At 56.6% G+C, this 69,027-nt stretch overlaps 4 protein-coding genes across 5 annotated transcripts in view; all 4 read right to left on the bottom strand.

Annotated features, from left to right (window-relative positions):
- Positions 1-3,459: 3,459 nt before the first annotated feature.
- On the bottom strand, positions 3,460-18,163 carry NCLN (nicalin). Of its 2 annotated transcripts, none has more exons than XM_079703603.1 (15): positions 17,939-18,163; positions 12,494-12,684; positions 12,228-12,372; positions 10,251-10,345; positions 9,335-9,415; positions 7,858-7,961; positions 6,759-6,847; positions 6,536-6,675; positions 6,136-6,314; positions 5,213-5,300; positions 5,093-5,131; positions 4,845-5,005; positions 3,895-3,948; positions 3,722-3,800; positions 3,460-3,608 (listed from the first exon to the last, which is right to left on the bottom strand). In XM_079703603.1, exons 1-15 carry the CDS (start codon positions 18,120-18,122, stop codon positions 3,552-3,554), a joined length of 1,686 nt encoding a protein of 561 aa, XP_079559729.1. In that variant the 5' UTR covers positions 18,123-18,163; the 3' UTR covers positions 3,460-3,551. The 2 variants fall into 2 exon arrangements, with proteins under 2 accessions (XP_079559729.1, XP_079559728.1); XM_079703602.1 differs by having other exon boundaries at positions 4,845-5,008.
- A 5,866-nt stretch (positions 18,164-24,029) lies between these two features.
- S1PR4 (sphingosine-1-phosphate receptor 4) lies at positions 24,030-25,418 on the bottom strand (the record flags this gene model as incomplete). Its single annotated transcript, XM_079704110.1, has 1 exon — positions 24,030-25,418. One exon carries the CDS (start codon positions 25,416-25,418, stop codon positions 24,030-24,032), a length of 1,389 nt encoding a protein of 462 aa, XP_079560236.1.
- A 9,391-nt stretch (positions 25,419-34,809) lies between these two features.
- Positions 34,810-51,913, bottom strand: GNA15 (G protein subunit alpha 15). Its single transcript, XM_079702392.1, has 7 exons — positions 51,591-51,913; positions 43,927-44,111; positions 41,947-42,101; positions 41,197-41,325; positions 38,555-38,684; positions 37,180-37,333; positions 34,810-36,167 (listed from the first exon to the last, which is right to left on the bottom strand). The coding sequence occupies exons 1-7, from the start codon at positions 51,733-51,735 to the stop codon at positions 35,941-35,943; spliced, it is 1,125 nt and encodes a 374-aa protein (XP_079558518.1). The 5' UTR covers positions 51,736-51,913; the 3' UTR covers positions 34,810-35,940.
- Positions 51,914-60,933: 9,020 nt separating this feature from the next.
- The window catches only part of GNA11 (G protein subunit alpha 11), a gene marked incomplete at its 5' end in the record, with an annotated part of 19,923 nt that continues 11,829 nt past the window's right edge, over positions 60,934-69,027 (bottom strand). Inside the window, 5 exons of the mRNA XM_079704038.1 lie at positions 60,934-63,073; positions 63,787-63,940; positions 64,026-64,155; positions 67,018-67,146; positions 67,563-67,717. Of these exons, the coding sequence (XP_079560164.1) occupies positions 62,883-63,073; positions 63,787-63,940; positions 64,026-64,155; positions 67,018-67,146; positions 67,563-67,717 (759 nt within the window). The 3' untranslated portion in view covers positions 60,934-62,882. The remainder of the gene's footprint in view (positions 63,074-63,786; positions 63,941-64,025; positions 64,156-67,017; positions 67,147-67,562; positions 67,718-69,027) is intronic.

A 69,027-nucleotide genomic window follows, 5' to 3' on the forward strand; every position in this document is an offset into this window, starting at 1 on the left:
AAGAGCCCCCTCATGTCCACCGGGCGTTATTTTTACTTATCCGTCTTTCCCAGCGGACTGCGAGCCCCACGGTCTCCGTTTGGCGGCTGCGTCTGCGGGCCCCCGCACGGTACCTGGCATGTGGCGGGGAGGTGGGGAAATACTGGTTGACTCCACAGTTGAACAAGACTGATCTGTAGTGACGGGACCAGTGGGCGCCTGGGGAGGAGGAGGGCGGAGGGAGGGGGTGCAAGGGGAGCCGGGGGTTCAGGATGACGCTCACTCCACGCCCTCCATGTGGGATGGTTTCATGGGTGCCTGTCCACTGTGCCTATGGAGAGAAACACTTAAACCTTTTTTTTTTTTTTTTTTTTTGCGGTACGCGGGCCTCTCACTGTTGTGGCCTCTCCCGTTGCGGAGCACAGGCTCCGGACCCGCAGGCTCAGCGGCCATGGCTCACGGGCCCAGCCGCTCCGTGGCATGTGGGATCTTCCCAGGCCGGGGCACGAACCCGTGTCCCCTGCATCGACAGGCGGACTCTCAACCACTGCGCCACCAGGAAAGCCCTTAAACCATTTTTATACATGAACCTCAATTCCAGAACGAGGTTTCAGGTACATACGTGTACACACACTCACGTACCTGGGGGTGTGGGGACAGGATAAGGCTCCAGCATGTAGATGGTGGCCGTCTCTGTCTGCCGGGCCGGTGTTGTTGCGATTTTCCTTTTCTTGGCTACAGTCAATGGAACAGTTTTGTGGAAAACGAGGAAGAAATATCAACCTGTGTTGAAATGAGGAGATGAGGGGCTGGCTTTGCCCCTGAGACGTGGGGAGTTTCACATGAGTCCGTGCTGGGGCCAGAGCCACCTTCCAGCCTCAGGACGGTGGGGGGCGGGGTGGGGGAGGGCAGTGGGGGGAGGAGAGGAGGGTCGGAGGAGAGGAGGGTCTGAGGAGAGGCGGCTGTGACCCTGACCCTGACTACGGGTGTCACTAAGGCAACTTGATCAGCCCCTGCGGTCTGGCCCACACGGTCCCAGGAGCACCCTCCTAGCCCCTCCTCTGGGTTTGGGGAAACCAGCCCATTCCCCTCCTGTGCCCCCACCTGGACAAGCAGAGTCCTCGGCGCCTGGCGCCCTCCCCCGTCTGTCCCCCCCGAAGCCGCCAGCAGAGGGCGCCTGTGAGCACCTGAGTCAGGCCCCGCCCCCTCCTCTGCCCACAGCCCCCCAGGGTCCCACCTCCCCGGGATAAAGGATCCCACAGCCCCCTCCCTTGGCTCCCCCGATGCCTCGTCCAAATTGCACCCCCGCACTGCCTCCGTCGCCTGTGGCTTCATGTCCCCGCAGCATACGTCTCTGTACTGTGTGTATCCTCCCCCGCCCCGCGAACCCAAGCTCCTGAGGGCAGGGCTTTGTTCAAGGCAGACCCTCGGAGCTCCCAGGCCCAGAGCAGAGAACCCGACGCCGGAACCCCTGTGTTGAGCTGCACGGGGCACCACAGCCCAGCCAGGGCCTCCCCGTAGTCTGGTCTGCGGTTGGGGGGCGGCGCGGGGGGGCGGCGCCTGACCAATGGGCGTGGCCTTCACACAGCCACTGCACCCCTGCATCAGGTTGAATGGTGTCCATCCAAATTTCACGTCCACGCAGAACTTCAGACTTATGGTCTTATGGAGAAATGGGGCCTTTGCTGATGTGATTAGTTGGCATGCAGTCCTGCTGGAGTAGGATGGGCCCTAAACCCAAAGACGCATCCTTATGAGAGAAGACAGGAAAAGACGGCCACGCGACACAGAGACCAGAAGCCGGGACAGACCTGGGATCCTCGCCCTCACAGCATCCAGAGCTGGGACATGACAAATCCCTGCTGTTTTGAGACACTGAGTTTGTGGTACAGCCACCACAGGAAAGGAACATGCCCCACTGTCCCATCAGCTCTGAGCTGGTTTTTACCCCCATTTTGCAGTGGGGAGTGGTGGTGGTCTCAGCTGGGGGCAGGAGGGATGCTGACCCTGCTCTCTATACGGGCACCAGGCCCCCGCACCCCCCGAGGAAACGCAAACCACTTTCAGGTGGGCAGGACTGAACCCTGAGGCCCCAGCCCCTGATAGGACAGGACACACAAGGCTGTCATTCGTTATGGCTTTATTTCTGATCGTCCGGCCGCGTCCCACAAGCATCCTGAGCTCCAACTGGTCAGAGATCCTGACCATGTGCCCTGGGGAGGAAGGACGCTCACGCGGCAACCACAGCTCGTCCACGTCTCACACACTCACACATGGGGAAGGATAGGATGGGCCGGGCGGGGCCGGGCCCACTCCTGCCCCAGAGGTGGCCGGGCATTCGGTAAACAGTCTTTGGGGGAGACGGGCCACCGGGCAGGGAGAGGGTGGGACGAGACAGAGGACCTGCAGCCTCCACGCCTGCCCCTCCCAGTCCTGACAGGACGGTCAGCCGAGCCAGGAGCCCCCAGGAGACCGTTCCCTCCAGTGAGCGTCGGGCGGCTTTGGGAGCGAGCCAGTCCCCAGCCCCTCCAGGCCCCTCAGAACTGGAAGGCAGGCGAGCCCTCCCTGGTGGCCAGGAGGCCCCTGGAGTCCCCTCTCCTGGACCCTGGCCCCCCAGCACTCAACACTTAACTGACTGTATTGCTAATGAATCTGAACACCTGGGTCTCCCTGAGGTCAGTCCCAGCCCTGCCCGCTCCACCCCTTCCAAGCGGCTCAGGCCCCAACAGGCACCTGGTTTGTGGGGCTCAGGCCCGGACCCGCCCCCTCAGGGTCCCAGGAAGAGCTGCTCCCATGGTCACGTCTCCTCCTGGGGTGGGGGGGTGCCCACTCCCCCCGAAAGCATCCTCCTCCTCGCATATGAGGAAACCAAGGCCCAGGGAAAGGGGCAGAGGGGCCGCCCCCACCCCCGGGGCTCCGCAGGGGGACAGGCTGAGCGCAGAGCCCCAAGAATCCGGGGCAGGGGCAGCGCGAAGCAGGGTGAGCAGCGCAAGGGCCCCTGGGGAGGCTGCCAGGTGTTCAAGGCGCCAGCCGCCCAAGGGGGCTCAGGGGAGTCACGTCCCAGGGCCAGCTGGGTGAGGGTACAAGGCTGTGAGGGAGCGGCCAGAACCCGGAGACCCAGAGGCGGCGCCACCCTCTCCAGACGGGAGGGAAGGGAGTACCCGGGTCGACGGAGCGGGTGGGGACAGCCTCGAGGTCAGATGCAGAGCCAGCATGGGGGTGGCCTGGCCCTGACCCTGTTGGCCTGTGACCACCAGGTCCACGGTCAGCATCACGGGCTGGGGTGAGGCTGAGGCTGAGCTGGGCACGGTTCGTCTTTCCTGGCGTGGCTTATGCGCCCCGAGGGCCACGGGGCCGACTCCAGGGCAGGGGTTCATCCACACGTCTGTCCCCGAGTCCGTGGCCAGGCCCCAGACCAGACCTCCACCAGCGCTCCTCCGAGGGAGCTCAAAGGATAAACAAGAGAAAGAAGCCCCCAAATCCTCAAGAGCAACACAGAAAAGCTCTGTAATTCAGGGTTACAGCCGCCGAGGGGCAAGGCCCTGCCCTCCTGCCGGCGCCGAGCAGCTGCGTCACTGCGTCTTGGCCTTCAGCAGTCTCTGAACTGTTTTGTAGAGGAGGTCGAAGTGCTGGGGGCAGCGGGAGGGCTCCAGTGAGGTCGGGCAACCCCACCAATAGGAAGGCCCTTGGGCCGCCCAAGGGGTCTCCTGAGAGGCCTCGCATTCCCCAGTCCCCTGCTCACCTGGACCGCCGTGTAGGCCATCCCGAGGTAGGCGCCAATGCAGACGGCCAGAAGCAGGTCGAAAATGGCCGGCTTGACCCTGGGGAGGGGAGGGGGCGGCGGGATGGATCAGGGGGCTGCTCCCCAGCTGTCCCGAGGACCCAGTCCCCTGGATGGTGACCCAGGGTGCTCACCTGTAGGCGTTCATCACCTGCTTCAGCTGGTCGTAGAAGACAAACTCAGGGTCCCTGGTGAGAGAGCGCTTTCTCAGCAGGCTCACCCTGACAGCTGGGCCACTGGAAGTCCCACCAGCCTAGGAACGTGGTGGGGGAAGGGGGCACCCCAGGTGTGTGCCTGCACAAGGTTGCCATTGTCCCTCCTGGGGAAGGACTGTGCTTTATTCTCAACTAATGTCTTTCCTGTTGCTTTCTGGGGTGTACTCTCTAAAACTAAGTGTGTTAACTGTGGAAATTATCTGGTCTGGGAAGCCTTTCTATAGAGGGAGAACGACCACAGCCTAGGAATTGCAGGCCCCCAGCTCCACAGCTGTGGGTCCACTCTGAGCCTCAGTTTCTTCTTCTATTCAAGAGCTTGCTCTCCCTGGAGCGACAAGAGTTGGGAGGAAGGTAGAGAGCCAGCGAGGGGCACCAAGCTTTCTGGGGGGTGTCTCCTGCCTGTGGATCCCCCCGACACCCCTCCTCGGTCCTTGCTCAGCCCAACCAGGGAGCGTGGGAGCACTGGACAGAAAGAAGACAAAACTCAGGAGGCCTGAAGTGGGGAAGAGCATCCCGAGGGCAGGAGGGGACCTGGAGTATGAGTCACCCGAGGCACAGAACACAAAAGGTCCATGAAGGGTAGCTGGGACTATAGGGCTGCCACATAAAACACAGGGCTTCAGTTCTACGAGGACTGCAGATACAGAAGAAATGGACCTTCAGTGTAAGTATGTCCCAGACACTGCGTGGGCTATACCTACACTGAGACAATTGTGGTTCACCTGGAACTCATTGAACGGGGCACGTGCACTTCTCACTTATCGTGTTTATTTTTCATCCAGTGTTTCTGTCTGCTCCATCTGGCCCTGGGGGGAGGAAGGCCCTAGGAGAGCCCACCCGCTGGCCGGAGGGGCAGCGCCCGGCCTCACCGCTTGTCGGCCTTGACGTGGTGCGGCCTGACCTCCTTCAGGTAGTGGCTGAGGTGGTGCTGCAACGTGCTGAGGAATGTGCCGTCCTTGCCTACCAGCTGGGCGGCCCGCGGCTGGGCGGTCAGCCAGTCCATCACCGAGTCCAGCTGTTCCCGCTGGACCTGCTGCGGGGAAGCGGCTGTGGTCACGGGACCCTGCCCCACCCCACCGGCGCCCCCTTCCTGCCAGCCCGTCCACCCGCCCGTTACCATCTGCTCTGTGAAGACTGGCATGTCCGGGGGCGTCCCCTGCGGAGAGAGGAGAGCATGGGGCTGAGTCCAGACCTGCCAGCGGCCGGGCGGGCGGGGGGCTTGCGGGCGGGGGCTCACCTTCTCCGTCAGGTTGTAGATGACACGGGTCAGGGCCTCGGCGATCAGCCTCGTGTTTCGGGTCAGGGTTTTGGAGTCAACCCGGGACCTTGGAGGGCAAGGTTTAAAAACACACGTATCAGGAATTGGCGTCATTCATAATCGCCGAAAGCCAAGAGCGCACATATACCTGATAATGGTAAAGACAAGCAGCGTGACGGCCCTCCCAGCAGACGGGTGCCCCCCGCACTGCGGGCTCCTTTCTGGGCCGGGCCCGCCCCCGACGGGGCTGCCCTGCACCCTGGGCGCCCGGGCTGAGCCTGCGCCCTGTGGACGCGTGTCTGCCTCAGTGACTGGCGGCCCCAGGCCTATCTCCTCCTCTGGACCTTGGGGGAGGTCAGGACGCCCGCTTCCACGGGCTGCTGAGCGTGGAGTTGCTGTAACGCCCTGTAGTGGGGGCAACAGTGTCCCCCAAATTCACGCCCACCCGGAACCTGGGAAAGGGACCCGATTTGGAAGTAGGGTCTCCGCAGACGTTATTAGCTAAGATGTGATCGCACTGGGGTAGGGGGGCCTGAAGTCCCATGGCTGGTGTGCCCATAAGGGGGGGAATTCGGACACAGGCACAAGAGAGAGGCCACGTGACCACGGAGGTGGGGACGGTGGCACAGCCACAAGCGCAGGGACACCAAGGGCTGCCAGCAACACAGGACCGTAGAAGAGGAGCCTCAGAGGCAACACATCCTGACCTGAGTGGGCGTGGGGTGGGGGGCTGCCCCGGGAGGTCCCCCGCCTCCCCCGCCCCAAGTCTTCCCTCCACCGAGCCAAACCCTTCTCCTGGCTCGTGCCCCTCAGTTCTAGCGCCACCTCCCCCAGGAAGCCTGCCGGATGCCCCAGGACAAGCTGATGCCCCAGCCCATGCCTGCTCCGACGGTGGTGCTCACCGCACGTCCATGATGCTGCTGCGCTGGCCGTCACGGTGGCTCTCCAGATGGGACAGGGTGAAGGCAGGCAGCCGGCGGATGGCAAAGCGCTCATGCTCCCAGGCCAGGATGTCCTCTGCCAGGTTGATCTTCTTGTGCACCATGGAGAACCGCACCTCGGGGAACTGGTGGGCGGCTACCTGCAAGGGGCACTGTCAGGCTCTGCCCGGCGCCCGCGGGCCGCACCCCAGCCCCACCTGTCTCTGTGGCGGGTCCCAAGTCCCTCCCCGAACCTCCTGCTTCTGGAACCCAGGGAGAAGCCCACCTGCCCCCCCACCAGAAGACCCACCTGAGGCTCACCCAAGGCCCCAGGGTGCGCAAAACTCCCATGTCCCAGCCTGGCCTCCGGCGGGGCGCCTACCGTCTCGAGCTCCCGCAGAAAGGAGTGCTGTAGTGTCCCCTCCCTGGGCGGCTTGGACACGTGCAGGTGCAGGCTTTCCCCCCGGCCCAGGGTGTCCAGGCAGAGGACGAAGGCCACGTTGTCCTGGAGCAGGCTGGAATCTGAGTGCAGTGAGGGCTGGTGGGTGGAGGTGGGGGGGAGTACCAGGGGCCCAGACCCCACCCTGGCCGCTGGGGCCGCTCACCTGTGTGGTCCAGGTTGTCTTCTAACCAGCGCTTGGTGCCCTGGTAGTTGAACTTTCCTCCTCCAGAAGCAAAGAACAGGAGGTTGTACCTGGCGGGAAGCAGTGGGGTGCCAGCGTTGACACGTGGGAGTCCAGGTCCCCGACAAGGAGGAAGTGGTCCCCACTCCCAAGTACGAAATCCAACCAGCCTGCAGGGTTGGGCCTCCCTATCCCGGCACTGCAGACATCGGGGCGTCCTGGGTGCTGCGGGGTATGCAGCAGCATCCCTGGCCCCCGCCCAATGGATGCCAGGAGTCCCCGAGTCATGATGGTCACAATGTCCCCAGACATGGCCCAGTGTCCCCCGGGGGCTCCAGGTGAGAAGCACAGCTCTGTTGCCCCTCTGGCAAGAAGCATGGCTTCAGGGGCCTCTCTGAACTCTCGAAACCAGGAGAGACTGGGTGGACCAACCGGGAAATAAAAAATGACAGGTGATTCAGCACCCTGTCCCTCGAGAAGGACTGAAGCCAGGGGTGTTGTGAAGGACCATATCCCCACGCCACACCCCCAGCCCCATCCATCCCACCGTGGCCACGACGGTCCTTATAGGAGAGGGGAGACACCCGGAGGAAGAGAAGGCCACCTGACGCTGGGACCGAGGAATCCGCTGCTGGAACCCGGCAGCGGCAGGAAGGACCCTCCCCTGGGGTTTCAGGAGGAGGCGTGGTCCTGCTGACACCCTGATCTCAACCTCCCTTCCCCGCCCAGGACGTGAGCACCCCTGCCGCTCAGGGCACCTGCGTGTGTGGGGCCGGGCCCGGCAGCTCAGGGAGACTCGCTCGTCACTGGGCCCCTGCCGCCCCAGGGCAGCGTGGTGTGGGGACGAGCGCCCACACCGGTGACCAGCCGTGCCCGGGGCCGCGACGGGGACACGCCAGCCTGAGCGACCGGCTCGCAGGTATTTCTGCTTCTTGCCGTTGGAGCGTCCCCGGCTCTTCCAGGAGCGAGGGCAGCCCGACCTCCTGGGGGGGATTCCCGGGGGTGCACCCAGGAGGAGCTGGGCCCCACGACCTGACACTGTGATTCCAGGGTCGGAACCGCCCTGCCCCCCATCACTTACGCGGCGTGGGTGCGCTTGTAGGTATAGAGCCTGGAGAAGAGACGGGTGAGCTCCAGCAGCACGGAGATGCCACTCCCGTTGGAGTCTGCGCCGTGCGACAGCCACTGCGGGTGTGCAGAGAGGAGGCCGAGGTCACCCCACGTCCACACGTGGTGCCTCACACCCCCCCAACCCCCCTCCGCATCTCGCCCCTGGTCCACATCTCCAGCGCAGCTGGGCTCACCCGCCCTGCACAGCCCAAACCCAAGACCGATGGCCCCTGGGCGCTGCCCGGCCTCCACGCGCGTGGGAAGTCCCGTGCACAGCCTCCGTCCAGCCTGGGCATCTGCCCTGGGAGCTCCCTCCAGCTGGACCCCTGGCCTTCTGCTCCCCCGCGCTGTGAACACACCCCACCCTGCATCTGGGTCCTGCGCTCTAAGGCGACATTCCCCACGGGGAACGACTGGTTCTTGGAGAGAAAAAAGCTGAGCTGTTTGCATGGCTTGGGACCCTCCCACAGTCACAGCGCACCAACTGACACACGGAGTGCGATGACGTTCTAGTTCACAGGGAGGGGCCGACGGGTGCTCAGTGAGGGAAGCCAGACACAGAAGGACACACAGGGTGTGACCCCACTGAGGGGAAATGTCCAGGACAGGCCGATCCACAGACACGGAGAGTGGGTTCCTGGCTGTCAGGGGCTGGGGGAGGGGTGGGGTGACTTCATAGGGGCGGGGCTTCTTTTGGAGAAATGAAACACTCTGTAAGCAGAGAGCGGTGATGTCTACACAATTCTGTGAATTCACTAAAAACCTCTGAATTGCGTGCTTTAAAAGGATGGATTTTATGTTATGGGAATCACATCTCAAAAATTTAAGAAAATTTCACAGGAAAGGGAAAACGAGGACACAGGTGTCTAAAAAGGCTCCGTGGGGGTGGATGATGAAAAGGGTGAGAACGTGGCTGTGAGCCGACTGTCCAGGGCCGGGCTCTGGGCCCCAGCGTCCTCAAGGACAGCCTTGGCCTCCCAGGTGGGGCGGCCCGCAAGGCGCGATCAGGGGCGCACGCCCGGCCGCAGGCCCTCCCGGCACCCACACTGTCCGGTTCAGCCGGCTGTGGGTTCTCCAGCAGGAGCCTCCCACCCCAAAGTGCCGGGGGCTCTGAGGGCACAGCCCCGGAGGGCCTGCAGCCTGGAGGGACGCTGGCCAGGCCAGCCCTCGGGGGCGCCGGGAACCAGACTTCGGGGGCCCCCTGTCCCAACACTGTCTGTGCAGACATGGGGTCCGGACGGGCACCTGCTCTCCTCCTGGGTCTGGGGTCTCGGCCGTGCCGGGCCAAGGTGCCTGCGTGACCGGCCCCCAGTGAGAACCCCGGGCTGGGTCTCGTGGGCCTCCCCAGGGACCGCCCCTCTGCTGTCACGTCTTGTTTGGGGGAGTGAAGCTTCACGGTGACACCTGTCCCGCAGGGTGTTCACGGGGCCCTGAAGGCACGGACGTACCGGGGCCACCCCGAAGGCATCGTAGTGGGCCACGATGACGATGGTGGGCAGGTCCTCTCCGCCCAGCCCGGTCAGCCGCCCCTGCAGAGACACAGGCATGAAGGGCCAGCCGGCCCGAGGCCGTGGCCGCCCCCCACCCAGCGGCAGTGTTCTCGGCTTTGCCGGCTACACTGTGGACACGGTGGGTGGCCAGACCTGGCCACCGGGAAACCAGGCCCACCCTTCAAAGGCCGAGCCCCGCTGACGGCAGGCACGGCAACGTCCTGACAGTGCAGAAAGAGCTCGGGGGGTCGGGGTCCGGCGCCCTGGCCGAGGTCCTCCTGTGTAAACCGGCCCCCGGTTAAGTCCAGCAGGGAACAGTCGGGAAAGTCATCCTGTCGGGATCAGGGCCCATGGAGCCGAGCCGGGGGCAGCATGTGCTGAGGCCCCACGCCCCTTACTCTCTGGAGAGGGCAGCTCTGCAAGGCCTCAGCTGTGGCCTCCTCGTGGGTGGAGGGGAACAAAACTGCCGGAGGCTTTTTGGGGGGTGGGGTGGGCGGGTGCAGCGAGACAACCCCACGGGCGGCCCGTGGAGCTGACCCTGGTGGGGACAGTGCGAGGGGGAGGACTTGGACCTTGCTCTGGCCTGGATGCCTGCATACACCCACCCTCCCGGTGGGAGATTAGGCTTTAATTGCTGCCCAGAGCTCTGCTCTCCGCCAGCTCAGCTGAGCTCCCGCGATGTTACTGTTAGGGGAAGGGCCGGCCACTCGGGGAGGGGGCTCTCAGTGGGGCAGGGGTGGGGGGAGGAGGCGAGGCAGGGTGTGTGGCTGGAGGCCCATCTCTCCATAAGGCGGGCAGGCGGCCATCTGACCCGATTTCCCAGTCAGAGGCTCCCTCTAGTGGGGACGGGCGGTAAGGAGCGCCGGGCACCCACCTCCACGCTGGTGATGAGCCAGTCGCTCACGGCCTTGCTCTGGACCCCGCTGGTGACCATCTGGAAGCCGTTGGCGGTGGCGGTGTGCAGCAGCACTGAGGACAGGGGCGGGGAGGATCGGCCTGAGCCGGGGGCTGCCCTGCTGCGGCCCGGGGCTTCCCAGACCAGAGCCGGCACGCTCACCACCCCAGCACCCCAGACTCCAGGGGTTCAGTCTGAGCAAAAGCAGAACTGACCACACAGACTAGAACACAACGTGGTAACTGGACACGGGAAAGAACCTGGGTGTCCAGTATAAGAGCCGGTGAAACAGTCACCCGGACACCACTGAGGCCGGTGAGGAGTGCGTGCGCGCCCTCGCTCTGCAGGACCATCAGGGACCGTTCCGAAATCACGAAGGCGTGTGCACGACCTCTGACCCAGCTTCCCAAGGATCACTTCAGCAGGGACCCCAAAATAGGAGTTTCCCATCAGATGGCTCAGGATCATCCCGCCCAGCCCCGAAAGCGAAGATGGCATGAGAACTCCAAGTTTCATAAAAAGGAAAGTTCCATTCTGTCCTGAGCCGAGGTGAGGTGGTGCCCACCTCGCTCCATGTAAGCCAGTGGTCCACTGCGCCTGCCACTTTTTCAGCTGGGGGCAGCGGCTGCCCTAAAACGCCCGTGAGCTCACCCTGTCTCAAGCCCTTCCGTTCTTTACACATTTAAAAACACAACCGTGGGGCTTCCCTGGTGGCGCAGTGGTTGAGGGTCCGCCTGCCGGTGCAGGGGACACGGGTTCGAGCTCTGGTCCGGGAGGATCCCACATGCTGCGGAGCGGCTGGGCCCATGAGCCATGGCTGCTGAGCCTGTGTGTCTGGAGCCTGTGCTCCGCAACGGGAGAGGCCACAGCAGTGGGAGGCCCGCGTACCACAAAAAAAAAAAAAACACAACCGTGGGAATTCCCTGGCGGTCCAGTGGTTAGGACTACGCACTTTCACTGCCGAGGGCCCGGGTTCAATCCCTGGTCGGGGAAGTAAGATCCTGCAAGCCGTGCGGTGCGGCCGAAAAACAACAACGACAACGACACAAACCACAATCGTGATGGCCATGGGAGGTGTCATCACTGGGGGAGCTGGGAGAGTGCCTCTCAGGAACCGTAGTATGTCCGCAACTTCTTCCAAACCCTAGCGTTATTCCAAAACAAACAAGCTACGCCTAAGAAAGTGTTGTGGTCCTGATCTATGATCTTATATTCTGTTTTTTCCACCGACCAATGTAAAATAGGCACTTTCTCACACCCGATGTCATTTCTTAACAACTGCAAAATATTCCACCAGGCAGCTGACTCCTCCTCCTCCCTTCCGCTCTAACTAGAAATTAAGATCTTTCCAAAACCTCACTCATGTGCTGCCACAATGCAGACGGCCACTGTCCAGACTTTAATCCAGACGAGGGTTTGGCAAATCTTCTCTGTAAAGTGCTAGAGAGTCGAAATTTTCAGCTCTGTGGGCCAGTCTCTCACAGCCACTGAGCTCTGCTACTGTAGTGTGAAAGCCCATAAGCCGTGTGTAACACTGGCTGTGTGCCAATAAAACTTTATTTACACAAACAAGCGGCCGAGAGCCACAGCCTGCCACCCCCCAGTCTAGCATCCACGCAGCTAATAATCTGGCCAGGAGGAATGACCCTTCCTTCACAGCTTAAACACATACCCACAAACTGTTTCCCCAAGGAGCTGGGCGAGTCCACTGTGTGGAAAAACCTGCCTGCCTTGCCCACTCTCACCAGCTTCCTTTTCCTACACCAGCGATTGGATCCTTTTGGCTCAATTCTTTGGCCACTTTTGCTAGCTCACTCTCCCCCACGGCCCCCGGACCAGTCAAACGGCAGAGCTCCCGGCTGCCAAGCTCACCACAACATCCCCCAGCCCGGGAGAGGGGGTCCTGGAAACTGCACAGCGGGGCCCCTCTCCGCACGGCCCCCGCCCCGAGCCCACCTTCGGCGGCAGAGGCAGAGCCCTGGGAGGCGGACGCAGCCTGCGTCTGCTCGTAGATGGACAGCAGGGCGTCGTCCTCCACAGCGAAGTACACGGGCACGATGGTCTCCATGGCCAGCATCTCGGGCTCGATCTCCATGAATTGCTGCGGGAGAGACAAATGTTCAGGCGGCTTCGGGCAGGGGGGCCCGGGGCTGCCCCTGGAGGTCGGGCACCGGGGACTGGACAGGATGGAGCCGGAGCCGGTGGGGCGGGGCGGGCCTCACCCGGATGACGTCCTGCGGCACCGCGGCCATGGCCCGCGGCAGGATGATGACCACGGCACCAGCCGACTGGCGTAGGGCACGCTGGTAGCGCTCGTACGAGAAGTCCAGCAGCCGCATGAGCACGCAGCGCCGGCTCAGCACGTCCGCGTCGATGGTGCGCGCCTCCGTGTTAAGCACCGCGTTCCGCGTGCCTGCAGGGAGGGGTCCCTCAGCTGGCCGCCCACCCACTGGAGCCACACCCACCCCAACCCCGGGCTCGCGGGGCCTTCCGAGAACTCAACGAAAACTAAGACCCTTCTCCTTTGACCAACCCCCATACCCCTACATTCCTAAAGCAGGGCTGGACCCACTGTCCCTGCTCTGGCACCCTCCCCCCGCCACTGCACCACGGCCACAGTCATCCCTCAGAAAGTGACGTGGTCCCTGCCCACCCAGCCGCCCCGCGAGGATGTGCGGGCTGCCTGCCAGGCTGGGTGCTGTGCCCCCCGCCCCATGTCCCTGTGGCAGCTCAGGGGCGGGTGCCCTCACCCCAGCCCACAGAGGCAGCCAGCAACCCCCCAGGCCACCCACCCAGAAGGCAGGACCGACAGCAGGAGCCCCGGGATTGGAACCCAGTCGGTCCTGCTCCCCCAGCCCTCCTCCCCTGGGTTCCCCGTGGCTCCCGGGACACAAGGTCCCACGGGTGCCTCACGCCCTGCCCAGGGTGTCAGGAGACCCCCAGCACAGAGCCCAGCACCCACCCCAGGGTCTAGTCCCCAGCAGAGGGAGCCCCCAGGCTACAGGACTGCCGCCCCCGCCACAGTTCCCAATGACCTGAGGAAAACCCAAACCCTGCCCTGGCTGACCTGATCAGTGGCCCCCGTCCCGCCCTCCTCAGACCAGGGCGCCCTCCCCTCACAGCTCTAACACGGCCTTGTCCATGTCCCCAGGGCCCTTGCTATCTACTCCCCTAACTAGCTTGGGGATTCCAGGGGTAGGGACCTCGTTCACCACAGTGAAAGCCCAGCATCGCCTGGCGACTCCCAGCCCAGCAGGCTCAGGACATGGAACGAACCAACACCCGGTCTCCCAGAAGTCCCTCAGGAAGGGAAACACCAGGGTTTGTCCATCTTCTTCCAGTCAGGGCTGCATTGTTCCCCCTGGGCCGTCCTGGGCGCTGTGGGGTGTGGAGCAGCCTCCCTGGCCCCGCCCCCTCGATGCCAGGAGCCCCCTAGTCAGGATAACCACAGATGATGCCAGAGGTGGCCTGGTGTACCCTGGGGGCAGGACCACCCGCGTTTCTCTCCTCTGGGAGCTCAAGAAAGGGCCAGAGAATCAGGGAGGGAGGGAGAGGCTGCTTCCGGCTTGGACCCCTCCCCGCTCACAAGCTTTTCCAGGCAGCTGACCCCTCCCCGCCTGAGCAGAAGTAGGCTACAGCCAGGATTGCACAGAGCGCTTTTCTAAGGCCAGCAGGTCCCCTCAGACACACAGAGCACTGCTGTCCTGAGAGCTCTACTGGAGAAAGGCGGCGAGAAGCTGCGTGGACATTTCAGCGGGACGAGGAGGGGGCGCCAGCACACACGGGTGCACGGCAGGCAGCGGCGGGCCCTCGGGGCCATCCCTGGACTGAGAGGAAAGGGGGCTCAGGCAGGCCCCCAGCTGCCAGGGCCAACAGCACTCAGCGGGATGCTGCCAGAAATCCAGATTCTTAGGTCAGATCACCAGGTGACAAAGGCAACAGTGAGTCCAAATGTCTCACAGGTCCCAGGCTGACCTAGGATGCACAAAGCAAGCAAACAAACCCTACTGCACATGGGGGCCAGAAACGGCCCTTAGGGCCTCCAGTTGGAGACCCACACAGTTGAGTGTCAAAATAACAATGCAGAGAAACAGGTCTGCTTCCCCCAGGGAGCCAGAATGTGCTGCCTGGAAGTCAAGGCTGCTGGGCAAGGCTACACCTGTGTCCTCAGGGATGCACCAGGCCCAGACGGACTCAGGCTCAGGGCCAGGAGCGAGGTCCCCACCTCTGCTTCCCAAGAATATGCCATCAGGAGAAGGGTTGCTTCCTACAGCTCATCCTGACGGCTGGTCCGGGGGAGGGGCCCAGCAGAACACAGAAGGGACAGCGCCCCAGGTGGGAAAGGGCAGGGCTGTCTCAGGGGCGGGGTCTGTGACCAAGGAGTGAAGCTGGGCCTGCGCCCCAGGCTGGGGGCTGTGTGCCTCTCCCCACCCCCACCCCCACCCCGGGACCTTTCCTCTGCTTTAGGGCAACGTGGGAGCCCGGGAGGGCCTGGCGGGGGAGGGCGGCAAAGACCTTCAGGGGCCCCTGAAGCTCTGGGATTGCCGGACAGCCCCTCCCCTGTGTCCCACGTGTCCCAGCCGCAGCCTCCCAGGAGACCGCAGCCTCCCAGGGGCGGCTCAGATGTCACCTGTCACCTCGGGGTGGGGACACAGAGGACCGCCTGAGGAGCCTACAGAGACCCGCTTTCCAGAGATGGGAAGGAGGGGGTGAGAGCAGAACCAGGTGGACACCAGCCCCCCAAGTGCCCCCAGAGACCATCTTTGCTGGCATGAGGCTGAAGCCAGCGCAGCCTCGGTCACCCCTGCATCTGGGCGGGCGCTGGACACCTGGACGGAAGTCGCTGGTTCCCACAATGGGACCAGACCTGGACAGAGGTCACAGACTTCTCTACCGAGGGCCCAGGGCCAGTCCTCTCTCCTTGCAGGTTGCACTGGTCCTTTTCAGCGCAAAGCCACCGACCAGCAAGGGGCGGAGAGCCCGTCCCATGCCTGGTGTGGGTGCCCACATCCCCACCTCCCAGGGCTGTTTCTGAGGGGACCAAATGGGATGGGCGTGAGCGGCCCAGCCCAGAAAGGCCGGAGTCCATTGGGGGATGGGGGGTCACACCCCAGTTCAAAGAGCACACGCCTCCCCTTCCCGGCACCCTGCCCGCCTGTTTCTCAACAGGAGCGAACAGGAAGTTGGGAAAGGAGGCCCAGAGCAAGGGTTACACCAGGAGGCGGGAGCCGAGGGCGTGCGTGATGCTGGGGACGCTGCAATCAGCAGTGACCCAGCAGACCAGCCCTCAGAGGCTCCGCGACCCGGGAGGAGGCGGAACTCCCTCTGCACCACTAGGCCTTCCTGGACTATCCCGCCAGTATCTCCCCAGGCAGCGGTGGGGACCTCACATCCCTGCCAATGGGGGACGCTGCCTGGTGTGATCTGGGTGGAGGTGTAGACGTGCGAGCTGAGACGGGTGGGCGCCCTGCCAGGCCCCTCCACTCACCCCCGAGCCCACTCAGCATCCGGGTTTCTCACCATGAGCAACAAAGATGGGGGCCGGAAAGGCAGGCATGTGGGGTGGGGGGAGACACCGGGTCAGAAAAAAAGAACGGGAAGGAATCCAGCAACAGGGGCGAAGAACTCAGGTAAAGGAGGGGAGGAGGGAAGGAGGGCAGAGAGAAAGGAGAGAAGGTTCCCGAGGACCTGCGAGGAGAATGATGCAGTCAGGGAGCGGGTCTGCGGCAGCTGTCTGGGGCGGGAAGAGGGGGCCACACCTGCAAGCAGGCCAGCGCTGAGCAGGCGGTGGGGGAATCCGGGGCATTCAGGCTGCTGGATTACAGCCGCCCAAGGGTCCCGGAGTGGAGCTGGGTGGGCTGGGAGAGCTCCCGGCAAGGCTCCGAGTACAGTGTGAGAGGGGACAGCGGAGTGACTGGGTGCGGGAAGGACTGGCGGGTTGACCTGGAGAGTTCTAGGATCCAGGCCTGCTGCTGGACTGCAGGATCCTCTAGACCAGGACGGCAGCTGCTAGTCATACGTGGCTATTCAAGCTTATTACAATTAACCACCAAAAGATGCTAAAGATCCCCTTCTTCCATTGCATGAGCCACATCTCAAAAGACCACCTGTGACAGCACCGGCTGAAACCCTCTCCCCAGGGGGATGTCAACAATGCATACAAACTGCCCACTCGTTAGGGGCTCCTGGCCTTCCTCCCCACAGGTCGAGAGCCTGGGGTCTAGAGGCGTCACTGTAACCCCAAGTTCTCCCCCTCAGCACTGCTGACAATCTGGCCCAGATCATTCTCTGGGAGAGGCCGTCCCAGGCACTGTGGGGTGTGGAGCAGCACCCCTGGCCCTACCCCCTCGATGCCAGGAGCACCCCCAGTCATGACAACCCAAAGTCATCACTCAGCGACCCCTGGGTTGACAACCACTGCACTAAACAGAAACAACATAACTCTGGGGTGATGAGGGATCTGAGGGGAATCTCCCGACACTGGGGCTCCCCAGGGGCCTGGCAGTGGCAGAGGACCCAGGGGGCTCAGGCTAGGCCTGATGTTCCAACAAGAGAGGCTAGTCCAAGAGAACCAGAGCTCAGAGATGAGGCGACCAGAGGGACTGGGGAGGGCGGGCCTTGACTTGTGGGGGCTTAAGGCACCAGGCTGGAAGAGAAACCAGAGGCCAGAAGGTTCTGGAACACCAAATACAGCAAGGCTGGGGAAAGAGAGGGAAATTCAGAATGACTTGGGCACTGGGGTCAGAACTTCGACAGATGAGGGAGCAGGGCCGGGGAACAGGAGCTGGGCAGGACCCAGCCGCGGGGGCCTGAAATCCTGGAGAGAAGGAACCAGGGTGGGCCGGTGGTGTTGCAGGAAGCCGAGGGGTGGGTATGCACCTAAGCGGGGAGCAAGAAATAGGGTCCAAGAGATTTCAGGAGCCCAAAGGCAGGGGACTGAAGAATTAGCTAAGGAATTCTGAGGAACCTGGCTCATGAGTTGGGACCAGGGAGCAGAGCCTGGGGAGAGATGGGCCTTGACACGGGGCCAGGGTGGGGTCAGCGATCAGAGCTTCTTGAGCCCTGAAGGGGGTCAGAATGTAGACACTGGACAAAACACACCGGGGTGCCAGGAGCTGTGTAAGGGTGACCAGTTCGGCCTGGCAGAACCGCGCTGAGAGGCTCCACTCCAAGTGAAGAAGACCCAAGGTTGAGGCTCTGTTCCAGCTGGGAATCAGAGAGAGAGGACCCAGGAGAAAAGGGGCAGGGGCAGCTTGGCCTGAAGGTGGGAGGGAGCTCTGCGTTCTGGACCATGTAGCCCTTGTCGGGGACGGGGCCGGGGTGCTGTGGCAGCCAGCGCGGCAGGTCCCTGGGGCAGAGAGCTGGGGGCCTAGCGTCGGTCCAGGTATCCAGGCTCGGACTTGCCTGGGATCTGGGTAAGTGTCTGGCGGCCCAAGTGAGGTCTGCGGGCTGGACTCCTGCTGGACAGGTGGGAGAGGCAGGTCCTGGGGCCCGGGGAGCAGAGACCGAACCGAGGGAGGGGGCATCCTGGCCGGCATAGGCCGGAGCCCCGAGGACGGGAGAGGCTGAGCGGAAGGTCAGGTGCGGGGAGGCAAAGCTGGGGGAGGTCAGGAGCCCATGGGGAAAGCCCGGCCCCGGGGGGAGGCCAGGAGCCCGGATCCACGCACCGTAGGGTTGTCCCTGCAGGTCGTACTGCTGCATGCGGTACACGGTGAACTCGTGCGCCGCGTCGGCGGCGGGCAGCGGCGGCGCCACGAGCAGCAGCACGGCGGGCAGGAAGACGATGAAGCCGAGCGGCAGGCACGACGCCTTTAGCATGTTCTCCAGCACCTCTCCTGCTTCCTCCAGCATCCTGGCCGGCGGCGGGGCCGCGCGGGGCGGCGGCGGGGACGGGACGGCGGCGGCGGCAGCTCACGCGAACTCACCTAGGCATGGGTAGGTGCCGGGGTCCTGCGGGCGCCGCGCCGGGCAGCCCGCACCCGCTCCGGGGTCCTGCGGGCACCGCCGAGGGCCGCCCGCCCGCCGCGCTGCCTGCTGGGAGTTGTAGGCCCATTCTGTTACTTCCCGAGAGAGGAAGCTGTGGTGGGCCTTTTGACTAAGGTTTCACATAAACCCCAAGTCAGAAAATACGGAGACTTAAAAAAAAAACCTATAATCGGCGGAACTTACTGAGGCCCTGTCTTTGCTGTGGTAGAAGGTGGAAGGGGGAAGAGGGTTGTGGAGGACGTGACCTTGCGACCCGGAGGAAAGTTGGGAATAAGGAAGAGAGGGGCCGGCCTGATGCGCTAGGTCTCCTGGGAATTGTAGTCTCATTGAACAAGCACAAGGGGTCATGGGAGCTGAAGTCTTCCTGGCAGAAGTTCGGAAAAAATCACTTAAAACTCCCAAGAAATATAGATGTTAACACCATGAGGGCAAAGACTTGTGCCTGCTTTGTGCACTGATGTATTCCTCAGAACTTAACACAAGGCCTGGCACACAGTGGGTGGTTTATATAATTTTTGGATAAAAGAATGAAAGAAGAATCAAGAAATGATGACAGAAGGTTCCTAAAGGGATGTCGCAATGGATTATGGGACTTGTAGTCTGCAGCTTGGCGTTGTGCCGGGGTTGGTGATATATTTATACTTAGGCGTATTTATATTGGGGACACACTCAGTAAAAAAAAATTATTCGTTCATCAGAAATTCAAATTTTACTGGGTGTCTTAAATTTGTATTTTCTAACCTGGCCCCCCTGAGAACCCAATTGTCTCTGGGCCAGGGGCCTTACGGGGCATCAGTAACTTACACCCCCTTGTACAGATGGGAAGACTGAGGCCAGAGGGTGAAGAGCACATGGCCCTGGCCCACAGGTTCTCATACCGTTGCCTAGGGGAGTGGGCCTCCCTTTTGTCCCAAGTGAAAGGTGGCAACTGTGTTGATTAACAGCATGGATTCAAGTCCCAGCTCCTCCACTTCCCAGCTGTGTGACCTTGGGCAAGTTGCTTCACCTCTCTGAGCCTCCATTTCCTCAGCTGCCAAATACGATGATAAATAATCAAACACTCTTCCCCGGCTCCCCAAGGGTGTGTGAGGATTCAACAAGATAATCCACGTGAATGCACTTGGAAAGGATGAGGCATACATTAAGTGCTCAATAAGTGTTGGTATTATGAGAACGCACCAAGCTCGTGCAGCCTCAGAGCTGCTGCATCCACTGTTCCTGAAAAGCACTCGCGGGCCCCCTCCCACTTTCTGCATGGCTAGTTCCTTACTGAAATGATGTTGGACATTTCTTAGTTTGATGTTTGTCACCCCCAGCAAATTGTGACCCTTCCACGGGCAGGTACCAGGTTGTTTATAGCTGCAACCCCATTGCCCAGAATAGACAATGACACACAGTTGTTGAGTGAATGAATGAATGAGTCATGAAAACCCCAACACACCAGCCCCTCCCTTCCAGCTGTGTCCCTTGCTTCCGGCCATCCCCAGGCAGGTCCTAGGCATGAAGAGTCAGGAGTGGCTTGGCAGGGCAGGGAAAAGACTGAGAAATTCTGACCCACGTGGTCCTCAACAGCAAATGTTTATTACCTGCTTCTCCATCTACCCCCACTCTTCCAGGCCAGGCTATGAACAGGCAAGACACGCACACTCATCTAGAGACAAAGCAAGAAAGGGGCCTGAACTTGGCTCAGATAATGAGGCTTGGACCTTAGGGCTGCCCATTCCACCTCCTCTCCTGAGCCTTGGTTTTTCTGTCTGTAAAATGGGGAGGTTCAACTAATCCTGCTTTGTGGAGATGAAACCTTGGGGCAGCCCAAAGAATGAAATGGAACATTCATTCTGAGTTTTCCAAGGAGAGAAGGAACTGGTATTCATTCTTTCATTCATTCATTTATTCATTCATTCATCAAAGAGGCAGTAACAGACAGGGATCCAGAAGTCACCTGTGGGGACTTCCCTGGCGGTCCAGGGGTTAATACTCCACGCTTCCACTGCAGAGGGCGTGGGTTTGATCCCTGGTCAGGGAACTAAGATCGGGGGTGGGGGTGGGGGGGAGTCACCTGTCTGGGTTTGAATCCCAGCTCTGCCTCTTCCCAGTTGTGTGACCTTGCGTAAGCTACCTAACCTCTCTGGGTCTTAGTTTCTCCATCTATAAAATGGAGTTATGATGGTACCTGCCTCCTGGAGATTTTCCAAGGATTAAATGAGTTAGTACAAAGGTGACTAGGATAACGTTGAGTGATACATAAGGCATTTTAAAATGTTGCCAAACGCAAGTTCGTGTGCCCAATGCACAGTGAGGACAAACAAACCAAAAGTTGGAGTTTGGAGCAGAGAAAGGTTTATTGCAAGGCCATGCAAGGAGACCAGTGTCTCATGCCCCATAAACCCCAACTCCCCAAAGGGTTTCAGCAAAGCACTTTTAAAGGCAAGTGAGAGAAGGACCTAGTTAGTTGTTGCAAACTTCTTGGTGCTGGAATCCTTTGTTCTTGCAGCTGTGCAGGTCAGGTCAGGATGTTCCTGTAAACCTCCAACAAAACAAATGTTATTCCCTATTCTGAAACATTTTACCTCTATGTGAATGGACTCTTAAATGTCAGAGCCTTGAGAATAGGCTCACCTGTATATTTCAGGCTATAGGCAACATTCTTGTACAAAAGGTACAAAGCCACCATGACTAAGCACAGGCAACAGGGCACAAAGGTTAAAGTAAAAGGAACAGGTCTAAAAAGGAGTCAGGGGCTTCCCTGGTGGCACAGTGGTTGAGAGTCCGCCTGCCGATGCAGGGGACACAGGTTCGTGCCCCGGTCCGGGCGGATCCCACATGCTGCGGAGCAGCTGGGCCCGTGAGCCATGGCCACTGAGCCTGCGCATCCGGAGCCTGTGCTCCACAACAGGAGAGGCCACAACAGTGAGAGGCCCGCGTACCGCAAAAAAAAAAAAAAAAAAAGGAGTCAGATTTGTTCTTCCCTATTACAAAATCAGACACATAATTTTGAGGGCCTTTATATTCCTTGCCTTATCAACATCCCAGGAGGGCAGGGGATATCAATATCCTCATTTTACAGATGAGGAAACTGAAGCCCATGGTGAGCGGCAGAGCTGGGGAACGGTAATGGGTTACAGACACCTGAGCCACCTAAGAGCAGAAGTCAGGATTCATGGGGACAGTTTCATTGTAGTCAGGGAGGAAGGTGGGGGTGGAGAGTAAGGAGGGGAAGAAGTTTCCCAGGCTCAGTGGAAGGCATGATGCTAGGACTAGTTCTCCCAACACTCTAGGTCATGGAGCACCTACTATCTGCTGGGTCCTGTGCTGGGTGCCAGGGACATAGCTGTGGCCCAAACACTGTCACTACCTCCACTCTCATGGAGCTCCAAGTCCAGGGGAGAAGGTGGATGTGTAACCAGGCGCGATCGGATCTGTGATGGAGTTGCACACGCAGGTGTGGGAGCCCGGAAGAGGGCTGAGGAGGAGAAATCAGGGAGACTTCCTGGAGGAGGTGATGCTAAAGCTGAGACCTGAAGGATGGGCAGGGCATGTGCCAGGCAGGCCACTCTACTGGGGACAACAAAGGCAGGTGCAAAGACCCCAGATGGGAGGGAGCAGCAATTAGTGCAGCTCAGTCAAAGCAAAGTGTGACACCCCACAGGGCAGAGGGGGCCACAGGGCCAGCTCACATAGGCCCAGGATGCAGGCTGAGAGCTTCAAGGAGGCCCAGGCTCCACTCACACCGAATTCCACCGAGACCTCACCCTGCCTGACACTGTCCCAAATAAACACACGTGGACCAGGAATCAGGAAAATGTAAGAAGTATCCCAGCTTATACATGCTTGGAACGTTTTCCAGTCCTGTCCAACAGAACTTTCTGTGATGATGGACATGCTCTGTGTCTACACTGTCCAAAACAGTAGCCACAAGTCCCATGTCCCATCAAGCACTTGAAATGTGGCTAGTGTGACCAAGTGTTATGGGCTGAATTGTGTCTCCAAAATTCATGTCTTGAAATCCTAACCCCGAGGACCTCAGAATAGGACCTTATTAGGAAATAGGATGGTTAAAGGAGTAATTAGTTAAGCTGAGTCCCTCTGGAATACGGTGGCCCTAATCCAATAGGACTGGTGTCCTTATAAAAAGGGAAAAATTGCATACAGATGTGCACACAGGGAGAACCCATGTGAAAATGGAGTCTACAAACCAAGGGATGCCAAAGATTGCCAGCAAACCCCCAGAATCTAGGAGAGAGGGCTCAGAACGAACCAAAGCTGTTGGCACCTTGATCTCAGACTTCCAGCCTCCAGAACCATGAGAGGATAAATTTCTTTTCTCTTTTCTTTTTTTTTGACCGCACCGCTCAGCATGCAGGATCTTAGTTCCCCGATCAGGGATCGAACTTGTGCCCCCTGCAGTGGAAGCGCGGAGTCTTAACCACTGGACCACCAGGGAAGTCATGAAAGAATGCATTCCTGTTGTTTAAGCCCCTCAGTCTGTGATACTTTGATACGGCAGCTCCGAGAAATGCACCAAGAAACTGAATTTTAAAAATTCATTTTAATTAATTTTACATACCCACGTGTGGCTAATGGCTGCTTTATTGAAACAGCGCAGTAAACAGTTTCCCATCGCCGCATCCCCCATCCTGCAGGGGAGAAACGGAGGATCAGAACAGAGCTATCCCATCCAGAGTGGCAGACAGGATGCTGACCCAAGAACTTGGCAAGATGGAGGCAGAAAGACCTGCGGACACTGTCTTGGCTAGGAAGATGGAGAGAGAGAGCACTTTCTACCAGCCAAAGGTGGCTACATCCGGAGGGTGTACCCCTGCGGCGCTGTCCCATACCATTGCTGCAAGTCCTGTGGACTGTTTAAATGCAAAGGAATTCCAAGTTCAGTCTTGAGTCGCACAGGCCACTTATCGAGGGCTCAGTAGCCACATGAGGGTCCCATACGGCAGCACAGATGTAGAACATTTCCACTGTCGCTGAATGTTTTGTCAACACACTGATGCCACGCGCCACGGCAAAAACACTGAGCGAGTACCGACCGCCTCCTGCGGTGGGTTCCGTCTGCTATAGGCCCATTTTACAGACAGGGAAGGAAGAGGCAGTTAATGCTAAAGGGAGAAGTGGGTGAGATTTCCCCGAGGTCAGGAGAGCCAGTCGGCTCCCCCTCTGCTGGTCTCCAGACTGAGTCCCAAGAGATGCAGAGGCCAGAGGTGGGGGAAGGAGGCCGCCCAGGACCCAAGATGAGAGATAGGGCAGGGAAAGGGGAAGTGAACAGGAAGGGGCGCTGTCATGGCCCTCCCTGTGCTGCAGGCACAGCTCCAGCAGACCCACAGCCCTCACCCCATCACCCTGATGCCACATGTGAATAAGGGGCTGCAGCATCTCATCCTATCATTGAACTCTCGCGTTGCCAGGGCATAGACACCCCCCTACCCAGCCTAGCCCTGGCAGCCTGGGAGCCCCACTGAGGCCCACTGTGGGGCTGGGATTTCCTCAGAATCTCACAGGAGGGGGGCGGCGTACACAGCAGACCCATTCATCCCCATTCCAGCGCGCTCTCTGTTCCTCCCGTTGCTTCCTGCCCCACGGAGCCCGTAGGAAATCCACTCGGCGTCAGCAGCCTCAGGAGGCTTCGGGGAGGATCGCAGGGCCATGGGACGCACGCCCCCGGCTGCGCTCTTCCTCCCTCTCCATCCAGCCTGCCTGCTGCTGCATCCCTGCGCGCCCGGGCATGCACCCGGCGGCTGGACCACTGCTCCAACCGTGGGCTCAGACGCTCCGCACGCTGGAGATACTGGACAGGGGTTCCCGCATCCGGAAGCTGTGCGAGCGGGAGCCCCGAAAGCTGTCCCTCGGCCTCAGCGAGCTGTCGGTGGTGGAAGCGACGGATTGGGCCTCGGCGGCCCGGGCCAGGCAGTCCCCAGGCCCTCGCAGTCCCAACCGGAGACAAGCACAGCAGAGAAAGCCCAGCACGGCCCGGCACACCTCCCGGCTGCGGAAGGAGTAGATGACCGGGTTGACCGCGGAGTTGAGCACAGCCAGCGCCAGGATCCAGTCCATGCCCCGCAGGTACTCCTGAGCCCAGACGTTGGAGCCAAAGATGTCGGCCAGCAGCAGGCCGAAGAGCGGGCCCCAGCACACCACGAAGGCCACCAGGATCATGAGCACCGTCTTGAGCAGCCGCTGAGCCTTGCGGCGGGCCGGGGTGCACGGGGCCTTCTGCCCGTTGGAGCGCACCACTCGGAAGATGGCCCCGTAGAGCACCGTGATGGTGGCCAGGATGCAGGCGAAGACCACCACGCAGAAGAGGATGTAGCCCTTGGAGTAGAGCGGGAGCAGGCTGGAGCAGCGCTGGAAGGCGCAGACGCAGTTCCATCCCAGCAGAGGCAGCAGGCCCAGCAGGGCTGCCAGCAGCCAGCAGAGTCCGATGAAGCTGCACACGCGGCCCCTCTTGGTGGCCCCGTTCTCAGCCACCGGCCGCACCATGGTGGCGAAGCGCTCGCCTGCCGTGAAGAGCAAGCTGAAGGTGGAGGCGGCCAGCGCCATGAAGAGCAGGCCCTCTCGCAGGAACCACTGGGCCGGCGCCAGGCGGAAGGTGCGCGACCCCGACAGCAGCACGTTGGCCAGGTACGCGGCGCCCGTGAGCAGGTCGCTGAGCGTGATATTCACCAGGCAGTAATAGACCCAGCGGCGGGAGCGCATGCGGCTGGCGATGGCCACCAGCACCAGCAGGTTCTCCAGCACCACCAGGCAGCTTACGGCCACGAAGAGCCCGCGCAGCACCCCCAGGCCGACCTCCTCGGGCCCACCCCGCCCCGCCAGCCGGCCAGAGTGGTTGTAGTGCAGGACGATGAGCCGGCTGTGCCCGATGGCCGCCAGCAGCTGGCAGGACTCGGGGGCCTCGGTTGGGGCCCCCGTGGCGTTCATCGCGGTCCCCGGGGGCAGACTAAGGCCCGGGGTGGTTCGCCCCAGGCAGGGTGGAGCTGCTCGCCTTGCCCAGTCTTGGTTTCCTGTTATTTGAAATTTCCTGTTATGTTCAAGGTACCCCCAGGGTGAGGGTGAGGCCGGGACGGGGAGGGGCATCCCAACGGTCGCTTCCCACCCGGACTCCCGGAGGGCGCTGCGGCTGCTGCCTGCTGCGAGCCCGCGGTCCCTCATTACGGGTGGGGTCCCCGCCCCGTCCCAGAGCGGGGGAAACCTGTTCCCCTGTGACACCCGGGCTGGACGACTTCCCCGCCCCCATGACCTACTCCCTGCAGGACCCGCTGTTCTGTCACCGGCTCCCCAACTGCTCCAAGCCCGCCTGGCACACAGTAGGTGCTTAATAAGTGTGCGTCAAGCGGCCGCACACACAGGAGCACCACCAGCTTCCTCATCGATACCGCAGATGCACCCCGTTTTAGCCTCACGACAGGGCCAGGACCACGCAGTCCACAGAAGGGGAAACTGAGGCCTGGAGAGGCTGTGTCTGTCCCGGGTCCCACGGAAGAGCACACAGCCGGGAGGTGAATCCCACGCACCCACACATTCACCCGGGGCCTCCGTGGCGGGACCCTCTCTCCCCAGGTTTTCCGTTGCCTCTCCTGCCCCTGAGCTGGCTTTGCTAGGAGCAGAGCTGCTGGGGACCGCCACCCAGGGCAGCACCTCACGTCTGGAGGGGGAGGGGCTCACAGAAGTGGGGAGCTCACCCCACCGCCACCGGCTCACCCTGACTCAACCAGAGAAGGGTGAGGACGGAGGTGTGTGGGCACCAAGTCGGGGATGATGGGTGGAGTGATGTTTGTGAGGCCTGAGGGGGGAGGCACGGCCCTGGCCAGGGTCTGAGCGGGGAGACACAGGTGTCTGAGGGGCTCTGGTGTCCCCCATGAGTGGCGGGTGGGCAGGACACAGGGGCTGAGGACAGCCTAGGGACTGTGGCCCCCTGAACCCTGAGTTCATTGCTCAGCTCTGGAGCAGGACAGTTACAGGGAAGCTCAGAGGGAGGGGCGCCCTGGGAAGTAGCAGCATCTGGTCACTGGAGGTGACCAAGCAGAAACGGATCTGAAGGGGGGTGGTGTGAGAGGAGGGGCTGTGCAGGCAGCTGGGGGAAGGGGGGAGGGGATGAGCACCCGAGCCCCAGTCCCGGCCTCACGAGGGACCACCACAGAGAGACACATGGCATGTTCTGAGCCTGGACCCGGGACTGAGCCCTGATCCCAGGCTGAACCCTGACCTTGGCCGAACCTGTGACCATAGGCTGACCCCAACTCTGATCCCTGACCCAGGCTGACCCCCAACCCCAGCTGAGCCCTGATCCCAGGCTGAGTCCTGACCTTGGACTGAGCCCTGGTCCTACACTGAGCCCTGATCCTGGAGTGAGCCCTGATCCCAGGCTGAATCCTGACCTTGGCTGAGCCCATGACCACAGCCTGACTCCAACCCTGACCCCTGACCCTGGTTGAGATTTGACCCTGAACTGAACCCTGACCCCAAGCTGAGTCCCAACTCTAGTGGAGCCCCAACCCCAACTAAACCCCAACCCCAGCTGAGCCCCTCACCCCAGGCTGGGAGAGCAAATTGAGAACTAGATTAAAATGCTATGGGAGAGCAGAGTTTGGCTAATTTGAGGCCAAGCTGTCCAACAGTGGTGACCTTCTGCCATGAATTACCTGCTGCCTGGGTGAAAGGCCATATGTGCACTATACCTTATTTAATCTTACGATTATCACCATGCTACAGAAGAGCAGTCCCCCTTCTAGAAATCTGTCCTGAAAACACAGCTTTAACGATACACAAGTGAGTATGCAGAAGGTTATTCATTGTCATTTGTAAGTGTAAAATATTGGAAGCAACCCAGATGTCTGTACACAGGAGAGAGGCTGATGCATCACACTGCACTTCATAGTGGAGTACTATGCAGCCATGAAAAAGAATGAGGGTGATCTCTGTGAGCAGAATGGGGTGATTTCCAGGATGTATTGTTAAGTTGAGGGGGAAGTACAAGAGTATATGTAGTATGTTACCTTCTGTATAGTAAAGAAGGGGGGAGTAAAATATCCACATAACAGCTTGTTTTTGCAAAAGGAAAGATAAACCAAGAACCAATCAAATTGGTTACCTACAGGAGTGGATGGGATTGAAACTGAAGAGAGGAGGGGATGACACCCTTTGTGTTTTCCTCTTTGTATAGTTTTTAAACTGTTAATGCTTTCTATATTCAACAAAAATTTAAATCAACAACGATGGAGGACAGAAGCTTTAAGATGGACTATAAATAGAAAACAAATGAACTGAACGGTATGTCAAATGAAAAACATAACCTCACAGAAATAGAAAAGAACCAGCTTATGCAACTTTTGGACACACTACTCACTCTAAAGGCAAAGGGAACTGCAAAAAAAAAAATTTAAGCTTGGTTCAGTACATTTGTTTTTGGGAGTGGCATAGATGTAGTGATTCTGAAACTATCGTGTACTGTGGGACTGAGTGAAGTAGCAAATGTGTCGAAGTAGCAAGTGTGCTGATATTATTAGGAATCAGGTGTTCACTGGGGGAGAAAGGTGCAAAGATGAAATAGAAGAACCCCACAGGGATGAAATGGGATTAAAGTATCCATGTGGACTTGATATTTAAACACAAATCAATTTCCTAACTCCATCCACTGAGATAACCCAATTGGAATGAGCACACCTAGCACCCAGATCTTGGCTTCTAAATATCATGCCCTAAAAAACAAAAAAGAAGGGATCCAGGACTCTAGGGAGAAATGGCTGATTCCAGGGATGGGGCAGGAAGCATACAAGGTGAGCCTGGAATGTCTTGATGCACCAGAGAGTAAGGAAGGGCTCCGAGAAGGATGGGGACCCATGGGAGAAACACAGGCTGACCAAACCTGAGACAATTTGAGCATCAACAACGAACAATCTTAAAATCACACAGACATGGGGCTTCCCCAGTGGCGCAGTGGTTAAGAATCAGCCTGCCGGTGCAGGGGACATGGGTTCGAGCCCTGGTCCAGGAAGATCCCACATGCTGCGGAGCAACTAAGCCCATGGGCCACAACTACTGAAGCCTGCACTCTAGAGCCTGTGCTCCGCAACAAAGAGAAGCCACTGCCATGGAAGCCCGAGCACTGCAACAAAGAGTAGCCCCCACTCACTGCAACTAAAGAAAGCCTGCACACAGCAACAAGGACCCAACACAGCCAAAAATAAAATTAAAAAAAATATATTTTTTTAAATCACACAGACAAAAAGTAGGATGGTGGGTGCCAGGGGCAGGGAAGGGGGGGACTTAGAGTTAGTGTTCAATGCAGACAGAGTCTCAGTTTTACAAGGTGAAAAGAGTTCTGCAGATGGGTGGTGGTGACGGTTGCAAAATGACGAATGTATTCATTCAACCATACCTCTGAAATGTACAACACAGTTCATTTTATGTGTATTTTAAAAAACAATTAGGAAAAACAAAAAAAAGAATGACCATTCCGTATGATCCAGCAATCCCACTCCCAGGCACTGACTCAATAACAGAGTTTTTAAAATCACCATTTGGTAACCATCCCAGCAATAATTGATCCAAGCAGGATTGATCAGTGGATGCTAAAGTAATTAGGTGGAAGTTTGTTGGGGAGCAGGATATTTACATAATCTCAAAGTGTTTTCCTACAGATGATTTATCAGTTACAAAGGGGAAAATGCCTTACTTAGAAACCTGGTGAATAGCAGCTTAACCAAGACACCAAGTGAACACACCGGGAATGGGGAAAAAAAAATGGGCTTCCTGGGCCTCCTGGGCCTCCTGATGCAAGGCACTGAGGCCACATTACTTCTAGGATATTCCTGCCCAATGTGGATCACCTGCATCTGATCGTGGGAACCATCAGACAAACCCACACTGAGGGACATCCCACAGAATAATTGGCCTGGCCTCTTGGAAAGACTCAGGTTGTAAAAGGTCATACGCAACAACAACAATAAGAAAAGCCTAAAGATGTCTCAGAAGAAAGGAGATCAGAGATATATGAAACTACATGCAATGAGTGATCCCCAACTGAATACAACAGGGGAGGGGGGAGGGGGGAGTTGCTATAAAAGACAATATTGGGACGATTGGTGAAATTTTCATATGGGCTGTATATTAAATACTATTATTGTATCAGTGCTAGATTTCCTGAATTTGACCAACACCTTCTGGTTACATAACAGGAGGTGTTTGTTTGCAGGAAATACATTTGGTTTTTTTGTTTGTTTTGTTTGTATTTTTGTTTTTTTGGAGTCAAGTTGCATGATGTTGCCCACTTTCAAATTACTTAGAAAAAAATTAAGAAAAAGAATAAAAAATGTGTATATTCTTTATGGAATAGATTGTATACTTTTAGATTATGTTTATAGAGAAATATAAAGCAAAAGGTTAACTGCGGGAGCATCTAGCTCAGGGGTCTGCAGACTTTTTCTGCAGAGAGCCAAATAGTAAATATTTTTGGCATTGAGGGGCAGACAGTCTCTGTCACAATGACTGCTGTCATCAGGAAAGCTGCCCCGGACCATGTGTAAATGAATGGGCCTGGCCGTGTGCCAATAAAACTTTATTTACAAAAACAGGCTTAGAGCAGGTAGTGACCCCTGACCTAGAGGAAGGGTCTGTGGGAGTTCATTGTCATCGTCTTGCAACTTCTGTAGGTCAAATATTTTCAAAGTCAAAAGATGAGTGAAGGGCTTCCCTGGTGGCGCAGTGGTTGAGAGTCCGCCTGCCGATGTCGGGGACATGGGTTCGTGCCCCGGTCCGGGAAGATCCCACATGCCGTGGAGTGGCTGTGCCCGTGAGCCATGGCCGCTGAGCCTGCGTGTCCGGAGCCTGTGCTCCGCAACGGGAGAGGCCACAACAGTGAGAGGCCCGAGGCCTGCATATCACACACAAAAAATTTAAAAAATAAAAAAAAGATGAGTGAAGAAAATGCAGATTTCCTAACTTTGTGGTCAGATTATGGTCTCTAAATATCATCTCCAGTTAAAAGGAAGCAGGGCTCCTTGGAGAAATGGCCGGGTTCAGGGCTGGGACTGTGAAGTATGGAATGAGCAGAAAGCTTCGTGCTGTGCCAGAACTATGAGCTCTTTTTTTTTTTCTCTTTGGCTACACCACGAAGCATGTGGAATCTTAGTTCCCCAACCAGGGATGGAACTCATGGCCCCTGCATTGGAAATGCAGTCTTAACCACTGGACCGCCAGGGGAGTCCCCAGAACTATGAGCCCTTAAGGCCACTGGGTCACATCAAAAGGACTTAGGGGCCAACTCAAAGAGGTTTCCACTGGCCAAAGATGAAACAATGTGGGCATAAGAGAAGAATAAGATATGCAGTGGATAGAAACACATCAGATGTTACATCCATGAGTTCATAGTGACAGAAAAGGAAAAAAAACCAAACTCTCTGGTGATCTTTTGTGGATATTGAGGAAGTAACAAATTACTGTGAAAACTGCTAAAGAAAAGTCAAGAATCAGGCATTTACCCTGTCTCTCCTGCACAGCCTTTACTTCTGGGTAACCAATTACTTGATAGAGGAAAGATGTTTTTTTAATCATACTCCATTTTTAAAATTGCTTTAAATTGTGGTAATTACATGTGACATTAAATTACCATTTTAACAATTTTTAAGTGCACAGTTAAGTGGCATTAAATACATTCACACTGGGGCTTCCCTGGTGGCACAGTGGTTAAGAATCCGCCTGCCAATGCAGAGGACACGGGTTCGATCCCTGGTCCAGGCAGATGCCACCTGTGCCACCACTACTGAGCCTATGCTCTAGAGCCCGCGAGCCACAACTACTGAGCCCGCGTGCCTAGAGCCCGTGCTCTGCAACAAAAGCCACCGCAATGAGAAGCCCACGCACCGCAACAAAGAGTAGCCCCCGCTCGCTGCAACTAAAGAAAGCCCACACACAGCAGCGAAGACCCAACACAGCCCAAAATAAATTAATTAAAAAAAATACATTCACACTGTTGTGCAACCATCCCCACCATCATCTCCAGAACTTTCTCATCTTCCCAAACTGAAACTCTGTCCCCATGAAACACTGACTCTCCATCCCCCTCCCCCAGCCCCTGGCCCCCACCATCTGCTTCCTGTCTCTGTGGATGTGACTCCTCTAGGGACCTCCTGTGAGTGGAATCAGACAGTACTTCTCCTTCTGTGTCTGGCTTATTTCACTGAGCATAAGGTCCCAAAGTTCATGCATGTTGTAGTGTGTGTCAGAATTTCCTTCCACTTTAAGGCTGAATCATATTCCACTGTATGGGTGAACCATATTTATTTATCCATCCATCTCTCAATGGACACGGGTTGCTCCCGCCTCTTGGCTATTGCGAATAATGCTGCTGTGAACACGGGTGTACAAATATCTCTTTAAGACCCTGCTTTCAGTTCTTTTGCTTGAGCTGCGTTTTTTAACAGAAAAATTCCAGACAATAAATGCAGAAGAAATGAAAGTGTTCAAAGTCACCGTTTTTGCAACCCCTAATGATGTATGTAAGCAATGATCACCAGTGGCCACTAAGGCCATTATGAGAGAGGTTCATGGGGAAATTTCACAGTAAATGAATCAGACTTGTGCCACCTGAACCCACTGGTCATTTTTAACGAGGTGGGGGAGGGAACCAACTGGGTGTTAATGTTGTTACATGTCTCACTGAGAGAGAGACAAAGACAGGGAGACAGAGATACAAAGAGAAAACAAACTAGATGTGTTGTCGGGAGCTCACACCACCTAGGAAGTCCGCTCATGTTTCTAGGTAGATCGATTCACAGGGATTACAGGGGACAGAGGAAACCATTAATCCACACCAGGGAAGCAACCCACCCAATCAGGAGGCTGGTAAACTCTACCAGATAAAGGACCTGGTTTCTTCAACAAATAAATGGCAAAGAAAAAAGGCTGGGTGATGGTTATAGGTGAAAAGAGACTAAGAGATACAGCAACCAAATGCCACGTGTGGGCTTTGTTTGGGTCCTGACTCAAAGGAACTACCTGCGGAAAAAACACTTATGACGTTTCATCATCAGCGATGAGACATTTTGCCATCATGGGCCCCCCCGGCTGATGCACTGAGGGACCCTGTGGCATTCTCACCCAAAATGCATGCCGTTAATCACATCATGAGCAAACGTCAGACAAGCCCAAATTGTGGGACGTTCTATAAAATAACCAGCCAGAACTTTTTTTTTTAATTTTATAAATTTCTTTCTTTCTTAAACTTTCTTTCTTTCTTTCTTTTTGGCTGCATTGGGTCTTTGTTGCTGCATGCAGGCTTTCTCTAGTTGTGGCGAGCAGGGGCTACTCTTCGTTGCGGTGCGCGGGCTTCTCATTGCGGTGGCTTCTCTTGTTGCGGAGCACGGGCTCTAGGCGCACAGGCTTCAGTAGTTGTGGCATGTGGGCTCAGTAGTTGTGGCTCGTGGGCTCAGTAGTTGTGGTGCACGGGCTTAGTTGCTCCGCAGCATGTGGGATCTTCCTGGACCAGGGCTCGAACCCGTGTCCCCTGCATTGGCAGGCGGATTCTTAACCACTGCGCCACCAGAGAAGTCCTCTGGGCAGAACTCCTTAAACAGGTCATGACAGACAAAGGCTGAGGAGCCGTCACCAAGGAGACAAAGACGAGGTGCAATGTGGAATCCTGGCCCAGAAAAATGACAGGAGAGGGAAAACTGGCCAAATTCTAACAAGCCTAGAGGTTAGGTAATAGGATGATGGTTGATGTTAATTCCCCAGCTTTGATAACCTGGCTTGTAGCATGGTTATCTAAGAGGTTCACATCAGAGGAACGTGGGTGGACGATGTTCAGAAGCTCTGCACTATTGCTGCAACTTTTCTCTAAATCTAATATTATCATAAAATGAAAAGCTTTAGGGAATTCCCTGGCGGTCCAGCGGTTAGGACTCCACTCTCCCACTGCCGAGGGTCCGGGTTCAACCTCTGGTGGAGGAATTAAGATCCCAAAAGCTGCAAGCCGTGCAGCGCAGCAGGGTGGCGGGGGGGCGGGGGAGCTTTAGAAAAGACATTTACAAGACACATGGGGAAATCTGGATACTGACTGGATATTAAATATCCAAGGGTCATTGCTAACTTTTTTAGATGTGATAATGTTGCATTATGGTTATCCTTTTTAGAAGGGAGTCTTTGTATATTACAAGGATGTGGATGAAATGGTATGATACCAAGGATAATGAAAGTAACCAGGGACTTCCCTGGTGGTGCAGTGGTTACAAATCCACCTGCCAATGCAGGGGACATGGGTTCGAGCCCTGGTCCGGGAAGATCCCACATGCTGCGGAGCAAGTAAGCCCGTGCGCCACAGCTACTGAGCCTGTGCTCTAGAGCCTGCGAACCACAACTACTGAGCCCACGTGCCACAACTACTGAGCCCGCGCGCCTAGAGCTCGTGCTCCACAACAAGAGAAACCACCACGATAAGAAGCCCGTGTGCCGCAACTAGAGAAAGCCCACGTGCAGCAACGAAGACCCAATGCAGCTGTAAATAAATAAATAAATAAGAATTGGGTGCCTAACTCAGGGGACCAAGGCCATGTTGACGGCATGTACTCTTGATATAATGGGACAAAACCTTCTTCACCTCTGTGCTCCTCTGACTTAAAATCTAAACCTCAGTCTAATCATGAGAAAAATATCAAACAAAACTCAACCAAGGGACGTTTGACAAAATACCTTTTAGGAGAGGTATCTGGGAACGTGACCTTCTTTGGAAATAGGATCATTGAAGATAGAATCAAGTTAGGATGAGGTCATTTGGGCGGGCCTAATTCAGTGTAACTGGTGTCTCTGTAAAAAGAAAATTTGGACACAGACACACACAAGAGGAGATGGCCATGTGAAGACACAAGCAGAGACGGGAGGGACGCAGCCACAAGCCAGGGATACACAGAGCCACCAGAAGCTAGAAAAGGCAGGAAGGACTTTCCCCTAGAGCCTCTGGAGGGAGCACGGCCCTGCTGACACTTTAGTCTCAGACTTTGCCTCCAGAACTGTGAGAGAATACATTTGCGTGGTTTTAAGCCCCTCTGTCTGTGGTACTTCGTCACAGCAGCCCTGGGAAACTAAAAGGATAGCTGACCAGCACTCCTCAAAACTGTCAAGGTCATCAAAAACAAGGAAAGTCTGAGAAACCATCACAGCCCAGAAGAGCCTAAGGAGATGTGATGATGAAATGTCATGTGGGAACCTGAGTGGGGTCCGAGGACAGAAAAAGGACATTAGGGGAAAAAAGGAAATTTGTTGGACTTCAGTTAATAATGGGTCAATATTGGTTAATTAATGGAAAAAAAGCCTACCATATTAATATATTAATAATACAGGAAATCAGGTGTGGTTTCATAGGGCAACCCTCTGTATTTGCAATTTTTCTATAAACCTAAGACTATTCTAAAAATTAAAGTTTATTTTTTTAAAAGTAAAACAAAACAAAAAACCTCTTGAATGAATAATAGAATCTTGGCTTGGCCACCACCCAGGTGTTTAGCCTAAATCAAATTATTCAGTTTCTCTGTGCCTCGGTTTCCCCATCTGTAAAATGGGGGTGATGGGGTTGGTGCTACATGGGCCTGCCCTGAGGATGGTGGGAGACCAGGATCTGGAGTAAGTGGAGTCATCATCATCTCCATCAGGGATAGGTGGTGGCTGCTGCTAGAATTTTGGGTGAGTAGCAACAGAAGGTCAGCTCAAATGTCCCCGGGGCCAAGGAGAGAGGTTGAACTCCACTTCTTGGCTCAAAGTGCACGCAGTCCCACACAGCTCTGTGTACCATGCCCTACACAAGTGGGTGGACAACAAGTAGAACTTTTTCCTTCCTTTGCCATGTTGCTACCCTGCCCGGGACATACGACCTGAGATGGGACCGCGCGGGGCAAGGGGTTGGTTGTTAAACAGGACGCCCCTAAGAAATCAAAGTTCTCCATAATGTCATTTCTTTAAGGTCCACCCTTCAAGGGGCCCCGCAGAAGGTGAGGGAATAAATACAGAAGGTTGTAAGATGCAGCACACCCGGCCCCCAGCCTGATAAGGAAGTGGGGCGGGGGATGCCTGTAGACCTCGGTTTCCTTCATCTGAAAACTGGGGCAGGACACACTTCGAGCCACGAGGCTCTGATACGGCGGCGTTTTCTGGGCTTCTCTTTCTCGTAAGAAAACCAAGTCCCTGAGCTACGCAGACCTCAGGCTGGGATGCGGCTCCTTTCCGATAGGGGGCGCCAGAGTCCGCGTCCCTCGGCATGAAGGACCATTCCCCTGTCCCGGGGCTGGTGCATCACCCCCAAAAGGGTCCCAGACCCCTGCCCAAGGGGGGACATACCTGGAGGTGGGGGTCCTGAGAGAACCCCATCCACCCAAGTCCTGGATCCCCTGCTCTTTTCACCTTTTCCTGCACCCCAGCCTCCCTAAAGGCCATTGTGCTCCCTCTCCAAGGAGATACAGTGAGTCGAGGAAAGGAAGACACAGAGGCTGTCCTGCTGAGGCGCGGAGAAAGGAGGAGGCGCCGATCGGCCTTCCACCCCGGCTCACTCGTGGCCCTTCTGCCACCTGGCCCTGGGGCTGGAGCGACAGGGGCACCTGGGTTTGCTGAGTGCCGGCCCACCCTGCACCCACCACCCGCAGGTCCCGCCTGCCACGCGCGGGTCTGAGTCCGGAGCGTTGGGCCTAGGTCACAGCAGGTTGATCTCGTCCAGGTAGCGGGCCAGGACTGAGTCCCGCACGTCCTTGAAGACCTTGCGGATGTTCTGTGTGTCCGTAGCGCACGTGTAGTGGCTGAAGAGGCGGCGGGAGCGCGAGCCCTTCCTGCCCCCGTCTGCGCCGTCCACACAGCTGGTGTACATGCTGGTGTACATGTCCAGGATGAACTTCTTGGCTGCCTCCGTGTCCTGCTTCGGGCCTGGGGACAGGGGTGGGCAGTCAGGGCACACGGCTCATGGGGCAGGTGGGAGCCTCTCCCTCCTGGGACCAAGGTGGGCTCTGGAGACCCTGTCCCCAATATGGGCAGCAGCAGGGCTGCAGGGACCACGCACCAAAGTGCCTGCCGGCCACCGCCATCTTTTGCCTTTCTAGCTGGTCACATGACTCAGGCCCAGCCAATAGGAGCATCAGGTATGTGTTCATGCAGGTCACATGACCTGGAATGGACCAATGACACTAGTCTCTGGGACTTCGGGCAGAACTGTGTTAAAGAGAGACCCTCTCTCTTGGCTGGGCTTGGAGCTGGGGGGATGGGAGCCTGGAACTGCAGAGAAAGACATCCTGGGGAGGTGCAAATGGGGAAACCGAGGCTGAGAGAGAGGGGGGAAGGATAGCCATCCTGGTGAGGCACACATGCGATTCCCCCCCCATCTTGCATTCATATATATATATATATATATATATATATATATATATATATGAATATTTATATATATATTCATACATATATATGAATGAATGACTGGTGTCCTTATAAGAAGACAAGAGACAACCAGAGACAAAGTCATGTGGTGACAGAGGCAGAGATTGGAGACATGCATCTACAAGTCAAGGAATGCCAAGGATTGCAGGTGACCACCAGAAGCTAGGAGAGAGGCCTGGAACAGATTCTCCCCTGGAGCCTCCAGAAGGAACCAGCCCTGCTGACACCTTGATTTCAGACTTCTGGCCTACTGAACTGTGAGGGGAAATTTTCCTGCTGTTTTCAGCATCCAGTATGAAGGCTTCTGTTAGTTTATCCCCATTCTACAGAGGGGAAAGCTGAGACTCAGAGAGCTTGGTCAGAGGACAGAGATGGGTCTGGAACTCAGGCCTGTCCCATTGCATTTGAAACCCCACTGGCTCTAGGCTGGGGTAGGACCTGGGCCAGCATCTCTCTTAGGAGCTGCTTTTGGGAAGTGAAGGGTATAGAAAGTTCTAGAACCACTCACCCCGGAAACTGGGGAAGTAGGTAGCCAGGTGGGAGGTGGGGATCTTCTCCTCCAGGATGTCGGTTTTGTTGAGGAAGAGGATGACGGAAGTGCTTTTGAACCAGGGCAGTTCCAGGATGGTGCCAAACAGGGCCAGGCTCTCCTTCATTCGGTTCTGGGTTGGGGGGCACAAGCAGGTCATTGATCCAGATGGCCAGCTCGGCCCAAACAGGAGCCCTCTCCCCACGTAAAGACGGGGCTGTTGGCCCCCCATCCAGCAGCTTGAGGCTCCCCAATTCCCACCCAGCTGGGTCTGAGGGTGGTGTGGCCAGCTGCCTATGTATGCCCGAGATGGTTTTGTGTCTCTACTGGTTTGGGTAGTGTTCCCCTCACCCCCAAAATTCATGTCTACCTGGAACTTCAGAATGAGACCCTATTTGGAAATAGGGTCTTTGAAGATGTAATTAGTTAAGAATCGGTCACACTGGAGTAGGGTGGGCCCTAAGTCCAATGTCTGCTATCCTTATAAAAAGGGGAATTAAGACACAAGGAGATGGCCACGTGAAGATGGAGGTAAAATGGGGTGATGTGTCTATAAGCCAAGGGACGCCAAAGATTGCCAGTGGCCACCAGAAGCTGGGAGAGCCTGGAACAGATTCTCCTTCACAGGGAACCAGCCCCACTGACACCCTGACCTCAGATTTCTGGCCTCCAGGACTATGAGACGATACACTTCTGTTGTTTCAGCTCTCCCCCACCCCCATGCCCACCACCTCCCCGTTTGTGGTACTTCATCACAGCAGCCCTAGCAAACTAGCACATCTCGTGTGGCTGGACTGGAGCATGATCTGTGTCAGAATGACCTCAAATTGATTCTATCTGATTCAGTTTGAAAGTCGAAATTATAACATCTGAACCTTGGATTCCGAAACTGTCTATGGGAAAATTTAACCCTGAAAAGTGCACATGTCAGAGATGATAATGTGCCTGACCTTCACGCCGGGGGTTAATTGGGAGAAGAGTTCACGAAAAGGAGAAGAATTCTGAGTAAAAGCAGGACATCGTCCCCATGACCCACATTCCCAGGACAGCTTACATTGTGCTTCGGGGGGTTGCGGGGGGGTATGTGTGTCTTGAGGCACGAGTGTCCGACTCTGTGTGTGTGTGCGTGTGCGTGTGTGTGTGTGTGTCAGGGTCCTGGCCTCACAAATGCTTATAGATCTGTGTGTTGGGGTTCAATGGTCTGACCACAAAAGAGTGGACGGTGAAGCTCAAAGCCACACCAGACACACAAAGCCCCACTCAAGAGTGCCTGCTCAGCTGTGGGTCCCCGGGCCAAGATGGGGGTAAGAAAAGCAGGGGAAATGGTGCCCCTGCATCCATCGTGGCCCCTCACCTCTTGGTTGTTTTCCTCCAGACACTGGTCGTATTCACTCAGCGAGGCCAGGTAGATGATGGCGATCACATTCTCGAAGCAGTGGATCCATTTCTTGCGTTCTGACTTCTGGCCCCCGACGTCCACGATCCTTACCGGGAACAACTCCCTTTCAGAGTTCAGGCCTAATCGGGACCCCCGTGACGAGGCGTCCCAGACCCCAGTCATGGCTGGTACATGCCATGAGCAATATTAATAGCAACAAGAATAGATGCCAGCCACCTTGTGTGTTACAGCATTTCACCCCATGGAGCAAGTATCGCTATTATGCCCATTTTACGGATGAGGAAACTGAGGTATAGGGAGAGAGGGGACTTTCTAGAGCTTCTACTACACTGGGCTGCCTGATTTCTACCCCATGGAGCTTCTACTACACTGGGCTGCCTGATTTCTACCCCATGGTAGAAGACAGCTGGTTGCCCTCAGTCTGCCCTGGTTCTGGCTGGGTGACAAGAGGGAAATTGCAGATCGTCTCCAGAACTCAGTTTCCCATCAGCTGTGTTCTGGCTGACCATGGGAGTGTCCAGTGGCCACACAGATGGGCAAACGCCATCCCCTCTGTGTGTGGCCCAGGGCAAGGGTTCGCCTCCACCCCCACACACACCACAGCAAAAGCCTGGGCCCTCCTGCCTTCCTGTTCTCTCTTCTAAGAAATGTGGGTTACTGATAACAAGTCCTGTGTCATTTCCCCAGGGATGGGACCATTACTCAGGCAGCTGGAAGGAAATGCCAGAAGCCTCAGAGCAAGAAGAGACTTGCCCTGCTGTACAGGAGGAAAATCCAGGCTGATGCCTGCAGCTCCTGATTACTGAAACCAGCCTTTCTCATGATCCTCAGATTCCCTCAAACCCCGTATCCAGAGCGTGATGTGTGATGCAGCGGTTGAGACTGGGGCTCCGATGGCTGAGATAGGTGTGGGGTATGCTACTTGCCAGCCTCCCAGCTCGGAGTCTCAGTTTCCTCTGAGCCCTCACCTTTGGCCTAAGAACGGACTCAAGTTTCCCCATCTGATAATTCCCCTCCTCAGCCCAGCCTTCCTTCTGAACTTCCCCAACCACTACTTTTACTCCTAAACTTTTACCAACTCACCCATCCATCTATTCATACATCCAACCAATCACCCACCCACCTATTTATTTGTCCATACGTCCACATACCCACCCATCCATCCACCCATCAATCCATCCATCTGTCTATCTATCTATCCATTCACCCATTCATACACACATACACCCACCCACGCACCCACCCACCCATATACCCAACCATTGATCCATCTATCCACCCACCTACCCATCCATGCATCCATCCACCCCTCCACCCACCCATCCATCCCCCCATCCATCCATCCATAAGTCCATCCATCCATCCATCCACCCATCCACCCATCCATCCATCTTTCCAACCATCCACTCACATTTCCAAACTTCCACTCTGACCTTCAGCTGATCATGACCAGTGAAGCAGGAGAATCGAACTCAGCCCCTAACTTTGAGGGTCTTTCCATCTAGTGGAGGAGACCCAACGCAAACAGATGAATTATGAACCTTCCTGCTAAGGACTATTGCAGAGGCCAGAACAACATGGGGCCGGGCAAGGGGGTGTTCAGGGAAACAAGGGATCAACACGGGTGGGTTGAACACTGAAGGGTCTCAAGCATCACCCTGCACCCTCCACAGGTCCCTGCCTAAGGTCACTGAAGATTCTCTAAAGGCCACTAAGGTCCTGAGGATCCTCTAAAGGCCAATCCCAGAAGTCGCTTCTCTCACTGTAGTCTTCCTGTCCTCTCCTTGGCCTTTGACACTGACCATGACTCTGCATGGACCAGCCTTTGCTGCACTGGCCACCCACACCTCTGGCTTCCAGCTCAGGCCTGTGTGCACCCAGCCACCTCCCAGATGCCCCAGACCCCTCAGACCCAACCTGCCCCAAATGAGTTCATCATCTATTCTAACACCTCCCATCCCACCACCACCACTGTGGCTCCATGAGCTACTCTGTCACCTTGATGGGAAACCCATAGGGAGTCACTTTTAACTCTCTGCTCTAATTCCCATGCTCATCTAGTCCTGCCCATTCTACATCAGAAAGCATTCTCGCACCGTCCCCTCATTTCCATCCCCAAGGCCACTTCCTGGGCACTCCCCAACCCTTTCTGCCTGAACCATGGCTCCTGCCTTCTCCTGAGTCTCCTGACCTCCAGCTTCACCCCTCATTTGGGGTTGGGGAAGCTCAGAGGGCGAGCTTCCCCAGCCCCAAATCAATCCCTCTGGTCTAGCCCTGACTGCACAGTCTCTGTCTCTTCCTTCCCATCACCTCCTAGCTCTAGTGAACTCCTATTCATTCTTCAATGCCCTAATACCAATGTCCCCTCCTCCAGGAAGACTTACCCTCCCAGAGCTCTGGGGGCTCAGTCTGGGCTCCCTCAGGCCCCAGTCCTGATTCCATGGAGGGGCTGGAGGTGTCTGTGTCCAGCCTTGCCTCCTTCAGCCTGGCATCCCCTTTGTGGGCTGGGACTAGGAAACTCCTACTCATCCCTCAGTGCCCCAGTTCCTTTGCCCCTCCAACAGGAGCCTTTCCCACCCACCAGGCTATGCGCTCACCGCAGGTTGGTTTTCTGCACGGAGAAGCAGTACTCGTTGATGCCGGTGGTGGGCATGCGGGTGCGGAGCACGTCCTGCGAGGTAGGGATGTAGCCCTCCTCCGTGATGCGGTCCAGATTTGACAGGTAGCTGTAGAGCCAGAAGCCCTGAGTCTTGGCCTTGAAACCTCCCTTTGCTTCTCAGGCCCCCCACCCAGGGCCTGGTGAGGACCTTGCTGGGGGAAAGAGAGCCCCCGGGGGGGGGACAGGATCTCTGGGGTCCCAGGTGGCTCAGGAGCACAGCCCAAGGCCATGGGAGCACGGAGAGAAGCAGCTTCACCCTCAGCAGCGTGACCCCAAGGACAGTCTCACTGGCGCAGGCGTCACCCTGGGAAAACTGTCACCCCAGGTGTGTCACTGCCCCAAGAACAGTGATAGCCTGGAGCACTAGACACCCAGCGTCATACCCAGGACAGCTTCACTGCGTGACGATGAACAGCGTCACCCCAGAAATGGTGTCACCCCAGGAATGATGTCACCCCAGGAACAGTGCACTCCAGGAGCTGTGTCACCTGGGGAGCAGTGGCACCCCAGGGACGGCCTCACCCCAGGGCAAGACCACCCACAGCATTCCCAGCAGTGGGAGCCAGCCAGCTTGAGGCCCCTCTGCCGGCTCCGATCCCTGGGACAGGGTCTCCTCTGGCTCCGCCTCGGCACCGCCTCGCGCTGGGCACCCCGACCCTGCGCCCGTCCCCGCTGACCCCAGACTCACTACACTGCCGAGTCAAGCAGGTGGAAATCGCGCCGGCGCTCGTAGCAGGCGCGGATGCCGGAGTCCCTCCACAACCACTGCATGGCCACGGCGTAGTGCTTCTCGAAGGTGGTCACCTTGTAGGGGTCCTGGCTCATGATCAGGTTGGCCCGGTGCTGGGGAGGGACGGATGGACGGACAGGGGCATGTCAGAGCAGCCGGGCGGGGCGGGTTGCCCTCCTGACGTCTCCACCCCCTTTTGTCCCGATGTCCATTCACCGAGGGTGGGCACAAGCAGAGCGCACAGCGGCGCGCGAGGGGCCAGCAGGGAATTGCTTGCTTGCGTGCAGGGCGCCAGTTCTGGGGGACCCTGACTGGGGCAGTAACCTCTGCTGTATCTGTCCTCCTTTCTTTGCACCGGAAGCAGGCGCTCCTGTTGTTCATGTCTGAAGATAGGGTCTTTACAGAGGTAATGAAGTTACAATGAGGTCATGAGGGTGGCCCTGATCCAATGTGACTGGTGTCCTTGTAAGAAGAGGAGATTGGGACACAGACACACACAGAAGGATGACCCTGTGAGGACACAGGGAGAAGACAGCCGTCTACGAGCCAAGGAGAGAGGCCTCAGAAAGAACCAGCCCTGGGGTCTTGGGGGTTGGAACCCTCATACACTGCTGGGGGGATGCAATCCGGTACAGCCACTGTGGAAAATGGTATGGAGGTTCCCACCAAAATTAAAAATAGAGCTACTGGGAATTCCCTGGCGGTCCAGTGGTTAGGACTCCACGCTTTCACTGCTGAGGGTCCGAGTTCCATCTCTGGTCGGGGAACTAAGATCTCACAAGCCATGTGACATGGCAAATAAATAAATAATTTTTAAAAATAGAGCTACTCTATGATTCAGCAATTCCACTCCTGGGGTATTTACCCAAAAGAACTGAAACTGGGATCTTGAAAAGATATCTGTACACCCAGGTTCACTGCAGTGTTATTTACAGCAGCCAAGATGTGGAAAGAACCTAAATGTCCATCGATGGTTGAATGGATAAAGATAGATACATCTCGAATACTATTCAGCCTTTAAAAAGAAGGAAATTCTGGGCTTCCCTGGTTGGCGCAGTGGTTCAGAGTCCACCTGCCGATGCAGGGGACACGGGTTCGTGCCCTGGTCCGGGAGGATCCCACGTGCCGCGGAGTGGCTGGGCCCGTGAGCCATGGCCGCTGAGCCTGCGCGTCCGGAGCCTGTGCTCCGCAACGGGAGAGGCCGCAGCGGTGAGAGGCCCGCGTACCGCAAAAAAAGAAGGAAATTTTGCAACAGGGGACAATGTGGATGAACCTTGAAGACACCATATTAAGTGAAATAACACAAGCACAGAAGGACAGATCCTGCACGATCCCACTTATATGAGGCATCTGGAAGAGGCAAGTTCACGGACACAGAGAGTAGAATGGGCTAGGGGAAGGGAGCTGGGGTTGCTATGAATAAAGTTTCCCTTAGGCAAGGGGAATACATTCTAGAGCTCTCCCTGATGACACTGTGTCTGCAGTTACTGTATCGTGTGCTTAAAATTTGCTAAGAGAATAGATTTCATGTTGAGTGTTCTTCACACAATAAAATAAAAATGTTAAAGAGAAGGGTGATGTGACACACGGTCTGCATAGCACCCCTCCCCCCAGCAGGGTAGGGCAGGGCTCAGGAACCAGTCCACCGTACTAATATTTCTAGAACAAAACGCCTGCTGACTCAGGACTCCTACCAGGCATCATAGGGTCCAAGGGAGAGATGGCTGAGCCCTGGGGGTCCACGGGGAACCTGTGAGGTCAGTGGGGGGACCTGCTGGTGCTGAGCTGCCTGGAATGCAGACCAGGATCCCAGGAAACCTTGGAGGAGGTGGTTCTTCACAAGGACTTAGGGGATATGAGGGGACACAGTCCCTCCCTGAAGTCCTAAGGAACCCCCTCCCAGTGTGGCGCCCATGTGGCGAGACCCGGGATGCTCACCTTGCTCTCGGGCCAGCAGAAGGGGATCTGCAGCCGTTCCATAGCCTCAATCATGGTCTGCATGGACACGAAGATGTTCTGGTAGACCAGGGTCCGGAAGCTCTTGCGGTCCTCCTCCGAGTAGCCCGCCCCGTGGATGATGCGCATCTGCTTGATGAATGTGCTCTTCCCGCTCTCGCCAGGGCCTGGGGAGACGACTCTGCGGTCAGCTCAGCCCTCCGGGGCTCCCGACACCCGCCACCTCCCGCCACTAGGGTTCGAATCCCCGCTCTGTGATCCTGGGCAAGCAGCTTCATGGCTCTGTGTCTCGGTTTCCCCACCCGTGAAACGTGGTTTGCTGGGTGGACGTGAGGGGTAAACTAGTTCATTAAAAGTTTGTCCCAGGAGGGGGCAGCAAACCATGGCCTGCCGGCCACTGTTTTTATTTTTATTTTGGGGGTTTCCTTTTGTTTTGTGTTTTTGTTTTTGCTTTTTTGCCACACCACGCAGCTTGTGGGATCTAAGTTCCCCGACCAGGGATGGAACCGGGGTCCCCTGCAGTGAAAGCGCAGAGTCCTAACCACTGGACCACCAAGGAATTCCTGACAGCTGCCTGTTTTTGCATGGCTAGCAAATTTTTACAGTTTGCATGGTTTTTATATTTCTAATTTTTTTCACCCTTACAGTTTTTACATTTTTGTAATGGTTACAGTTTTTGCATTTTTTAATGGTTGAAAGGAATCCAAAGATTCCTTTTTGGTGACACCTGAAAATGACATGAAATTCAGGTTTCAGGGTCGGTCAATAAAGTTTTATTGGCACATGGCCGTGCCTGGTTGTATACAAATTATCTAGGGTTGGTTTCTCGGGACAGCTGCAGTGCTGAGTAGTCAGAGACCCTCTGGCTTGCAAAGTTGAAAAGATTTACCATCTGGCCCTTTACAGAAAAAGTCTGTGGACCCCTGGCCTAGAGTGTGCTCTGACATAGTAAGAGTTACATTCCTGTCCACTATTATTAGCAACAGTAGTCTTTACCATGATTATAATTACTGTTATTATTATTCGCTATAATAATTTCAGGTAGAGAAAGTTTTGTGAAGGAAATACAATAAGATAAATAGATAAAGAGTGATTAAGTGACTACTACAGCTAAGTGTCACGGAAGGCTTCTCAGTGGAGGTGACATTGGCGTCGAGATCTGAAGGCTGGGAAGGTTGCTCTCGTGCCAAGATCTGGAGGAGGGAGCACCAGGCAGTGGACACAGCATGTGCAAAGGCCCTGGGGCAGGACCAGGCCTGGTGTGTTGGAGAAATAGCAAGGAGGCCTGTGTGCTTGGAGCTGAGTGAGTGAGGGGGAGAGAGGGGGAGGTGAAATTATGATTGTGGAAGGGGTTCTAAGGAGAAGGGGGCTTTGAGTTAGGCTGGGTAATCTAGGAGGGCTTCACTGAGGAGGTGACATCTCATCTGAGACCTGGCAGATGACAGAATTCATTAGAAGAAAAGGGGGAATAGCGTTCCCAACAGCAGGCACAGCACATGCAAAGGTCCTGGGGCAGGACCATGCCTGGCATGTTGGAGGAACAGCCAGGAGGCCTGTGTGTCTGGGGCAGAGTGATCGAGGGGGAGAGAGGGAGGAGAGGATGGCAGGGAGGGGACGGGGCAGGTCATGCAGGGCCTTGTGGGCTGTGCAGGGGAGGGCAGGTTGGGGAGGGGTGAACCCAGCCAGATGGGACTGTTCTGGTCCAGGCTGGACCCAGGTGGCCGCGTGGAGCCAGAGAGAAGAGGACATATGCACAAGATATCTGGGAGACAGAATACACACGACCTCGCTGATGGACCAGAGTGGGGAGAGGGTTCCTTGCCGGCTCACCTACAGAATCTCCAGGGCCAAGTGCTGGATGAAACCACAGGGCCCTTCTGAGTGCACGGTCGCACGTCAAAAGGCCGGTCATGGGTCTGGGATAATAACACTAGAAACTTTGGAAGCTCAAAGAGCAAGGCCTGGCTCCCTGCTGTCTGAGCCCTAATATCTCCCTTTCTGAGCCTCTGTTTTCTCATCTGTGAAATGGGCATGATAGCCAGGCAGGAGGTGCGGGGCCGGGAACCACCTCCAACACCTTGTCACCCTGCCGGCTCCTGGGGGACACTGGTGTGGGGTCCCTCCAGGGATGGGGAAGGGGACTCGTGCAGGAGGAACTGGGACCAGCAGCAAAAAGGGAAAGGGTGCCCTGGCTGGAGCCAGAAAAAGGAACCTGGAGCAGCGGAAACACAGCAGGGAAGAGGCGGGGAGTGTAGGAAGCGGCAGAAGACGGGGTGGAACTCTGTTGTACCGCCCCTGGGGGGCTCTCGTCCCCTCCCAGTCCCAGCAATTCTGAAGGCAGTGAGGGCAGGACCCAGCAACATCGCTGCACTCGAGATCCATAGAAAAGTGACCCTTTTCCTATGCCCTAAAGGACATTCATGGGGAAACTGGGAATGCCAGCGGGACGTGATGGTGACGGGATTCGGGACGTGATGGTGATGGGATTGTATCACGCGCATCGCCTGCTCACCATTGCCCTGGGGGAGTCTTTGCTTTTCAGTGGGACTTAAACCCATTGAAGTATCTGGGGGGGAAAAGGTGTCAGGGCTGCAACTTTACTCTCAAACGGTTCTGAGAACAATGAATACGTACATATTAAATATAATATATAAATGTATAACAAATAAACTATAGCTATGCATTATGTAAATTATAAGTATATACACATATACTTATATATAATGTGTGTGTATACATATATATATATATAGAGAGAGAGAGAGCAAGCAGGATGGGATGGGATAAAGGGCATGTGATAAAATGTTAACATTTGCAGAAGAATCTGGTGCAACTTTTTTTTTTTTTTTTTTTTTGCGGTGCACGAGCCTCTCACTGTTGTGGCCTCTCCCGCTGTGGAGCGCAGGCTCAGCGGCCATGGCTCACGGGCCCAGCCGCTCCGCGGCACGTGGGATCTTCCCGGACCAGGGCACGAACCCGCGTCCCCTGCATCGGCAGGCGGACTCTCAACCACTGCACCACCAGGGAAGCCCTGGTGCAACTTTTTTATAACTCTGAAAGTATTTCAAAATGAAAAGTTAAGAAAGGGAAAAAAAAAACCCTCAAGGGCTTCCCTGGTGGTGCAGTGGTTAAGAATCCGCCTGCCAATGTAAGGGACATGGGTTCGAGCCTGGGTCCGGGAAGATCCCACATGCCGTGGAGCCACTAAGCCCGTGCGCCACAACTACTGAGCCCGTGTGCCACAACTACTGAAACCCATGCGCCTAGAGCCCATGCTCTGCAACAAGAGAAGCCACCGCAATGAGAAGCCCGTGCACCTCAATGAAGAGTAGCCCCCGCTTGCTGCAACTAGAGAAAACCTGCATGCAGCAACGAAGACCCAACGCAGCCAAAAATAAAATAAATAAACTTATTAAAATAAAAAAAAAAACCCTCAAATGCCATGTGGGATGCTGCGTTGGAGGCTGGAACAGAAAAGGGGCCGTGGTGGAAAAACCAGTGAAATCTAAATCTGGAGTTTAGTTAACAGAAATGTAATGGTACGGTTCCCACATTAATATCTCAGCTGCGATGAGCACACGGAACTTATGTAAGATGTCACCACGAGAGGAAGCTGTTTAGGAGGAGACGGGAACTCTCCGGACTATCTTTGCACATTTCTGTCCTTCGAAAATGATTCCAAAATAAAAAGTTTCCTGCAAACAAACAAACAAAAAACGCCCCACAGTTCCACAATCTGAAATGCTTCAGTAAGGAGCCACGTGTGTCTCAGATTCCTTGGATTTCAGGATGGGGATACATCAAACTCAATAAATATTCCTGCAGTAGAACCTCTGACTATCACAGTCAGTGAGATAAACCCACAGCCTCACCTCCCACTGGGAAACCTGGGGAGATGGGCTGGTCTCCGGAGCTTCTGCTATTTGGAGGTGGAAGAGGTACCGTAAGCCCCACTGTCCTCCTAGGGTGTCAGGGGGGTCCACACGCACCAGCTTGCCCGAGCCCACGAGAGGAACAGCTCTTGGCTCCACATTTCACGTGGGGAAACTGAGTCCCAGATCGGTTGGGTCATGCAGCTGGTGGGTGGCCAAACTGGGACTCAAACCCGGTTCTGAGTCCAGAGCTCACGGGCTTTTTAATAATCATTCCGGGAAGTTACCCAAGCACTGCCTGAATTATCATCACTAAGATTCCCACTGTTTTCCCATTCACAGTGGAGACGTGGGGGCTCAGAGAGGTGAAATGACTTTCCCAGGGTCACACAGGTACTGGAAAAGCAGAGGACTAAACACAAGCCCTTGTGGATCCTTCACCTTCATCAAAGTATCAGTTCACGTGATGTTTCTACAGATGCTCGGAAGCTCGTTGGCTCCTCTGGGTGCTGCCAAGACGGCGGTGAGACCTACGGCAGGGGGCTGCACCCTTTGACCTTCCTCTGGGTTGCCCCCAAAAGTGTGGAGAACAAAGAAAGATCTCACCAAGAAACAGTTCATTTTTATTTATTTATTTATTTTTGGCTGCGTTGGGTCTTCGTTGCTGCGTGCAGGCTTTCTCTAGTTGCAGCGAGCGGAGGCTACTCTTCATTGCGGTGCGCAGGCTTCTCACTGCGGTGGCTTCTCTTGTTGCAGAGCACAGGCTCTGGGAATGCTGGCTTCAGTAGTTGTGGCACATGGGCTCAGGAGTTGTGGCTCGCAGGCTCTAGAGCACAGGCTCAGTAGTTGTGGCACGTGGGCTCAGTAGTTGTGGCGCACGGGCTTAGTTGCTCCACGGCATGTGGGACCTTCCTGGACCAGGGCTCAAACCTGTGTCCCCTGCATTGGCAGGCGGATACTTAACCACTGCACCACCAGGGAAGTCTGCAACAGTTAATTTTGTTGAGATGCACCGATTTCTTTTTTTTTTTTTCCTCTTCTGTTTCATTAAAGAAAAAAATATATCCTGGTTGCCACCCACAGCTTGGGTTTTGTGACTCACAAGTGGCTCACAACCTGAAGTCTGAAAAACTCCACCTTTGCAACTGTGACTGTCCTGGAGCCACTGAGGAATCAGGAGCCTCTCTGCTCCCCCTCCTGATGTGGTTCAGAAAGCCCCCCACATGGGGCTGGGGGCTGCGGGGAGAGCTGTTTCCACCTAGTGCGTGCTCGCAGCCCAGACGGGAAGTGATTGCTTCCTTCTGGGAATGGGTGAGGAAGTAGAAACTCGCAGAGGCCAGGAGCCGTGCCAGGCCCCAGGCATCGCGAGACGCTGTGCAGCTCCTTCCATGGGTGATGGCTGTCCCAGCCCCGCCGTCCTCCCCCAGGAAACTGGGCCACTGGGACACAGGGAGCTGCCTGAGAGCAGACAGCTCACCTTCTTTGCCCAGCTCTGCCTCAAAACTGGCTGCAGACCCCAGACCCATCCTGCCGCCGCCCTGGGCCTCAGTTTCCCCATCTGTCATTGGGGTTCTGTAGAGGCACGTTCACAGGGCAGTCAAGAGCGTGGACTGTGGAACCAGAATTCTAGGTTCTGATCCTGGTTGTGTGACCTTGGGCAGGTCGCTTCACCTCTCTGGGCCTCGGTTTCCCCATCTGGGATGGCTCCTACCTCACATAGTATGGACAGAGCTGTGGCTCCTTTAATTGCCTTATTCTGAGTCTTCCCCCTCCTCAACGTGGTGACCACTTCCTGTCAGCGACAGACCCCCAGCCCCTTGGCCTTCTTCCTCCAAAGGGTCAGCCACCTCCCAGAAAAGAAAAATAACTTTTGGATTCAATTCCTGTTTTTAAGGAGGGCAGGTGTGGAAGCAGCCCTCAGGGCTTGGATAGGGGTGTTGAAACCACAGTCCAGCCGGCTGTCCATAGGGCCAGCATCTGTGCTTGGGCACGTGGACAACCTCCCCTCTCCCCTCTCCCACCCCTACCAGCAGAAGTGGCTTCCTGATTTGGGACTGGCTGTGCAGTGGTCAGTGGGGCAAGGGACTTTCCCAGCTCCAGGACGATATGGTACAGCTCTGGGGAAAATCACCCCTGAAACAGGATTCATTCATTCATTCATTCATTCATTCACTCATTTATAAATCATGCATCAGGTATCTGCTCTACGTCAGGTCACTGTACTCCTGAAATAGAAGCTGGGGACACAGGAGTGAATAAGATGGACATGCTCCTCACCTCTGTGTTGCTTGCTGTGTAACTGGAGAGACAGACAATAAACAAGGAAACAAGAAAACACCTGAGAGAGCGTCAGCGAGTGAGTGGTATGAAGAAAAATCGGGCGAGAAAGAAAGATGGGGCTGACTTTGAAGCCCGGGAAATCAGGGAAGACTTCTCTGAGGAAGTGACACTTGAGCTGAGACCTGCCTTGAGTGAAAGGAGTGAGAGCACCAACCATGCAAAGGCTTGGGGGCTGAGAGCCCTTGGCAGGGAGAATGGCAAGTACAAAGGTCCTGAGGTGTGGTTAAAGAAAACCTGAGATGTGCAAGGAAGTATCACTAACACTGCCAAACCCCTAGCCCAATAGGTCAAGAAAAATGGAGCAAAGACAAAGAATGAAAAAGGAGACATCACTACAAATCCCACAGACATGAAAGGATGACAAGGGAATGTTATAAACAACCTTATGCCTATACATTTGACAACTTCGAAGAAATGGACAAACTCTTTGGAAGATACCAATAACCAAAGCTCACTCGAGAAGTAGCCTAAATAGCCCTATTTATTAAAAAGTAGTAAATAACATATATATACTAGCCTAGCTATTACAGAAAGTGACTAGAGATAGCTATGAAATTAAATTCTTAATTAAAACCTTCCAGGCTCAGACAGCTTCACTGGGGTCCCATGCCCCCACCCTCTCCTCTCTCTCCACCCCTCAGGGCTGCCCTTTCTCACTAAGCAAGAGAAGAGAGAGGACGGCCATCCAGATGACCAGGCTCTTTGCCCCAGGACAGGCAGATGGGACTTTGGAACACTTCCCCAGCCCTCGCTCAGGGCTCAGGCAGTCCCTGGAGACCCTCCAAGGCTGGCATCCCTGGGCTTAGGCCAGCAGGGTCATACACAGGGCAAGGTGGCTGGGGGAGTGGACACACGTGGACAAGAAGACATGAGGTCTCAGAGGCTTCCAATCCACCACACCCAAGTCACCCCCACTCCCTCAACCTGTTCTATTTTCCTCCTGTTCTTCCTGCGGCAGGAAATTATTTTACCTGCTTATTAGTCTTGGGGCTTAACATCTCTCTCCCCCACCGGAAGCTGAGGTCCCCAGAGGCAGGGACACGCTCCACCTCCTCTGCCGCTGTGCCCCCAGGAATTACTCAGGACGTCTTGAATGAATGAACTGATCAATCAATCAATCAATCAGAGGCCAATGCTCTCTCTGCCCACACGACTCGTGCTGATAAACCACCAGAACAGACCCAGCGCTCCAGAGAGACGGGAGGGTCTCGGAGGGCGAGGCTGGAGCTCCCCGGGCTCTGCGGCTCATTCCCTTCCTGTGACAGAAGCCAGGCAGCCCGGCCAAACCACCTGTGCTCTTGCAGATGCCCAGGAGATGGCCGGGCCGTGGGACGGGCCCACAGCTCACCCCTTGGGACTAGGAACCGGGCCTCAGTCGACTCATCCTGAAAGTGGGCTCCCAGGCTGTCCCGCCCGGGGTGGCCGCGGACTCACCGAGCAGCAGCAGCTTCAGCTCCCCTCGGTCCCGCTTCTTCTGCTCCAGGAGGATCTTGTTGATTTCCTGGTCGATCCGGGCCGCCGACTTCTCGTCCTCGGTCAGGCACCAGGGGCAGCAGCGCCAGGTCAGCGAGTGGGCCATGGTGGGGCCTCAGCGGGCACCAGGCGGCATCGCCCCGCCCCCCAGGAGGCACCCCGGCCGGCCGCTCCGGGGTGGGCTTCTGACAGCCGGCGGCAAGAGTTTCCCTCGTCGTGGGGGTCGCCCCCCCCCCAGGGACCCCCGGCTTCCCGGCCGTGGGCACGCGGAGGCCCAGCTCGGCGAGGCCTGCGCGGCGGGTCAGGGGTGGAGGAGGAGACGAGATGCCGGCTTAGGGCTCCCCCGCCCACCCCCAGACCTGCCCGGCCCGGCCCGACAGGTTGACGGCAGTAGAGCAAGAGGTGAGGTGGGCGCCCCGGGGGAGGGCGGGGCGGGGAGGAAAGGCCCGGCGTCTGCAGGCTGGGTCTGCGCTGGGCCTCCTTCCTCATTCTGGAGAAGGGGTGGACCCTGTCCTCCTGGGCCTCTGACGCCCGGCCCCGGCCCACCCACCTCTCCCCCTCCTCTGGGCCAATTAGAAGCAGTCATCAGAACACCCCACAAGATCTTTTTTAAAAGAACAGCCAGGGCCCGGCGTCGCCTACTGTTTTAAGTGCTTTTGTGTCTTGGGGGAGGGTAGTCATGCGGACAGCACCCCAAGTTCCTTGCCATTCCCGCTGCACAGATGGGGACATAGAGGCACAGCCAGGCAGCGACAACCCCCGGGGAGCCTCTCCCACCCGTAGGGCCTCAGTCTCAACTGCAGAGCTGGCAGCTTTGGGACTTTGGAACCGGGCCATTCATTCTTCTTGCAAACATTTATGCGGCGCTTACTGTGTGCCAGGCATTCTACGCACAGTAGGGACCCAAATGACAAAAAAACCCGATCTCCCTGCCTTATGCTCTAGACAGACAAGATAAAGAAATACCTTAAATATTTGTATATCTAAGCCTATCAGATGGCCATAAATTGTGAGAGGAAAATAAAGCTGGGAAGGGGGATGGGAGATTGGGGGGGCCTCATGTGTGGCTTGAAACAGGGAGTCAAGGAAGGTCACTCTGAGAAGACAGGCATTTGGGAGGAGAAGTTGGACAGGCAGCCTGGACATAGGAGAAACTTGGGAGTCAAGCCCGCGTCCCAGCAAGGCCATGAGGCCCCCGTTCCCTGACGGCTCAGCCCTCAGGACCTTAGAAGCAGGAGGGGACACAGGGGTGGCTGTGTAGCTGCGTCCCCACAGAATGTCTCCAATCCAGCAGCTCTTTGCCGTGTTCAGGGACAGAATGCTCTTTGAGAGGTTCTAGAAAGCTCTAGAAAGTTCCCGAACACCCCTCCTCCCCAGAGACACACAGAATCCCGGAGACCCCGGGCCCCTCCCAGAGGCACTGGTGAGGCTCAGAGAGGGTGCGTGCTGTGCCTGAGGTCACACAGCCGCAACTGTCTGCCTGTGCCACACCCCAGCCGGCACCAATGCGGTTTTCTTCGCTGTTGATTCATAACGACCAGCAGATGGGAAGTTCGATAGGGGCCCCTGTTGGGTCAGTGGGTTCTGGCAGGCACTGCCCTGCCCAACCCCGTTCCCGCCCCCGACCGGATGGCCGTGAGGAGGGGGTGCTCCCCGGGGCCTGAGGCCTGAGGCCTGGGTGACTTCCCACTCCCGGGGAAGGTGAAGAAAAGCAGAAATAATAATCTGGGCCACACAGAAGCAGAACGGAGGTAACCAACTTGGCAAAACCCGGAGGCCAGGCTGAGTCACAGACTGGAGGGTGGATGGCGCGGCAAGGCCGGGAGCACCTGGGGCCACCCCACTGTTTCCCAAAGGACACCAAGCCCCTAACCCATCACACAGGGCCAGGGCGGCAGGCCTAGGTCTAATACCTTTCTTAGCTCCTGCTGACCTCAGAAAAAAAAAAAACAGGCACCTTGATTCCCCCTCCTCCAGGGCCCATACTCTGTGAATTTCTTCAGCCTCACAGCAAATCTTCCCACTTCCCCAAACAGGCGAGGAGCTGCTTCCTCTCCAGATGAGGTGCCATCCTGGCGGGATACCTGTCACCTATTAGTTCATTCGGGAATAACAGGGTGAGCTGTGTGTGTGTTTAAAAATATACACACACGGACTTCCCTGGTGGTCCAGTGGGTAAGACGCTCCCCATGCAGGGGGCCCAGGTTCCATCCGTGACTGGGGAACTAGATCTTGCATGCCGCAACTAAGAGCCGGCACAGCCAAATAAATAACTAAGTAAATTTTTAAAATACATATTTAAAAAAATACACACACAGACTTCTCTGGCAGTGCAGTGGTTAAGACTCCGCCCTTCCACTGCAGAGGGCGTGGGTTCCATCCCTGGTCAGGGAACTAAAAATTAAAACACACACACACACAGAAAACACATAAAACATGAACATATAACCTAATAATTTCCTGTGAAACTGATACCCACGTGACCCCCACCCAGGCCAACATTCAGGGTATCGTCAGCCCCAGGAGGCTTCCCAGATACCCGTTCCAACAAGAGCCCCTTCCTCCTGCTGGGCAGTCAGCACTGCACCAACTTCTATGGTATTTCTGTGTTTGGGGGGTATTTTTGGTAACAAGATTTATTTTGTTTTTTGTTTTTTCAATTTATGTGGCTTGGTAGGTGCTTTCTTTGGTGTACGGTTTTGTGTTTTAACAAATGTACACAGTCATGTAAATTATGGCTAAAACAGTTGACAGAATATGGTTCTGTCACCTGAAGAACCCACTCCAGGTACCTCTCTATAGCCAGACCCTCACCTGAGCCCTCACCCCTGGAAACCATCGATCTGCTCTTTTTTTTTTTTGCGGTACACGGGCCTCCCACTGCTGTGGCCTCTCCTGTTGCGGAGCACAGGCTCCGGATGCGCAGGCTCAGCGGCCATGGCTCACGGGCCCAGCTCCTCCAGGGCATGTGGGATCTTCCCGGACCGGGGCACGAACCCATGTCCCCTGCATCGGCAGGCAGACTTTCGACCACTGCGCCACCAGGGAAGCCCGATCTGCTCTTTGTTGCTATGGTTTTTTTGAATCTTTTTGAGACTGTCATATACATGGAATCATACACTGTAATTTTTGAGACTGGCTTCTTTCACTTAGCATCTGAGATCCGTCTATGCAGTGGGGCATGTCAGGAGCCCTCTCCTTTGGACCCTTGGGTAGTTTTCTGTTGTGTGGGTGCATCACCCTTTATCTGTTCACCCGTAGAAGGCCATTTGGGTTGCTCCCAGTTTGGGGGTGATCACGAATAGTGCTGCTGTAAACATGCATTATAATCATCATCAGTGCTCATTTCTCTAGGGTAAATTTCTAGAAGAGGGATGGTTGGGTCATAAGGTAATTGTACGTATAACTTTGTAAGAAACAGCTGAATGGTTTTCTGGTGTGGCTTTCCCATTTTGCACGCCCATCAGAAATGCCTGAGCGTTCCCGTTTTTCCACCTCCTCATCAGCACTTGGTATTGTCCGTATTTTTTATTTCAGCCATTCTAAGATGTGTGTAATGGTACCTCATTGTGGATTTAATCTGCGTCTCTCTGATCAGCTAACAGTGTTGAACATTTTTGCATGTGTTTATGTACCATGTTTGTATCTTTTTTTTTTAATATTGTAACAAATTTAATAAAGACTTTAAAAATGGTCCACATAAAAAAAAAATCTTTAAAATATTTTGAATACGATCTGGAGAAGCAAAAGCAAACTGAGACATAAAGTTCATCCCATAATTTGCACTACTTATGAGGAAAAAGCTTATAATTCAGGAAAGAAAAAAGCTTTTCATTGGCACTTAGGTCAAAAAGAAATCCAAAATAATTCCATAATTCTTATGATTTTAAGCTCAGTTTATTAAAAGTCCTTCTTGGCCATAGATTAAAAACTAGAATTATCGGGAAGAGTAAATCGAGTACTTCTTTCAAATGATCCTCCATATATATTTCCTTCAGTTGAGACTTTTTAAGTTGAGCTAAAATATATACTAAAATTCTGTGGCAGAATTTTTTTTTATTAGTTTCTGCTTTATAACAAAGTGAATCAGTCATACATATACATCTGTTCCCACATCCCTTCCCTCATGCATCTCCCTCCCTCATGTTTGTATCTTTGTTGAAGCGTCTGTTCAAATATTTTGCCATTTCCTTCAGTGGGTTTGTTTCCCTATTATTCTGTCTTGAGAATACAAGTCATTTATGGGATATGGGGTCTGCAAATATTTTTTCCCGGCCTGTGGTTTGGCTTTTCATCCTCTTAGATGTGTTCTTTGTGTTTCATTTTGACGATACTCAATTTATCAGTTTTTTTTTTCCTTCACGGGTCAGGCGTATGGTGTTGTCGCTAAGAACCCTTTGCCAGACCCAAGGCCAACAAAGAAGTTCTCTGTTTTCTTCTAGGAGTTTTATTGTTTTACATTTTACTCTTTTTTTTAATTTAATTTTATTTATTTTTGCCTGAGTTGGGTCTTCGTTGCTGCGCATGGGCTTTCTCTAGCTGCAGTGAGCAGGGGCTACTCTTCATTGCGGTGCGCAGGTTTCTCATTGCGGTGGCTTCTCTTTGCTGTGAAGCACGGGCTCTAGGTGCGCGGGCTCAGTAGTTGTGGCTCAAGGCTCTAGAGCGCAGGCTCAGTAGTTGTGGCGCACGGGCTTAGTTGCTCTGTGGCATGTGGGATCTTCCCGGACCAGGGCTTGAACCCGTGTCCCCTGCATTAGCAGGCGGATTCTTAACCACTGCGCCACCAGGGAAGTCCCCTGTCTGCTCATTTTACCAATTACTGAGAGAGAACTGCGGAAGGTTTGAAGTGTAATTGTGGATTTCTCTATTTCTCCGATCAGTATTATCATATTTTGCTTCATCTATTTCATGCAGACACATTTAGGATTATTATGTCCTCTTGATAAACTGATTCTCTTATGATTCTCTTATGTAATGTCCCTCTATATTTCCTTGCTTTTCTTTATCAATTTACAAGTGGATTAAGCAACCCTAAATATTGTGTTCATTGTTTGCCATTTTCGAACTTTCTGTGAATTCTGGTCTGTCTGGCTTCTATCACTCAACGTTTTGTTTGTGTCATAAATCATATTGTTATACGTGGTTGAAATTCATTAATTCTCACTGCATAGACTATTCCATTGGGTGAATAGCCCACCATCTATTTATGTATCCTTTTAGTAAGCATTTTGTATTTATTTTTTTAAACAGAGGTATAATTGATACATAACATATACGTTTCAGCTGTACATCATAATGATTCTATATTTGTATATATTGTGAAATGATCACCACAGTAAGTCTAGTTAACATGCATTGGCACACGTAGTGATTTTTTTCTTGTGATGAGAACTTTTAAGACCTCCTCTCTCAGTCACTTTCAAAGTACAACAGTCATTTTTTTGTTGTTTGTTTGTTTGGCCGTGCCGCGTGGCATGCGGGATTTTAGTTCCCCCACCAGGGATCAAACGCTTCCCCCGCATTGATTGGGAGCACAGAGTCTTAACCACTGGGCTGCCAGGGAAGTCCCAATACAGTATTATTAACTGTCATCACCATGCTGGCCTAGTCATTTATCCTACTGTTGATGGGCATTTGGGGATGTAATGAGTAGGATGGCTATGGACATTTGGGATGTGCCTTTTTGGAGACCATATGTATGACTCTCTTTAAATAAATACCCAGGGACTTCCCTGGTGGCACACTGGTTAAGAATCTGCCTGCCAATGCAGGGGACAAGGGTTTGAGCCCTGGTCCCGGAAGATCCCACGTGCCGCGGAGCAACTAAGCCCGTGCGCCACAACTACTGAGCCTGCGCTCTAGAGCCCGTGAGCCACAACTACTGAACCCGCGGGCCACAACTACTGAAGCCTGTGCATGTAGAGCCCATGCTCCACAACAAGAGAAGCCATCGCAATGAGAAGCCCGCGCACCGCATCGAAGAGTAGCCCCGGCTCACCACAACTAGAGAAAGCCCGCATGCAGCAACGAAAACCCAATGCAGCCAAAAATAAATAAATTTATTTTTAAAAAAATACCCAACTGTGGAACTGCTGGGTTACAAGGTATTTCCCAGATATTAACTCTCTTTTGCCAAAGTGCGTGTACCAATTTACAACCCCAGTCACTCTGGTAAGTTTTTTTGGTTTTTTAAATTTTTGCCCGTGCCACCGGGCTTGCAGAATCTTAGTTCCCCGATCAGGGATCGAACCCGTGGCCCCTGCAGTGGAAGCCCGGATTCTTTTTTTTTTTTTTTTTTTTGCGGTGCGCAGGCCTCTCACTGCTGTGGCCTCTCCTGCTGCGGAGCACAGACTCTGGACGCGCAGGCTCAGCGGCCATGGCTCATGGGCCCAACCGCTCTGCGGCACGTGGCATCCTCCCAGACCAGGGCACGAACCCGCGTCCCCAGCATCGGCAGGCGGACTCTCAACCACTGCGCCACCAGGGAAGCCCGAAGCCCGGGTTCTTAACCACAGGACCACCAGGGAATTCTCTCTGGTGAGTTCTTATGGACCTAAATTTATCCCATGCAAAAGTCTCTCCTTTATTCAGAAACGACGATCTCCTTGCTGTTCCTTTGGTATGAGGAATGCCCTTTCTGTTTAATGAGGAATAGGATGTTTACATGGTTTTACAGTACCTCACAGTCCTCAGCTGATGGGAGGCCACAGCTGGGTCACTCCCTGGCCACTGCCCTTGGCCATACCCAAGGTCATGCCCCCGCCCCCACCAGGGCTGGCCCAAGGCTGGGGTACAAAGGTCCATCCCCTCCCTTTATTAACTGATGAATCACGGACTTGATTCCACTTCTGCGGGTATATCCAAACCGAACGCAGGGTCTCCAGAGGGTCTTTCCCACCCAAGTTCACAGAAGCATGATTCACCGCAGCGAAAAGGAGGAAACACCCAGGATCCCCTCGCCGGCCACCTGGGCCGGCTTGGTGGGCGGGGGACTCGGGCTCGGAAGGTTTTCTGTCTTGAAAGCCTCCTGGTTTTGTAACAGGGGCCCTGCGTTTTCACTTTGCACCGGGTCGCGGCTGGTGCCCAGGCTCGGGGGCGCCGCCTACCGTCAGGGCAAGGGCCCGGCCGCTCTGTGCCTCGGTTTCCCTGTTGGAACCGGGATGCGGAGAGGACCTCCGGAGCGGATGCGCGTTCGCGCGGACGGGCGCGGAAAGCAGACGAGTGGCACCTGCCGGCCGCGGGGGACATGACGGCCAGGCGCGCCGGCAGCATCCGCGGGCTCCCTCCCTGCACCCGCCTCCCGAATCCCACTCACTCCTCCGCCTCCACCTGGGACCACCCCATCATATCCCACCTGGTCCAGCTGAGTCCCCTCCATCCGGGTCCCTGGTTCTGCCCTCACCCCCACAGTCTGTCCTCCCGGCAGCGGCCACCAGAGGGCGCCTGTGAGCGCCGAGTCAGGCCCTGTCCCGCCCCTGCCCACAGTCCTCCAGGGCCCCACCTTCCTGAGGGTAAAAGCCCCAGTCCTCCCCGTGGCCCACAAGGCTCTGCACAACCTGCCCCGTCCCCTCCCTGCCCTCCCCTCCTCCCTCTCTCCGCCTCACTCACTCTGCTGCAGACACACGGGCCTCCTTGCTGTTCCTCCAATGAACCAGGGCTGGTCCTGCCCCAGGGCCTTTGCACGTGCTCTGCCCTCCGCCTGGAAATCCCCTCCCTCAGACAACAGCATGGCCCCTTCCCTTCACGTCTTCCAGCATCCTATTCATACGCCACCTTCTCCGAAAGGGCTTTCCTGAACAGCCTGCCTGAAATGGCCACTATCGCTGCCCATGCCCCCTCCCTGCTGTTTTTCTTCATAGATTGAGTCATGGTGGTAAGTGCTGTCTCCCTGTATATGCAGTGCCTAGGACAGTTCCTGGCACACACGGGGCCTTCAGGGCATTTCCATCCCGCTGATGAATGAGTAAATAAAATTGGAGGGGGATATGGAGAAATGCGACCCTGGCGTACAGCTGGTGGGAACGAGAAATGGGGCAGCCGCCATGGAAACAGCCTGGCGGTTCCTCAGATGGTTAAACGTAGAATTGCCATTTGACCCAGCAATTCCACTTCCGGGTTTATAGCCAGTAGAATGGAAAGCAGAGTCTCAAAGAGATACTTGCACACCTGTGTTCACAGCAGCGTGATTCACGACAGTGAAAAGGGGGAAACAACCCAAGTGACCATCAACGGATGGATAAACAAAGGTGGTCCATCCACGCAGTGCAATGATTCAGCCTTAAAAAAGAAAGAGATCCAGACACCTGCTACACCATGGATGTACCTGAAGGACATGATGCTCAGTGAGAGAAACCAGACACGGAAGGACAAATACTGTGTGATTCCACTCACATGGAGTCCCTGGAGGAGTGAAATCCATAGAAAATAGGATGGTGGGGGCCAGGGGCTGGGGGAGGGGGTGGGGAGTTATTTATTAATGGGTACGGAGTTTCTGTTTGAGGTGATGAAAAGGTTTTGGAGACAATTACTGCTGATGGTTGTACAACATTGCGAATGAAACTACTGTCGCCGAACTGTACATTTAAAAATGGTGAAGCTGGGGGCTTCCCTGGTGGCACAGTGGTTGAGAGTCCGCCTGCCGATGCAGGGGACATGGGTTCGTGCCCTGGTCCGGGAGGGTCCCACATGCTGCGGAGTGGCTGGGCCCGTGAGCCATGGCCGCTGAGCCTGCACATCCGGAGCCTGTGCTCCACAACGGGAGAGGCCACAACAGTGAGAGGCCCGCATACCGCAAAAAAAAAAAAAGAAAAAATGGTGAAGCTGGTAAGTTGTATGTGTATTTACCACAATGTAAAAAATATTTTTTTTAGGGGAAAAAAAGACTGAGAGATGGCAGGGAGATCGCTGGTCCAACATCTTGGTTTGCAGAAAGAAATGGGGCCGGGGGAGGGGCGCGTCTTCCCAAGAGGATCCACGACAGTGAGTGGCCAGTTGGGCCCAGAACCCGGGCCCCATCTCTGTCCCCTGCCCCCACCAGGAGGAGTTCCTCTTGCAGGATGCTCCAGCCCACAGCGCGGCACATCGACCTGAAGTCAGGGGCCCTGGGGCCGCAGTTCCAGCTCAGGGAAGGAGGTACACCCCGAGCGGCCGAGCTGTGGCTCCCGTGAGCTCAGACCCTATCCTGAAGGTGCCAGGGCCCCGCAGGCCACACAGGAGTCAGGTGACACCCCGGAGGCCTCAGGGCCCCTCTGCTGCCCCCCCCGCCCCAGCCAGTAACAGGAAATAAGCCACAGGGGGCCGAGTGTTTAGGAACAAAATTTATTCCAATTTAAAACAGAATTCATTTCAGGAGAAAGGTATGAAAAGTCCATTTCCATCACGTATCTCTGGATTAAGGGGTCAGGGCCCCGACACGCTGTCTGAACACGGACAGCTCCGGCCACAGGAGACTGGCACTGAGCCGACGGCGCCCGCCCCTCAGCCCGCACGGACAATACATGCATTTCAAATGACAAAAGGTTTAAAAACAGCATTTTTATATAATATTCTTTTTTAAATAGATTAAGGTTTAAATTGTCTGAAATCAGGACTGTTTAATATACAAGTACAAGCGGGCGAGGTCACCCCCGCCGCCCGGCACGGCCCCTCACACCACTGGGGCGTTGGCACTCGGAGGGCAGTTCTGCTGGGTGATGTGACACAGCGGTGGGGGGAAGCTGGCACTCGGGCAAGGGCCTCAGAGGTGAGCGGGCCAGGCGGGGAGGTTGGGCACAGCAGCCGGGCTTGCCCCGGGATCTTGGCACTCCGGCCCCTCCGGAAGTTAACACTCTGGATGCGCCCTCCCCACCGCCTCCCCCTTGAGGGCCTACCCCGGCTCCCTGTGCGTTGTGGGCCCCCGGGAGCCCACCGCCAGCGGCACCACCGCCCCCGGCCGCACGTCAGGGCTATGGCACAAACCCCCACAAGTGGATGCACGGCACCAGAGAGGGCCCTTCGGGTGGAGATGCCCAAGGAGAAAAGGCCGAGAAGCCTGCCCCCCACCCTGGGCCCTGCGTATCAGGCGCAGGAGGGAGGTGGGAGGCGGGCGGACGGGGACAGGGCTGATGCGGGGCTGGTCTGACATGTGCGCCGTTTCTCTGCACTCCCTGGTCAAGGGCCGCCCTGAGCACTCACTCGCAGGGCCCAGGTGCGCGGGGCAGGTGCGGGGTGCCACCAGCGGGCCACTCCCGTCACGTTGGTGCAAGAAACCAACCACACAAAACCAACCACCGCAGTGCTCGGCCCACGCCACGTGAGACGGCCACTCCCTCCCCCCAGAAACCGGCCCTCAGGCCCTCGGGGAGGCCCCCTCAGTGCACGGCCGTGGCCGTGGCCAGGCTGAGGGCCCACCTCCAGCTGCCACGAGCCCCGACAGCTCGGCTCCGGGCAGAGTGCAGGGCAGTGGGCACCTCCCAGCTACCCACGGCCCCGCCAGGGCGACCCTCCCTGCGCCTCTGCCTCTCGGGGACAGACCTGAGAAAATTCTGAAAGAAGTCCCTACCCCACACTCACTGCTTCCAAAATGGGTACAAAATGGAGCAAAACAAACAGTGGCTCCCAGTCCAAGCGGGCTTCCTCGGGGTTGGGGACCGGGCCCAGAGGCCAGGAGCGCTCCCAGCGGGAGACCTGGCGAACCCCGACACCCCGGCCCCCCGCGGCCGGCAGGGCTGTGAGACAGGGCCCCAGGGGCTGCGTTTTGTTTCCTCAAAAAAAAGAAAAAATGGTTAGGCACTTCCCAGGGCGGGCAGCGGGGGGCGCCACCCACCCCCACGTCGTGGAGTCCGGGGCAGAAACCCGGCAACAGTGGTGAGGGCAGCAATAACTTAAACAAGGAAGAAAGAGAAGTCCCAGCCTCTGCGTCTCCACGCCTCCCGAGATCAGAAGAAAGCAGGCCAACAGCCGTCCCCGGAGGCCGTGTCTCGCACCGCTGGGGGCCAGGTCTCCTCTCTGCCGTCTTCTGTGGGTTCTCTTTTTTTTTCTTTTTCCTTTTTTGTTTTGTTTTTTTTTTTTAGAAAAAAGCAAGCCACGAGTCAAGGCCAGAAAAAGGCGGCCTCTGCCACTGACAAAGATGAGAAGGTGCACAAGGTGTGTAGGAAGAAAGATGTACATCCCCTGATAACTGTGAAATAAAAACCATTTGTTTAAAAATATGAAAAACCCCCGACTCCTGGGGCAGACTGGCGACCAGCAGGCGGCTGGCGGGAGTCCGCGCAGTCACACCAGGTTGTACTCCTTCAGGTTGAGCTGCAGGATGGTGTCCTTGACAGCGGCGAAGACGAAGCGGATGTTCTCCGTGTCGGTGGCACACGTGAAGTGGGAATAGATGATCTTGTCGCTGTCAGGGTTCAGGTCCACGAACATCTTCAGGATGAACTCCCGGGCGGCCTGCGCGTCTCGCTGCGGGCCTGGCGGAGGCGGGGGGAGGGGCGGGATGAGCCGAGGGAGCCGCGCAGCCCCCGGCCCAGCAGCCCCTCACTCAGGCCCACCTGCCAGGCAGACCCACCTCCCACCTCCCTGGCTCCCGCCTCCCCTCTGTCCACCAGCCCCCCATACTCAGGCACGTGTCCACAGCCCTGCTGCCCCCTGGCAGCCAGCCTCCTGCTCTGGCCTGCCGCGCCCCGCCCCCCCCCCCCCACCGTGGGCCTCCCGGCTCCTCGGGCAGCACCTCCGGGAGACACGGGGGAGGGAGTGGCGGAGCCCCGACTGCCCCCCAGGAGCGCCCCCGGGAGGTCTCCGCGTGGCGGGGTGGGGACGGCAGGAGGAACTGGGGCTGAGCTGGAGAGGGGCAGGAGGGGTCCGGCTCAGCCCGTATCCCGCGCGCCTCGCTCCTCCCTGTGCCCGGGCCCTGGGCGGGTGGGGACAGGCTGCCAGGCGGTGACCACAGGGTGCCCCCTCCCACAGACGACGCTCCCCCGGGGGACACAAAGCTCTCTCCACCATCCAGGGCCCTGCGAGGCGCCCGCCAAGCTCCGGCCACACTAACTGCACCGCGGCCTCCGTGCAGCCTGGGAAACACCGTCCTCGTGTCACTCCCGAGTCACCAACGAGGCCCCCGAGGCCCAAAGAGGGTGAGGGAGGCGCTGACAGCGCCCGAGACAGGCCGCGAGGGCGGGCTCACCGTCGAACTCGGGGAAGTAGTCCACCAGGTGGGAGTGGAGGATCTTGTCCTCCAGCAGGTCCTTCTTGTTGAGGAAGAGGATGACGGACGAGTTCTGGAACCAGGGGTAGGTGACGATGGTCCGGAACAGCGCTTTGCTCTCCTCCATGCGGTTCTGAGGGGCAGGCAGCAGGGTGGCGGCAGGTCCTCCAAAAGGGCCTGTGGGCACCCCCCCTCCCTGGGCTCCGCGAGGGCCTCACCTCGTTGTCCGACTCCACCAGCACTTGGTCGTACTCGCTGAGGGCCACGAGGAACATGATGGACGTCACGTTCTCAAAGCAGTGGATCCACTTCCTCCGCTCGGACCTCTGGCCCCCCACGTCCACCATCCTGCAGGGCGGGGTGCACGGGCTCAGCGCGGGACTGCAGATGACACTGCCCACCCCCAGCACAGCCGCCTCTGCCAGAGCCACAAGCGACCCCTGAGGCATCAGAGCCACGAGGGCACCCTGATGACATCAGAGCCACGAGGCCCCCCGCCTCAGTCACCTGTCAGAGCCAGCAAAGCCGCAATACCATTAAGCCAGGAGAACACAGCACAAGCAGGGGAGGGGGGACCCCCGAGACAGCCAGGCGCCTGCTTGCCGAGGGAGGGGCCCTGGCCTACAGGGGGCGCCGTGGAGCGTGTGAGGCACAGACCCCGATGGAGCTGAGCTGGGCGACCTCGGATGTCCCACGTCTGGAAACCCGTCTCCCCTTGTTGGACACCACACGGCATCACCTATGAAACGTTGGAACCCACCCCAGCCACGGCGAGAGCAGGCTGCTTGTCCAGCGGGAGATGTCGGCACACAGATGCTGACATCAGGCGGGGCGGGGAAACGCTAGGGACGGCGCCCTGAGCATCACGACTGGTGACAGGTCCCCACTTTCTACTTGTGAGTTTCTTAAGTTGTCTATGACAAGGAAGCCATCTACATTTTTTTTTTTTTTTTTTTTTTTTTTGCGGTACACGGGCCTCTCACTGTTGTGGCCTCTCCCGTTGCAGAGCATAGGCTCCGGACGCACAGGCTCAGCGGCCATGCCTCACAGGCCCAGCCGCTCCGCGGCATGTGGGATCCTCCCGGACCAGGGCACGAACCCGTGTCCCCTGCATCAGCAGGCGGACTCTCAACCACTGCGCCACCAGGGAAGCCCAGCCATCTACTTTTGAAGACGATGGCGAGAAAGAACAGCAGCCTGAGAAGGCAAGGGTCCCCAGGCCAGGCCCATCCACAGCTGCTGGACAGTCGGGCAGCAGAGGCCAATCCGCCTGGTGGGGGTTTCACAGAGGAGGTTCTAGCAAGCACAGGCGGACGGCGGATGTGCCAGGGTGAACGAGGGGATACGAGGGGGGTGAGTGGACACCAGACCCACACGGGCCACCGCTGCCAGTCTGGGGAGTGCCATCGGGCCGACGGCGTCAGGGGCCACAGCCTTTCTGGAGCTAAGTCTCCCCAGTACAGCCGTGTGGGAACCTGGGCCCCCAGGGTGTGTGTGTGGGGGGTCAGGTCTCCGCAGGAGGTCCCGTGTGGGACCAGGCTCGGGCCTCACACATCAGGCCAATCGCACTGTCACCGGATGCTGTGTGAGCTCCGATCAAGGTGGGGGCACAAGCTCCATGCCCAGACCCCCAGCCTGCCCTCTGTAAGCCCTCAACCAGACAAGGGGGGAGGGGGGCGAGGGGTGGGCTGGCCAAGGGACAGTGGTGGCAGAGGTGCAGGGCCACTCTGCAGTTTGGACAGCAGCAGAGTGCACACACGGGCTTGGGGGAGGGGCGGGAAGGGATGGGGAGAGGCATTCTGGACAGAGGGCACAGTAGCTGCGGAGGCCAAGGTGAGGCCGTGTGAGGGGACCCTGGGACGTGGGGTCGGGAGGAAGGCCAGTGATAGCCCTGGCCTGTGCCCCACAGGTCTCTGAGGTCCTGGACCCCATTGAGAATCTGACCAAAAAAGAAGGAAACCAAAATGCTGAACTCTCACCAGAAAATGTACCATCAGGCATGTGCGGTGTGATGCCTACAACTCCTGAGGGTCCAAGGGCACCCTGAGGGCTCTGACAGGTGAGAAAGGATGGGGGGCCAGCTGGGGGCACCCAGACTCTCCCCCTCTCCCAGAAGCTTCTGCCTGAGAAGTGCGGGTCCCTGGGGGCAGAGGTGGGTCTCGGGTCTTGGGCCAGAGGGCACCTCAAGGCAAACCCAACAGACTCCCTGAATGCCCCTGGGGCTGGCGCTTCAAGGCAACAGGGCAGGACCTCCACCAGCAGTGCTGTCTCTGGGGCCTCTGGGGTGGGCTCGCCCAGCAGAAGGGACCCCATGCAGTGGCGGGGAGGGAAGGCTCGCAGCCAGAGCAGGAACCCCACCCCGGAGCCTGGGCCTCAGAGCCCTGGGCGAACCGTGTCCCCCAAAGTCAGTCCCCCTGGAACCTGGGGACACAGCCTGATCTGGAAGCGGGGTCCCTGCAGATGGCACTAGTTCAGACAGGGTCACTCCGGAGCAGGAGCCCTGGATCCAGTGATCGGTGGTGTCACCGTAAGAAGGAAACATGGACACAGACCCAGGGAGGGGCCGTGTGATGACGGACGCAGAGATGGAGCGAGGCTTTTACAAGCCAAGGGACGCCGCGGGCTGCCAGCACCGCCAGAGCTGGGAGGGACGGGACAGCTTCCCCTCACGCCCTCAGGAGGACCCAGCCCTGCCGATACCTTGACCTCGGAGCTAGGAGAGGATACATTTCCGTGATTTTACGCTGCCCATCTGTGGTCATTTGTTACGGCTGCCCCGGGAGACACACTTGGCCTTGCCGCCTGGCAGCTCTGGACAAGCTGTGACCTTGCGGTGTGGCAGGGCCCATCCTCGGGGACGGCCCTGAGTTCACTCTGGCCGCATGGCCTTCGGAACTGGGCCACAGAGGGGCCTGGAGCCACCTTCCCCTGGGGCCCTCAGGCTCCTCCACCGCCCGCCCGGAGCACCCCGGCTCTGGCCTGGACTCCAGACCACCCACCTGCCCGCCCGCACACGCCAGCACCCTCCCCCCATCTGGGGCCCACACAGAGCCCGCACCAGGAGGCCGTCGCCCCCGGGCCGCCTCCATTCAGCCCTGCCAGCGCCACCGGGGCCTGGCTCACTCGGAAACCTGGTGACAGCCACGGACAAGGACCCTCTCTCGCTGCCCCATACTGGGGGCTTGGGGCCGGGGCCGGGGGCACAGGTACCTGAAGATGATGTTCTCCAGGTCGAAGGGGTACTCGATGATGCCAGTGGTAGGCACGCGCACTCGCAGCACGTCCTGCTGGGTGGGCAGGTAGCCCGAGGTGGCGATGCGGTCCACGTCAGTCAGGTAGCTGCAACACAGCAGGCAGGGCCGCTCAGGCCAGCCCACGAGGCCCCTCCCGGCCATCCCAGGTCTCCTGAGCGCTGGGAGGGGCCCAAGCAGCCCAAGTACTTGGGACGAGAATGGACAGGGGCGAAATGAGGCCGCAGGGGACGCCTGGGACAGAACCCCGCCCCAGCTCTGAGGGACGGCTGTCTGGGGATGGGGACGGCGCCAGGGTTCCGAAGAGAGGCTGTGGGCTGGAGGGGTGGCTTTTCACAACCAAACCTGTCACTTGGGAATAGTTTTAGAGACACAGAAAAGGGGCAGAGAGACAACGGAAAATCCCCGCAGACACCCGCCTCCCTGTAGGGAAATCGCCCCGTCACGGCTAACGAGGCGCCATGCAGACCCTCCTCCGCCCAGGCCCGGCCCGGCCCCACTCACTACTTGGCTGAGTCCGAGAGCTGGTACTCCCGCCGGCGGTCGTAGCACTCCTGGATGCCGGGGTCGTTCCACAGGGTCTTGATGGCACTCACGTACCGGTGCTCGAAGGTGGTCACCTTCTCCACGTCTACCTCCCGGATCAGGAGCGCATTGGCCTGTGGGGGGAGGGGCAGGCCGGGGATGCTCAGCGCCAGCACCCGGCAACCGACCCAGAACCACTGACTCCCGTTTCCCATGAACACGCGTCAGGACGACGCAAGGGCGACCGGCAGCGATCGCCCCCCAGTGCCAGGCCCCCAAAGGAAAATGCAGATGGAGGCAGCTCCTGGGAGCAGGGCCCACCTGGCCGCCACGCACCTCGGTGCCGGGGCACCCAAACAGGACAGAGGAACAAACACCACCGGCTGCCCCCATGTTCCCATATGCTGCAGGTGAGGAAACCGAGGCACAGAGAGCTGCTGTGACCTAAGAAGAACCTGCCCCCCGATTCCAAGTACACAGCTCCTGAACCCTCGGGATCTCTGAAGGCAGAGGTCCTCTCGTGTGCAGCCTGGGGTGGGGTCTGGGGACCAGAGCAACCCACCAGGAAGGGGAGGCTGAGCTAATCACAACAGTCCAGTGGTCCAATGACTCACGCCCCTGGGACGGAGCCTCCACACAGACCCTGGACCACAGGGCTCGGAGACGCGCTCCTAAAGAGCCTCGCTGAGACACACCACCCCAGAGGTCCACACACACGCACGCACGCACACACACACACACACACACAACGCCGGGGGCAGAAGGCTCCCAGGAGACCCCTGTCTTGCCTCCAGCCTGCTCCACATGCCTGTGCTCGGGATGGTCCCACCCACACGGCTGAGGGACTGGGGAGGGGACACAGCTGGGCAGAACCCCAAACGAGGAACGAGGGGGCCCCAGCCCAGGCTCTGGAACCCACCGGTCGCCTCCCAGGGATGCTCTCCCGCCCCAGCCCCTGCACAACAGCGTCCTTCAGCCCCACCTCACCCTCCCGGCCTCCCAATCCGGGCCTGGAGAAGCAGACACCAGCCCCAGAAAACCCCCCTGACTGTGGATGCATGTAGGCCAGGGACCAGACGTCTGTTTCTACGGCCACGCTGTCCCTGCTGCTGGAGCAAAAGCCGCCACGGATGACGTGTAAGCGAGTGGACGTGGCCTGTGCCAGCAAAGCTGCACCTACAGAGACAGGCCTTAGTCTGCCAATCCCTGTTCCAGATGCCTCTGGACCTCCACGGTTAAAGTGGGGCCTGGACTCTTAGGGGTCTCAGCTGCGAGCAATCCTAAGAACCAGAGGGTGAGAGGCTCCAGCAGGCCCTACATGCTCAGCCCCACAGCCAGGCTGGCCGGGCCCCAGACCCAGTGCTGGGCCCTGTAGGGTCCCTGATGACCCGTGAACCGGGCATCAAGGCAGGAAGACGCCAATATCAGAAATCTGGTTGACTGG

The sequence above is a fragment of the Hyperoodon ampullatus genome (genome assembly GCF_949752795.1).
Source record: "Hyperoodon ampullatus genome assembly, chromosome: 4".
NCBI lineage: Eukaryota > Metazoa > Chordata > Mammalia > Artiodactyla > Ziphiidae > Hyperoodon > Hyperoodon ampullatus.

Coding starts and splice junctions, on each gene's coding strand:
- GNA15 (XM_079702392.1), bottom strand. CDS start 51,735: ATGGCCCACTCGCTGACCTGGCGCTGCTGCCCCTGGTGCCTGACCGAG. Junction 41,326..41,946: donor CTGCTTGACTCGGCAGTGTA/GTGAGTCTGGGG, acceptor CTGGCTCTACAG/CTACCTGTCAAATCTGGACC. Junction 36,168..37,179: donor CTACTTCCCCAGTTTCCGGG/GTGAGTGGTTCT, acceptor CCCTGTCCCCAG/GCCCGAAGCAGGACACGGAG.
- NCLN (XM_079703602.1), bottom strand. CDS start 18,122: ATGCTGGAGGAAGCAGGAGAGGTGCTGGAGAACATGCTAAAGGCGTCG. Junction 6,848..7,857: donor TACAAGCGCACCCACGCCGC/GTAAGTGATGGG, acceptor GCTTCCCGCCAG/GTACAACCTCCTGTTCTTTG. Junction 6,315..6,535: donor TTCTGCGGGAGCTCGAGACG/GTAGGCGCCCCG, acceptor TGCCCCTTGCAG/GTAGCCGCCCACCAGTTCCC.